Source organism: Coffea eugenioides, chromosome 10 (assembly GCF_003713205.1).
Source record: "Coffea eugenioides isolate CCC68of chromosome 10, Ceug_1.0, whole genome shotgun sequence".
NCBI lineage: Eukaryota > Viridiplantae > Streptophyta > Magnoliopsida > Gentianales > Rubiaceae > Coffea > Coffea eugenioides.
Genome location: NC_040044.1, coordinates 15,324,764 through 15,396,852, shown reverse-complemented (window position 1 = coordinate 15,396,852; position 72,089 = coordinate 15,324,764). Strand labels below are relative to the sequence as shown.

General features: G+C 37.8%; 4 protein-coding genes across 4 annotated transcripts; 1 reads left to right on the top strand and 3 right to left on the bottom strand.

Annotated features, from left to right (window-relative positions):
- Positions 1 to 3,706: 3,706 nt before the first annotated feature.
- LOC113750076 (endochitinase EP3-like) lies at positions 3,707 to 5,346 on the bottom strand. The gene is made up of 3 exons (XM_027293995.1): positions 4,837 to 5,346; positions 3,874 to 4,247; positions 3,707 to 3,821 (listed from the first exon to the last, which is right to left on the bottom strand). The coding sequence occupies exons 1-3, from the start codon at positions 5,243 to 5,245 to the stop codon at positions 3,783 to 3,785; spliced, it is 822 nt and encodes a 273-aa protein (XP_027149796.1). The 5' UTR covers positions 5,246 to 5,346; the 3' UTR covers positions 3,707 to 3,782.
- A 1,305-nt stretch (positions 5,347 to 6,651) lies between these two features.
- Positions 6,652 to 8,642, bottom strand: LOC113750074 (endochitinase EP3-like). Its single transcript, XM_027293993.1, has 2 exons — positions 8,191 to 8,642; positions 6,652 to 7,185 (listed from the first exon to the last, which is right to left on the bottom strand). The coding sequence occupies exons 1-2, from the start codon at positions 8,597 to 8,599 to the stop codon at positions 6,773 to 6,775; spliced, it is 822 nt and encodes a 273-aa protein (XP_027149794.1). The 5' UTR covers positions 8,600 to 8,642; the 3' UTR covers positions 6,652 to 6,772.
- A 5,150-nt stretch (positions 8,643 to 13,792) lies between these two features.
- LOC113750075 (endochitinase EP3-like) lies at positions 13,793 to 15,644 on the bottom strand. Its single transcript, XM_027293994.1, has 2 exons — positions 15,215 to 15,644; positions 13,793 to 14,375 (listed from the first exon to the last, which is right to left on the bottom strand). The coding sequence occupies exons 1-2, from the start codon at positions 15,621 to 15,623 to the stop codon at positions 13,963 to 13,965; spliced, it is 822 nt and encodes a 273-aa protein (XP_027149795.1). The 5' UTR covers positions 15,624 to 15,644; the 3' UTR covers positions 13,793 to 13,962.
- Positions 15,645 to 18,426: 2,782 nt separating this feature from the next.
- Positions 18,427 to 21,980, top strand: LOC113750497. The gene is made up of 3 exons (XM_027294463.1): positions 18,427 to 18,910; positions 19,285 to 20,864; positions 21,012 to 21,980. Exons 1-3 carry the CDS (start codon positions 18,427 to 18,429, stop codon positions 21,978 to 21,980), a joined length of 3,033 nt encoding a protein of 1,010 aa, XP_027150264.1.
- Positions 21,981 to 72,089: the final 50,109 nt, after the last annotated feature.

Sequence of the window (72,089 nt, the reverse complement as noted above, 5' to 3'; positions counted from 1 at the left end):
GGTAGGGTTCTGTACTCACATGTATATATAGATAATTGCTATGCTAATGATAGTGAGAACTTTTGGCCGCACAAATCTTGTCAGATTCAATTCGGCAACGAGATCGTGTAGTTCACCAAGAATGCAAATGCTAACTTTGGTAGATTGTCCGAATCTTACAAGAGAAAGAATTCATGCACATATGACCAAGGCGGAGGACTTTGACTTGAAACCATTGTATGATATGATCTTGGAAATTGAGATCACTAAGGGATGCGTTGGTGGTATTTCACGTGGAGTCTAAGATCACTAAGTCATTGGACTTTATTTGAGATCACTAAGTCATTGCCATGGAGTAGGGAGTGATGCACCTTGTCAATATGAAATGTCGGTTGGTCTTGGAAATTGATACCACCGAAATGTGTCTGATGTTGCATGCGTAGCGGTGGACTTGAAGCTATTGATATGTTTTGACCGTGGAGATTGATATTACTAAGTTATGTATAGATTGGTGGCACCCCACGTGGTCATCTTATGATCAATTCAAAAGCCACTACATTGCAAAGCTTCAAGTAAATACCATTCACAGACTCTATTATAGGACTTCAATATGAAGTAATCCGGCCTCGGGACTTGCCTAATCATCATTGATATCAAATACTACTAGGGAATTCAAGTACTACATGGAATCTGACTTACGGGACTTGGAAACTTTCCTAATCATCTTGGAATTCATATGCTACTTGGAATCCGGCCTCGGGACTTACGGGACTTGTACAGGCATTTGATGATTGGGGCTGTGGTGGAATTTCAATGTTTTTCATGGCTATATTACATGACTAAGTTAAAACCCGTGGTTATGAGTTCATGTAAAGCTTGAAGTTCAAGTCTTTTCATAAAACTTTAATTGGAAATTGACGCTTGAATCGCGGCCTTGTGGCATTCAAATCAAATTGGAAAAAAATGTCGAAACTTGCTCGTTCAAATCTTGCTTCAATCTTCAGCATTCGCGAACAAGTTTCGAGGGGGCATTTGTAGACAATGGAATTTTAATTAATTCTTAAAATTATCATTGGTCTATAAATTATTTTTGCGGCTTATTTCTATCTAATCGGATATTGCCATATGTCATGTACACTTGAAAAATTTGGTTATTAAATGGCCAATTATATTTCTCCATGTGTTAAGTTGAAGTGTTCCAAATCAATTCAAATTGCAGGGATATCTCCGCCAACCAAATCATATCATATCACATGTCTATTGCATAGTTATTTAAATATTTATTTCTTATTAAAGAGATAATATTTGGAGTCGTTTGATCTGCAATGGTTTGTCCAATCAGACTGCGCCACGTCACTTGTCCCCACAGGCTTGGCCAATCGGGAAATTACCTATCTCTTTATTGATAAATAAATAAAATGAAGAGATAGTATTTGACTAGCACAGTCCTAATATGACTGCACGTCTTGCAAGACAAATAAAGTGGTACACAGGTCTTCAACCTCTACCTCTTGCTACAGCTATAAATAGGGGTCTCTCAAACCAAATCAAGGACAGATACACACACACAGATACACAGAGAGACTTCAAGAGGCATCTCATACACTCAAGTATTGAGGTTTCAAGCTACGAAGGGTTGGATCTTCAAGCTCTCCAAGTCTTTCGCATATCAAGGTTTGAGCCTCCAAATATTTTCAAATTCTTCAAATCTTCCATATCAAGATTTGAAAGAGTCGGTGGTTGATCCAAGAACAAGCTGCGAAGCCCTTGGATTGGTGTTCGAGGAGAAGAATCGAAGGAAGCTCTCCATAAGTTCGAGAAACTTCCAGAGATTGTACCTACATATTTTTCTTAAATTTATATATCACATATTTGTCGTGTATATTTCTTGTTTCTGCAGACTTGAAATTTAATCGCGTACAGAAATAACATTATCTGTGGCCACAGTTTCAGGTTCATTTAGTCCATCGAACCCTAGCTTTCCCCTGCTGGTCCATAGTTAAAGTTCCATGATATTTGTAATAGACCCCTGCCGTAATATCCCTTGCCTGGCACACATAGGTACTGAGTGTTGCTCTCATCACAGTAATCTTTGGAGGGGCCGTCTATCTCTTCTATGTAGCACAAATTTGCGCAATATAGAGAAGTCTGTATCAATTATCAGTGCATTCAATTGCATATGAAAATATGAAAAAGAATAATAATAATAAATAAAGGGTCTGTCTAATAGGTGTCCATAGAGAACCGTTAAAATATAACTCAGGTGTCATGTTTTTTGAAATGTAAAATTAATTAAGAAAAGTAAATAAATACAAGAGAGAGTAGATAAAATTAAATAAGGAAAATATATAAATGCAAGAAAAGTTAATAATTGTTAATAGATGTATATATATATAGTAGGTTAGGTGAATATTAACGAGTACCTTATTAGTACCGGTTAGAAAAACCTATAAATGAAAGATGTGATCACCAAATCATTGACAAAGAAATGCGTTGAAAATGAAACAAGAAAGTCAAACATGATAAGGGATCAAAAATGGAATCTAATAATTGCAGATACTCCAAGAAGTTGAGTTGAAATCACTTATCCGATTTCAAATTCACAACTTTTGTTTTCAAAGAAGGGTAAATGACCAATTTCGTCCCTAAATATTTTACTAGTGTCAATTTAGTTTTTAACTTTTATTTCTGATCATTTTGATGTGCGAACTTAATTTGTAGTTCTAATTAAGGATAGGGGTGGCAATGGGACGGGGGATCCTTCCCCTACCCCCCGCCCCGTTGTCAAATAACTCCTGGCGTCCCTCGCCCCTGCCCCGTTGCCCCCACGGTCCCCCGCGAGGGAAGAAATCAACTTATCATAAATGTTTATTTACAATAATACAATTGTAAATAATATTAAATAAGATTAAAAAGCTGTCAAGATGGAAATAAAGCATAACAAGTCAAGTTACATTCAGTGCGAAGGAAGGGAACCAATCGAAATAAAAAAGGGTTAGGAGCAAAACAGGTTGGAATTAGATAGCTTAGTCTTTGGGGGGATGTTAGAAACAAATCAACAGTAGTGCAAGAAATTTCTTCAGTTGTTGCGACGGCCATTGACACTGACTAACGTTGTACTTGTAAGTAAGGGTGCATCTTTAGAAAATTGAGAATTATATTTTATATATATATATATTATTGTATGCGGGGTACGGGGCGGGTGTATGTTTCCCCACCCCCCGCCCTGTTTTAATGCGGGGGGAAATATTTTGCCTCTGCCCCACCCCATCCCCCGCCCCATTTCTACCTTCGAGGTGCGGGTGCCCGCAGGCAATTTGGCTCCTAATTGACTAACTAAAGAAGGATATTTTGAAAACGTCACTCGCGAAATTGTAATAAATCAACCAAATCGTGTAAAAAGTCACAAGAATAAACTTTAAAAAGTTTTATTTGGTAATTTTTTACATAGTTTAAAAGTTTTATCTGGTGATTTTTTACACGATTTGCTTATTTTATTACAGTCTCGTGAGTGCCGTTCTCATAATACCTCTATTTAGTTAGTCAATTATGAGTAAAATCGGTTTTAAGTAGTGGTGCCACTACTTAAGACCTTAATTGGAGCTGCAAAATAAGTTCAATTATCATATTGGTTGGAAATAAAAGTTAGGAACTAAATCAGCATTATTAAAAAAGTTTAAGGATGAAATTGCCCATTTTCCCTTCAAAGAACTACAAAGGTACACAACTTCCGCTAATTTGTATTAGTTTCCAATCACCTGTATATATCAACATTATTTCCTGTTTCCACTCTTACAAGTACCCTAGCATCTGAGATTATCACCGGGATCAACACCCAACTGGTTACAATATTCAGCATAATACTCAACAATCACCGGGATCAACACCCAACTGGTTACAATATTCAGCATAATACTCAACACGAGCACTAACAGTGTCCGGATTTGCACCATCACATTCAAGCTGTCCGTTAACGGCACGAATTGTAGCCCCAAAACCCTGGCCAGAAGTGATAAGATCATGACAATTGTTCATCCAGAACCACAAGGCAGTTTTGAATGAAATAACATTATCTGTGGCCACAGTTTCAGGTTCAGTTAGTCCATCGAACCCTATGCTTTCACCTGCTGGTCCATAGTTAAAGTTCCATGATATTTGTATTGGACCCCTACCATAATAACCCTTGCCTGGAGTACATGGATACTGAGTGTTGCTCTCATCACAATAGTCTTTGGAAGGGCCGTCTATCTCTTCTATATAGCACATATCTGCACAATATAGAGAAGTCTGTATCAATTATCAGTGCATTCAATTGCTTATATGAAAGCCACTCATTGATACATTATGGATTTTAGATACTTTTACTATTAAAAAATCTATAATCTAAATACAAAATAAATGAGAACATAAAAAAATTATTTAAAATCAGAATCTATAGTCAGTTATAATAATCAATCAAGAACAACCCCAAAAAATGTCATCAATATTTAAGAAGGGACCATATGTGATAAAGAAATTATAAAGTTATAAGTAATCACAGACTAAATAAATAATCAATACAACAAAGTAGAAAAAAAAAAGGAAAACAATAACCCCTCTGCCCAGTTATAAGAGACACACCCTCATGATAAATTTCTTTTTTTTCTTTTTCAGTTATGTCATTTTAAGTTATTTGACAATAGAAAGTATTTCATATTAATGTCGTTATCTTTGAAGAAAGTTCTTGGACAATAGTGCACAGGACAACATCCTATGTAGAACTGTACAAAGATTTAGTAAATAGGATCTAAGACGTAGAAAAGTTACTAAAAATTTCAAAAAAACTAAATCTCCTTGGTGGAGTTGTTCAAAGCTTACGTCCAGTCTCATGAGTGACATGAGCAAAGAAGGCGGCAATCTCCCTTTTGGAATCATCAACTGAACCAACTGTTCCAAACTCAGAATACAAATTCTGAGCTTCAAGAAACGCCGATCGAGTATAGAACCCTTTTCCAGCACAGCTTGAACCAGCTTGATCGGAAATCCCGCTAAAGAAAGCGTCTGTCACAACATCAGCAACTGAAACACCATTATTACCACCATCTGATGAAGCGGTGCAAGGCCCGGACTGGCAGCCTTTGCCACAATAGTCGTCGCTGGTGCCACAATAGCCCCACTGGCTGCAGCATAAATCTGGTTCACAGTCACAGTTTTGGCTTGAAATCAGCTGGGAAAAGGACCCTACAAGAACTGCAATGGAGAAAATGATGATTAGAAAATTCTTCATTTCTGCACTTGAAGAAGGAGAAAAGGATGTGGACAGAAATTGTTTGAGTAAGAAGGATATTTATAGCATGGAGAACTGGAAAAGTGATCAGCTTGTGTGAAGTATGGAGAACTGCTATTGTTGGAAATCTTGAAGTTGAGCACTGAATGGAATGGATATAAAATGCAATATTAGTGCTTGACTTTCAATTAATCTATTGACTTTGGCACCGTCAAAAAGTAGCAACCTTCTTTCTTGACATTCGGAATGGGAATTGTGGAAAAGAAAAATTTTGGCCAATTGATATCAACAATTGTGAGTACAAGTCACAAGTCACAAATATAATGCGTGCAAAAAAGATAACTTGATGTTGTCTGTATCATCTGATGTTAATAAAGCCTAACTCTGTTGTAGTCCTATTTCAGTCTCGTATTTGAGTCCGAACACAGATGATATTTGTACCATTCTAGATCCACGGGCTGCCCTACTACAAATACTTTTCATTTGGCTTAAAAAAAACATTTTAAAGGGTGTAAGCTTTACAATTAAAGCACGATCTTTACCTTATCATGCAAAGTATTGGACATATAAAATTTTATCAAACTGTTGTAGTGAAAAGAACTCAAATGATCAAATTTTATCCAGTTGATAAATATAGAATCCTAAATAAAATGCATAGTCCTTTTTTTTTTCCTTTAGAGTTCTTATTGCATACTATATGAATTAATTGGTAAAATTTTGGTAGCGTATAGGAAATGATACCAATATAAAAACTACATTTACTACTCGAGGGCTTATTATGCTGCCCAATTTTTTGGTTTCTACCATGAGCTGAAAAAAAATCTTTTCGAAGCATAAGTTTCCCCAAATTCTCATAGACTTTACAAATGAAAGTTATTTGTTTCTTGTCGTTCATTGACTCACCAAGCGTGTGCAGATGAATTATTGATTGGCCTTTTTGTGGCAGAAAAATAAAACAGAATTGAACCAAAGACCTCATAATTCCCTAATTAGTCACTTCAGCCAGTTGAATTAGATCTTATTCACAAGTTTTTTGTACTTCGGTATAATAGCGATCTCTGTTCCTTAGTCTCTTATGCTTCGGTTTACTCCCAATATTAATTGCCTTAACATTGGTGCATTTAGACCCTTGCATTTGATAATTATAGTTATGATCCTCAAATATCATACCTTGAGAAACATCACGGCTAAAATTGCCAATAGCATATTGAAACATGAAAAGTAAATGAAAGACGTGAGGAAACTTCAATGGAGAGGCATGTTGAGAGTGGAAACACCAAAGTCGAAAGCTCGACAAATATGATCAAGGGTTCAAAACTGGAACATGCCTATTCGTAAATAGTCCAAGAAATCGAAACAAGACCAACAAAATCAATTATATGATTTCAAAACTTAACAACTTTCGCTTGTAAAGAGCAAGAAAGGTAAACACCTTTTGCTAATTTTTATTAATTTCCAATCAGTTTTAAGCCTTTATAGCTCAACATATTACTCGCTTCCGAGCACTTTCGGCTCTCCAGAAGTACCCTAGCATCTGAGATTCGGACCAGGATCAACACCCAGTTGGCGACAATATTGAGTATAATACCCAACACGAGCACTAACAGTGTTTGGATTTTTACCGTCACATTCAAGCTGACCATTAATGGCACGAATTGTAGCCCCGAAACCCTGGCCGGAAATGATACGAGAATGACAATTGTTCATCCAAAACCACAAGGCAGTTTTGAACGAAATAACGTTATCTCTGGCTACAAGTTCAGGTTGACTTAGTCCATTGAACCCAATGCTTTGTCCTGCTGGTCCATAGTTGTAGTTCCATGATATTTGTAGTGGACCGCGGCCGTAATACCCCTTGCCTGGCACACATGGATACTGAGTGTTGCTCTTGTCACAGTAGTTTCTGGACGCGCCGTTTATCTCTTCTATATAGCACATATCTGCATGATATAGAGAAGTGGTATTAGTTATCATTCCGTCGAATTGCCAAAAAAGGAAAAAATGGACGTTAGGTAAGACAAGGATTGTCGGATGATATGATAATGAAAAATGTAGAAAACAAATTTTATGAGTTCTAATAACAATTAATTGCAAAATTATAGAATTGAAAGGATTTAAGAATCACAAACAAAAATATTTATGTGGGAGAAAAGAGAATAAATAACTTAACTCAAAATGTCATTAATATTTCAAACAAAGAAGAAAATCTCACCACAATAAAAATCTAATAAATTTTCTATAGACTATTTTAGGCTCTCTTAATTTTTAGAAAATACTCCACCTAATACTCTAGTGCTAATTTATGAGAATCATTGAATAAGAAACAACACGATTAATTATGAAATAAAACACCAATCACTAAATAATAAAATTACTAGAAATTGACTTCAATAAAACTAATGATAATTAAATAGAAAATTTTTGAAGCTTGGTTTATTTTGCCAAAAAAAGAAAAGAAAAGAAGAGCCATCAATATTTATGAATAGACCACAAGTGATTTAAAATTTACAAAGTTGTAAGTAATCACATGCTTACTAAATTATAAAGTTGACTACTACAACAAAGTAAAAAGAACGGAAAGTAATAATTTCTCTATCCAGTTATAAGTGGCACTCATATTCATGATAAATTATTACAATAATAAGTATTTCTTGTTAAAGTTTTAGTTTTTGAAGAAAGTTCTTGGATAATATTGCAAAGAAAAATAGTCAAAACTTGGGTACATCCGATTTTCAAAAATCCAATAGACCAAAGTGTGCTATACTATCTCCCAAGTGGTTTGACACAATTTGGACTATTGAATTTTTGAACATGGGACTTATCCAAGTGTGAGTCCAGAAAAATAATCTATATATTACTGTACCAACATTTAGAAAAGTTACTAAAAATATTTTATAGAAAGTTCCAAAGTAATTCTCTTTGGTTGAGTTGTTGAAAACACTTACGTCCAGTCTCATGAGTGACATGAGCAAAGAAAGCAGCAACCTCCCTTTTAGAATCAGCAGCAGAACCAGCAGTTCCAAACTTAGAATACGACTTCTGAGCTTCAAGAAATGCCGATCGAGTATAGAACCCTTTTCCAGCACAACCCGAAGCAGCTTGATTAGCAATCCCATTAAAGAAAGCGTCCGTGACAATACCAGCAACTGAAGCACCATTATTACCACCGCTGGGTGCCACAGTGCAAGGGCCGGATTGGCAGCCGGGGCCACAGTAGTCGTTGCTGGTGCCGCAATAGCCGAATTTGCTGCAGCATAAGTTTGGTGCACAGCCACAGTTTTGACTTGAAATCAGCTGTGGGAAGGCTCCGACAAGAACCATAATGGAGAAAATGATGGTTGGAAAATTCTTCATTTTTGTGCTTGAAGGAAGAGAAATGGATGTGGGCAGAAGCTGTTTGAGAAAAAAGGGTATATATAGGGAGGAGAACTGGAAAATGGATCAGCTTGTGTGAAGAAGGGAGAGCTGTTATTGTTGAAAAAATTTAAGTTGACTAATGAATGAAAACAGAAATCACGTTTGACTTTAATTTGTGCATTGACTTTGACAGTGTCAATAAGTGGCAATTTTTGTTCTTGGTTTCTAGAATGGTATTTGTGAAAGATTGATTTTGATCAATTGATATCAATAATTTTGGAATTGAATAATGTAGACTCACAAGTCGCAACTACTGTGTGTATTTTTATGACTTGAAGTTGTCTACAGCATTTAATTTAGTGCTCATTAATTCATTAACTTGCCTAACTATGTTTTAGTCATACTTCACATTTGCATTTGAGTTTAAGCACTCAAAAATATGAGACAGATCAATTTGTCAGTTACAATTCATGAAATAAAATAGTGTAGAACCTGTGTTAGAATAATTTTAGGTTAAATGGTAAAGAAAAGCAACACTTTTACATAGCAATATAAGTGGTAGTCAGTTTTGGAAAAGCTAAGAAAGGATTAAAGCCCCGCTTGATAACCTAATTCAACACTTAAATTTATTGAATTCAAATTTTAATATATTCAGACCATTTGATAACCAAAGATTGAACATCTGAATTAATTAATTCGCACTGAATTTTCTAGGTAAAACTTATTTCCAAAATTAAGTGATAAGCTATTCACTTATCATTGAATATGATATGCACTCAAATATATTAGATTTAATACTTAACAACTCAATAATTTAACGGATTTAAATTTCAATTTTCAATTTTCAAATTTGAGACTTCAATTTTCACGCTTAACTTTTGTCAAACGCATCCTAATTAGGCCACTTGCATATCACGAATGACAAAACCATGTGGCTTCTGCTAGTACACGTTTCGACAGTATTCCACTTCACGTGTTTGTTGGGCATACTGGCATGTCCATTTGCATCATGTCCTATTTCATAACAAAATATTATATTCTAAATATATATGAAATATTTAATTTATATATGTTAATTTTTTAATACAATAATATAATGTACTTGTAAATCAAATAGTATTAAGTAAAATAACTACATAGAAGCAGATAAAAATATAACTGCAGTGCCCCTGTTAATTGAATCTTTAACTTGAATGCTTTGAACTTTTTTCATTCAGGATTTCAGTGCTATAAATAAACAGTATTTCCAAAAAAGAATTGTTAGTGAAGATATCAAATTGGTGCCCCTAGTAAGTAATTGTGTTCAGTTCAAAAGTTTTCGTTTCTTTCCTGTTCTTGTCTAAAGACAATTCTGCAGACAAAGAAGTTGGAAAATAAAATATGCTCACAATTTGGCAGGGCAAACCTCCTTGCCTAAAAATTAAGAAAAATCCACGCCTAAAAATAAGATTAATTTTCTCCTCATGTTCACTATTATCTTATTAAATTAAAGGAAACCACGCTTATAAATTATAATCACTTACATCAAAATCCAACGGCAATTTTCTCCATTTTTTGGGAAGAAGAGGAAGGGGGAAAAAGGAAGAAGCTTCCGTAGAAAAGGAAAGAATTGAGAAATGTGATAGGTACTCTGTCTCCCTCTCGGCAAGTGCGGCTTAAGCCAAGCACAGCTCACAGAAGTCCATTGTTGAATTAGTCTCCCTGAAAATTTCTAGCCATAAAAATTTTAACTTTTCTTTTTAGTGTAAATGGAAGATCTCGAAGTGGGGACCTCTTATTTACATTTTCTCTCCTCATATCATCCAACTCATTTTTTCCCCGAATTTCAACTTGCTACTCCATAACTTAGCTTCATGGATCTATATATATGTTCTCAGCAATGTGATGTCATACTTCTAGATACATTCAAAAGCGATGAATAGTCGATCATTTGGACAATTGTAGTTTAAAGAACTAAGAATTAGTGCACTCAAGGATAAAATTCATTTGGAAATATCTAGTTCATTGAAAACGTATGGTCCTTAATTTTTGTTTGGATTTTGACGATATACAAGTCTGAAATTCTAGAAAACAAAGAAAACTGCCATCCTTGAACAATTCTTTAGAGATTTTTTGTTCTTTTTATTTTTTGAGCAAATGAAACATCTTCCCGTTTATCATTGGAACATAAGCTTTACAAAGGACCAAAACCTCTTACTAGAACAAAAAATCTGGAGCGAGCTATACCCATTATACAATACTATGCATGTGAAAACAAACAAAACAGACAGAATTCAACCAAGATCAATCTAGCAAACGTCCGTGATCTATCCCCCATTCTAACAACAACTCCCAATTTTCCTTACTACCAGGAGCTTTAGCCCATAAGAGACAAGTCAAGTTGAACAATTTTAACCACTGCCGATTTAATAAAATTTGGAGTGAAGCCCTCCAACGTGTACAGGGTTTGTCTTTCCAAAAAAACAAAAAACAAAAAACAAAACCGCTGCTGCAACTACTTCCATTATCAGTATTCTGTATTCGAAAATCAACATTTAGTCTTTCCCAAATTTAGTATATTTTAGTGCATAATTGAAAAAAATTCTCTTGGCACAAGTGGAAAATTATAGATTTGAAATCAATTACAAATTTTCCTGGAAAATAGATGCCCAGTGATCAACTATGGCGCTTCATAGTTCAGCTTTTCCAGTCTCATACGTAGAAGTTGGTCCTAATAGTGCATTAATATTTCATAGTTAATCAGAATTTTCTATGACAAAAAAAAGAAGAAGATTCATGAAGAAAAATAATCTATTGGCTGTAATTTATTTCGATTTAGACATCAATATTGCAATGGCAAAAGGACTTTGTAGATGAACCTAGTTGATGTAATGAATTTATGATGATTTAATTAACTAACAAGGCAATCAATTCGGTCTACTAAGTGTCATACTCAAGAGGTCATCATCTTTGTCAAAGGGTCTATACATTCCATACATTAGTAGTAAAAGTTAGTGGATTTGTTACTATTGCTGACCATGTTAGCCACTGATTTCTATTAAATCATGTCTTTAGCTTCTTATAAGCTTCTCTATACCCTACCTAATCTCATACCATTTTACTTTCTTTTGGATTATGTGGAATGCCTACTTGACTGCCGGATGCAATGTCTATATTTTAATGATTCCAGTACATTTTCAAAATCTTCAATTAGCTTTTAAAGTATCGAAGTTCAGTTCACTAATTGGCCATAAAGACAGATCAATAGCAAAGTTGAAATATGCCACTTATCCTGAGACTTTGTAGAAAGTTGGAATGTTAATGTCGTCCCTTGTAATCCGAATATGTGAAACTGAAGTTGTTGAAGGGTGAGATGAGTTTTTCAGTTGTATACAAGCTGTATAATGGGGTTTTCAATAAAAAGTTTATCATTTGCTCAAAAAAAGAAAAAAAAAGAAGGGTGAATTGAGGAAGCTGAATGCTAAGCGATATAGTTCTATTAGTGATAGAATATAACAGGTGTGTATGGCCAGTTATGTGAAGTGCAATCGTTCTCCTTCATTCACCTTTTGATATTACTTTACGGGCCAAATATAAGAATGAGATCTCTTGGGCTGGCCACGTCTTCTTCTTCTTCGTTTTTTTTTCCATTCTTCTTATAGATCTTCAGGCGAATAAGCAATCTTTGGGGACATAATGTAGTATATTTGGACATTGGGATAATTTAACAAATCTCCTTTGAGTTTTATGACAAATTCATCATAGTTCCCCCTCAAATTATTGCATTACACTTGTGTCTATTAGCTATTGATTTCCAAGGTAAATGCTGAATTTCCCCTCTAGGTTTACCATTGACACTTTCTATACAAAGCGATACAAATTATATATAAGAGATTTGTGAAAGTGTCATACTTCCGAGCTATAACTCATAAACAAAGGCATTCGTAAAACCCTTTTGATTCAAATATATAGACTTTTTTTTATCCAACACCAAAATTATATTGCCCAATAAAAAAAGAAAACCTTTTTTTTTTGGTTAAACCAAACTATTATTATTGCAGCCCCAAAAAAGTACAAAGTTCAGGACCAGCCCTTCCCTAGGAATACAAGCTCACACACCCTGCCCCACCTCTAATTAACCCCTACCGCCAGCATCTACGAAAATTTGGATACCCACACACATCTAATATATAGATATACTCACCTATACACTTAACAATTTAATGTATGCTAAAGTGAGTAGAATAGGGTTTTGAAAAAGTACTCAAAAGTATGCTACTTCCATCATTACCTTCTAGCACGCATTGTGCAAACTCTTTTCAAATAGAAAAAAGGGAATGAAGAGGAGATACAAAAAAGGGTTGCAAATTCTTTAACATATGGCAAGGGCAAGCATGCAAGTAACATATAACATGAAACAAACATGTTAAGGAAACCTTAAAACAAGAGAGGTAACAGTAAGTTTGAAAACTTTGGTGCAGCTAAATGAAGTCAAAAACCTAAAACAAGGTTGATGGAATTATCCCTAGTAAACTCTATGTGTCCTTCACCAAGTGAAAAAATACTGTTCAAAATTCTTATTTCTATCGGAACCATTTCGAGGAACTCCAATTCGGATGTCAATACTAAAAGAAATTTTCCCTATGATACGACTGATTTTGAAATTCACTAATTATTTGTATAATTGTATCATATATGTGCTTTTATGTATTGTGTAATGATTCACATCAAATTCATGAGAAATTTCGCATCCCTCTCACAAAAGTTAGCAAATGCATTGTATATAGGAAGCTGAAAACCAAACAAGACTTTATTATTAGGTTATCAGTATTATTGGTCCTATCCAAGTGTCATCATGTTTTGTTTATTCAAGTGTCATAATGTTATTGATAGTATAATTGGGTTGCATGATTATGGTTGAAAGTGTGGAATATGCGATTAAACTCCGTGTTAGGAGTACTGGTTTTGCTGTGGGTTTTTTCGTTTTCTTTGTCAGCTGCGTGGGGGCTTTAGAGCATAAGCCTTTGTTTTGTTTCTAAACATCACCGCCAAAATTGCCAATAGCATATCGAAACATGGACACTAAATGAAAAGATGTGAGGAAACTTTAATGAAGATATGCCTTGAGATTTAAACACCAAAGACAAAAGCTCGAAAAATATGATCAAGGGATCAAAATAGGAACAGGCGTATTGGTAAAACACCAACAAGTTAAGTCGAACCAAGATCAACATAATCAATTATTTGATTTCAAGAGTCATAACTTTGCTTGTAAAGAACAATTAAAGGTAAACAATTTGTTGCTTTCCCCCCCTCCCCAATCAGGTGTGTACCTCAACATTATTTCACGTCATGAACTTGTTTTTCCTGGGATAAATACCCTAGCATCTGAGGTTATCACCAGGCTCGACACCCAATTGTCTACAATATTCAGTATAATACTCAACTCGAGCACTAACTGTGTTTGGATTTGCACCATCACATTCAAGCCGACCATTAATGGCACGAATTGTAGCCCCAAAACCCTGGCCAGAAGTGATAAGATCATGACAATGGTTCATCCAATACCACAAGCCAGTTTTGAATGAAATAACATTATTTGTAGCTACAGTTTCAGGTTGGCTGAGTCCATTGAATCCAATGCTTTCACCTGCTGGTCCATAGTTAAAGTTCCATGATAACTGTATTGGACCCCTGCCGTAATATCCCTTGCCTGGCACACATGGATACTGAGTGTTGCTCTCATCACAGTAATCTCTGGAGGGGCCGTCTATCTCTTCTATGTAGCACAAATCTGCGCAATATAAAGAAATTTTGTCACCCAATTGAAATGATTGATAAAGGGTTAGAATCAAAGAAAATCAGCCGGTCTGGAATTTTTTGTAAATTTTTAGATTTGATTGTTTTACTGATGAATTCAATTGGTGAGAAAAGAATTTATCCCATTTTGTAAAAATTGGATTGGACAGACTTAAAGTAAACACTTCTTTTATGAGGTAAAATTTTAGAATGATTTAACATTATAGGGTTATACGATAAATAAATAAAAATTGGCAATAGCAAGATTAAGATGGGACGAACAGTGATATAAAAATTACAAAGGTATCATGGACGTCTAAAATATATTTGGCTAATAAATTTGAATTAATTTACGGCCAAATAGTTAATTCTACTTGGTAAATTGGAAGTTTGGAAATGTGTATCTGTCAGTTGTCATACTCATGAGTAAGCCAATCTTCACTTAAAAAAAAAAGTAATCCAAAAGATAAAGCCGCATGATCATCTACTTTTACATGCAGCAAAATACACAATCACCGTAAGCTTAGAATGTAAAGGCAGAAAAACTTGCTTCTGTAGATATAAAAGTGACCACTACAAGAAAAGTAAAAAGAAGATGGAGATAATAATCCTTCTATCCCCTTATAAGGATTAAACCTTCGTCATGATAAATTATTTGACAGTAAAAAATCTTTCATATTCAAGTTTTATTTTTTGAAGAAAAAATTCTTGGATAATAGTGCACAGGATAATTTAGATTCCAAGATATACTATCTAGAAATTTACAGGAGCTACTAAAAAAGTAGAAAATATCTTCAAAATTTAATTTCCAAGCTAGTGTCATTCAAAACTTACGTCCAGTCTCATGAGTGACATGAGCAAAGAAAGCAGCAATCTCCCTTTTAGAATCATCAACAGAGCCAACGGTTCCAAACTGGGGATACGAATTCAGAGCTTCAAGAAAAGCTGATCGAGTATAGAACCCTTTTCCGGCACAGCTTGAAGCAGCTTGATCAGCAATTCCATTAAAAAAAGCGTCCGTCACAATATCAGCAACTGAAACGCCACTATTACCACTGCTCGAAGCAGCGGTGCAAGGGCCGGATTGACAGCCAGAGCCACAGTAGTCATTGCCGGTACCGCAATAGCCGAATTTGCTGCAGCACAAGTCTGGTGCACAGCCGCAGTTTTGGCTTGAAATCAGCTGTGGAAAGGCTCCTACAAGAACTACAATGGAGAAAATGATGGTTGGAAAACTCTTCATTTTTGGATTTGATAAAGGAGAGAAGCTTGTGGGCAGAAGTTGTATCAGAAAGAAGGATATATATAGGGAAGAGAACTGAAAACCGATCAGCTTGTGTGAAGCATGCACCGCTGTTATTGTTGAAAATATTGAATTTGAGCAATTAAAGAAAACGGAAGACGAAAGCGTGAATGGTTGACTTCTATCGAGTGTATTGACTTTGACATTGTCAATGAAGCGGAAACTTTCTTTCTTGGCTTCTAGAATGGAAAAGGTCAAACGGGAAGATTTTGGCCAATCATATAAACAATTGTGAGAATAAGTCACGTAGACTATAATGTGTGCAAAAATATAATTTGAAGTTGCCTAAATCATTTAATTTGATGCTTATTATTGAATTTACTTGCCCAACTATGTTTTAATAATATTTCAAAATTGTGTTTGAATTAGAACAAAAAAATATGAGACATACTTATTTATTTAATTGCAATTCCAGAAATAAAATCGTATACAACATGTATTAGAATAACTTCTAGCGTAAATGATAAAGAAAAGAAATACTTCTACAAATTGACGTAAGTGATCATCAGCTTATCGAGAAGTTCAGAAAGAATAAAGTGGCCGATATATATATCATGCATGGCAAACTATGTGGCTTTTGTTAGTACACGTTATGACTATATGTATGTTTCATTTGACATGTTTGTTGGACGTGTTGAATTGTTAGCAATGAAATGCTCCAAAATGTCAGCACTGTGGTTTATAAGCAGTATGAGGTCATAGTGAATTATCGACATATCGTCACATGCAGAGTCGTGAAAATATACAAGTCTTTCCCTATCATTAATTAGTTGGTTAAATGACAATTTCTAGAATGGAGCTTCATGGTTGGCCATGTCAAGAAACATCTCGCAGTAAATTGGGCGAGTTAATATGGTCCTCTTGTTTTACACAGGATGTACTTTTCTTTTTCTAAATATTTCCCCTTAAACTCTCAAATTGATCATAGTGTTAACTAATTTTGCTCTGGTTTTATTCTTGGTTCGCAAAATTCAGAAAAACCAAAACAAACCCTTGTTACTGAAGATATCAAAATGGTACCCCAACTAAGTAATTGATTTCGAAAAACACTCTGAACCAAATTTCAAGTTTTGGTTTCTTTGCTCTTTTTCTACTGAAAGGCAACATCCCCGGGCCAAGAACTTGAAACAAATAGTATGATGCTCAAGTTTTCTATGCTCTTATGATCAAGTCAAACCATGCTTATAATCAATTACATAAAAAAAAAAAAATCACGGGCAATTTTGTTACTATTTGGGAGGAGGAGGAATATTAAGCAAAAAAATATTCTATTAAGAAAACGATGAAGCATATTATTTTCCAGGAATAAAAAATAACGAGCAGAAAAAAACAAATAGTATGATGCTCAAGTTTTCTATGCTCTTATGATCAAGTCAAACCATGCTTATAATCAATTACATAAAAAAAAAAATCACGGGCAATTTCGTCACTATTTGGGAGGAGGAGGAATATTAAGCAAAAAAATATTCTATTAAGAAAACGATGAAGCATATTATTTTCCAGGAATAAAAAATAAAGAGCAGAAAAATACATTAGTTTGGATGACATTAGAACATTTAGCAACAGGATTAGGGATGCAATGAGAAGAGTGCCAACTGGGAATCAACAGGATGGGAAAAAATACAGGGCGGGGTGGGGGGGATTGGAGATATAATAAATCTAAAATTTTGTTTCTTTAGGAAACTTACATAAGTGAACTTAATATTTCCTAAAATAATATTTAAAAGTTATATTTATTGTAAGGAAAATAGATTTGCTTTATTTTGAGATACTTTTTAACTTAAGGAAACTAGAGTTAATTTATTTTAGGACACTCTTGTTAAGGAGAAATTAAAGGAAATTAACAATCTAACTAATGATAAATATGTTTTTTTTAGGGCATTCGGTTGGTGCTTGAGAACACACCCGAGTACTGCAGCGTCTGCTGGAGATTAGAGCATTCGGTGGAGGAGTGCAGGAAGGATACTCATAACGGTGCAGGAGCCTTGGTTAAGGGCAACCAACCGCAATTTGTATCGCAGAGTGATACTGTTGGGGCTGTCATGGAGGCAAAAGGCAGTTCGGTTGGTGCGTCGAAGCCGCCCGGGGGGGGGGGGAACACTCCCAGCAGCGCTGATGGAGGCTCCGCTCTCCATCCCTGGTCGAGATGGCAAAAGCCCAGCGGCAGCAGCTGCGGTAACAGGGGTGGTGCCCAGGGAGGCAGAGCTGACCCACGAGCATCAGCCTACTCGGGTTGCTGGTGTGAGTGTGGAGCTCCTTGAGGGAAGCGGGCAGGATGATGGCGCGCCAGAGGGGGAGCGTTCCACAGCAAGGGAAGGAGCCTCGCTTGCGCAGGTGAATGCTAGAGCGGAGATAATGGTGGAGGGGCGACGTGCGGCTGAGCTTCCAGTGGCAGCAGGCTCGAAGGACAGTGGGCAAGCTGTTGGCGCACCAGAATGGGATCAGGCTGAGCAGGTGGATGCTAGAGTAGAGATCATTTTGGAGGGGTGCAGTGCGGATGTCCAGACTGCAACGGGCAATCTGTCTCCGCGGCCCAGCGCCTATTATGGGGAGTTGGCAGCTTCTCCCTTGGAGGCGATGAATGTAGATCAGTCACGGGCATTGGAGCCGGCTATAAAACTCGGAAAATCAAAGGGAATAAGAGCGATTTTCCCTTCCGACAGGTAGCTGCGTTCCACTTCAACATCCTCCAAAAACGGATTCCAGGTTCTTTCCCATGATTAATAGCATATTTTGGAACATTATGGGGGTTTCCAAACCTCCTAATTTGAGACGGTTGAAAAACCTTATTCGATTACATAAAGTTCAGCTGGTAGCTATATGTGAACCGAAACTTGATGTCACAAATATTGAGAGCATCCGCTTAAATTTATCGTTTGATGCTGCTGTTGTTAACTTGTCAGCAGATGTTTGGGTCTTGTATAATTTTCCGTTAGTATGCTCTATAGCTGGGAATTCTCAGCAACATATCTCCTTGAATGTCCATCATCCATGGCTACCTCGCTCCTTGCGATTTTCTTTTGTGCATGCCAGGTGTACATTGGAAGAACGACGGGGGTTGTGGCAAGCACTTTTGGTGGACAAACCACGCGACCAGCCATGGTGCATCTGTGGGGATTTCAATGTGATCATATCCCCTAGCGAAAAAAAAGGAGATCGGCCTTTTCGTGTCTCAGAGAGGTTAGAGCTTCTGACCTTCATGGAGGAGGCGGAAGTTTTTTATGTGGGTTTTTCCGGCTCGAGTTTCACTTGGTGCAACAATAGCCATGGCCGGGCTCGGATATGGAAGCGATTGGATAGGCTATTGGTTAATGGAGAATGTTCTGAATTACCGTCAGCCGTGTCGATCACTCACTTGGCTAGACATCCATCCGACCATGCACCGCTACGAGTTTCTTTCACATCCTGTGTAGAGATAAACCTCATGCGTTCCGCTTCCTGAATGTGTGGACATCCAGAGCATCTTTACTTGATGTTATTTGAACGACTTGGCAACAGGAGTGTCGGGGTTCTCCCTTAAGGATCTTATGCTCCAAGTTGCTAGCAGCAAGGAGAGCTATCCAAGAGTGAAATAAGTCCTCCTTTGGGAATATATTTGCAGTGTCTCGCGAAGCAGAGGCTTCGGTGCTTAGGGCGGAAGCACGGGTGGAAACTGAGGCATCGGAGAATGCTCAGATAGAGCTTCATAGGTCTCAAGCACAGCTCAACCGTGCTTTGTCAGTGGAGGAGGAGTTTTGGAAGCAGAAGGCTCGTGTCAAGTGGCTCCGACATGGCGACTGTAACTCAAAGTTCTTCCATGCCACCCTGAGACAGAGGAGGATGCAAGGGCAAATCCACAGGATTAAAGATGAGACTGGCATATGGGTGAAGACGGATGAAGATATATCACGTGAAGCGATACGGTATTTTTCTGATTTATTCTCTGCTCCGGCGGAATCCTCATCAGACTTGCTGCATGTTATCCCTGCCAACGTCACGGCGGAGGAAAACATGAGCTTAGAGGCCGATCCGTCTTTCGATGAAGTAAAAAGAACTATCTTTGCAATGGACGGTGATAGTGCAGCAAGCCCCGATGGTTTCATGGGTAAGCTTTTTACTTTTGCTTGGGAGGTGATTGGTCAAGATGTCTATAATGCAGTTTTGAGCTTTTTCTGTAGGGCTGAGCTCACTCATTTTATTACATCTACTTCTATTGTCCTTCTCCCGAAGGGACCGAACCCTCAGGATTTTTTGATGTTCAGACCGATTAACCTCTGCAATTTCTTTAATAAAGTATTGTCCAAGATCTTGGCTGATAGGTTGGCTAATATTCTGCCAAGAATCGTCTCACCCCAACATACAGGCTTTGTTAAGGGCAGGAATATATCAGAGAATTATTTTCTCGCCCAGGAAATAATGTCAGGGATGCGTAGATCGTACAGGGGTGGGAATGTAGCATTGAAGTTAGACATGTCCAAGGCATATGATCATGTATCGTGGGTATTTCTCATGAACGTAATGCGGCAGTTTGGGTTTGGAGAAAGGTTTCTTGACATGGTGTGGAGGTTGATTTCTAATGCTTGGTTTTCGGTTATAATTAATGAAGCGTCTTATGGCTTTTTCAAGTCGGGTAGGGGATTACGGCAGGGGGATCCGATATCCCCCGCGTTATTCGTAATTGGGGCGGAGCTTCTCTCACGGGCTTTAAACAATCTCGTGTTACATTATGGCTATAGGGGTTTTAAGGTCCCACGGGGGTGTCCCCAAGTCACGTACTTGGCCTTCGCTGACGATGTATTGATTTTCGCTAATGGGTTTGCTCGAGCTTTGCAGGATATTGTGCGGGTATTGGAGCTTTACCAACAATCCTCGGGTCAGTTGGTGAATAGGCAAAAAAATGGGTATATCGTCCATCTCTCCGCCTCGATTGCTAGACGGAGGGTGATTGAGCATCTCACTGGCTTTTCTAGGCAACAGGCGCCTATTCGATACTTGGGCTTCCCATTGTACTTGGGCCAAAGTAATGCTTATTATTACGGTGAGGTGAGTCAAGCAATAATCGGAAGAATCCTCTCATGGAAGTCCAAGTTTTTGTCTCAGGGGGGTAAGATCATCCTCATCAAACATGTTCTCTCTTCTATCCCACTGCACTTACTATCTGCTGCAGTAATGCCGACTTCGGTGTTCAGGGTAATTAAAAAGGTTTGTTCTGACTTTCTATGGAGTTCGACGGAGAGGGGGGCCAGGTATTACTGGATCCACTGGGAGTTGTGCTTTTCAAAGGAGGAGAAGGGAGTAGGCTTCAGGCTTCTAAAGGATGTTTACACAGCTTTATCTCATAAACCCTAGTGGAAATTCCGCACGGGGACGTCTTTATGGGCAAGGTTCTTACGTGCTAAGTATTATGGGGCTTGCCACCCTTGTCAAGTGGAGCTTAAAGTGGGCGTATCAGCAACTTGGAAACGGATAATCAATGTCAGCAGGGAGGCGGAGTTGTCTATGCGATGGTTGGTGAATGCTGGGACCTGTGACTTCTGGTATGATAACTGGCTAGGGAATGGAGCTCTTTTCCTTAAAGCTCCTGTTCAGGGGGATTTATCGTTCAGAGACTTTATTGTTGACGGGAAGTGGAACTCGGTGGGACTTGCAGAATACCTCCCAAGGGACATCACAACTATGATCCTGCAACACTCGACCCCAGAGGGTGAGAGGCCCGATGAGGTGGTATGGGTGTCAACAACTTCAGGATCATTTTCGTTATCCTCTGCTTTTCATGAGGTAAGGCAAGCTCGGAATCCCTCTTGGATATTTTCCCACATTTGGCTCCCCCAACTCCCTGTAAAAGTTTCTTTATTTATGCTCCGTCTTTTGATGCGGAGGCTCCCCCTGGATGATATCTTGGGTAAGTTTGGCTTTCAATTACCTTCCAAATGTTTTTGTTCTTCCATGGCAGCGGCGGCGGGAGAATCTATTGAACACATTTTCTCAACGGGACAACTAGCGGTAGAGATTTGGGGTGTCTTTGGATCCTCGTGCGGTATATGTCTGCCGGCCGTATCATTGCGAGAGCGACTGGTCGCTTGGTGGTTGTCCCCGCACTCAGATGCTCAAAGACGTCATGTTGTTTCCATCCTGCCAAGTTTCATCTGTTGGCATATCTGGAAGGCACGGAACAAAGCAATCTTTGAAGGGGTTGAACTGACTAGGGGGGAGATTTGCCATGGCATTCTCCGGGATATTTTCGCAACGGTTGAGATTAAATTTCGTCATGGGATTGTAGCGCAAACATTTGATCAGTTTTGTGAAAGACTCTCTTAGCCGCCGCTAGTACTTCGGGTCCAGTTGGTCAAGTGGTAGGCATCTGGAAGGGGGGTTTTCTCCCTTAATACGGATGGGTGCTCAAAGGGGAATCCAGGGATGAGTGGTGGTGGAGGAATATTACGGGATTCAAATGGTCAGGTGCTAGTAGCATTCTCAGCCTCCCTAGGGGTCAATACAAGCTTGCACGCTGAAGCATTGGCACTTTTAACGAGGCTTCGCGTATGCTTCCAGCAAGGGTTTGTACAGGTGCGAGTGCAGACAGATTCACTGGTTCTAGTAGATATATTACAACGGAGGTTCCAGTGTCCATGGCTCATTCGAAGAGAGGTACACCAAATATGGCAGCTAGTCGCGAATCCTACACACTTTTCGCATTGTTTTAGGGAAGCCAACAAAGTGGCTGACATCTTAGCTAATGTAGGTATCTTGCATCCGCAGGATCATGTAAGGGTGTATCACCAACTCTGCTCTCTTTCACAGCTAGCAAGGGGGGAAGTTAGGTTGAATATGCTAGACTTTCCTTCTATTAGACTTATCAAAGGATCGTCGTGATGACCGGTCCTGGTCTCGGCTTGTAATCTTCTGATTGGGCAATAAAAGTTTTTTCAATAAAATAAATAAATAAATAAATGTTTTTTTTGGGAGGGGGATTGATAAATTTTTAATCTGAAACAAAACTCTATATTGTTGTTTTGGGTGAGGGGAGGGAGGAGGGGGGACTGCCCCCACAATAGATCTTTTGTTTCATTCTCTGTGTTATTTTCTGTTTCACTTTTTATTATATCATTATTTTTTCTTCATAGACATCATATTTTATTTTCTTTATTTCTTTAAGATCTAATAACTATTAACTAAGTAAAAAATAAATACAACAATCTAAAAATATATATATAATAGAAAATTAGAAAATATAGCAAAAAATTTATTAAAAAATCTCATTTTTCATGCATTTTAATTTTTTGAATTTGTTAAATTTGGTGTATTACTCAGTTAATAGTTATTGGATCCTAAGGAAATTAAAAAAAAACTAAAATATGATGTTTATGAAGGAAAAATAATAATATATTAAAAAATGAGACGGAGAGTGGCACAAGGTGTGAGACAGAAAATCCATTGCAGGCTGCCTTGCTGGCCCTTTCTTATGTCCGTCACTATATGGCTAGAAACAAGTACCTATTGCTGAATTAGTCTCTCCCTTCTAACTTCTAAGAATTCCAAGGTTTTGTAATGATTCCGCAGGAAATAAGACAAAAATAGTTAGCCAACTATTACCTTGCTGGAATTGTTATAACGGCTACCACTTGCAGAAAGAAGGTTACTGATTAGTTAGTGGGGAAGCTTTCTATTAATAGGCCAATACTAATGTAAAGGGGCATGCAAATTCTGATCATTGAGAATACAACTTTCCCGCTTCTTTCCCATTCATTCTGCTCCCTCTCTTTTCTCTCAACCTTTTTCTCTCTATTCCTTTCTATATTTTTGTTCCTTAGTTGAATCAACCAATTCCCAACCATTACAGTTTTTTTTTTCTTGTCAATCGACAACTTCTACATTTATCCTACTCCTACTCCTACTTTTTCTCCTATTCTAACCTATCTAAAGAATGGCCTAACAGGGCCAAAAATCCTATTCCTAGTTCTATTTCCACTCCCATTCTAACCTATTTAAGGGAGGGTCTAGCTGGATCAAGGGGACCTAGAGAGAGTAGTCCCCATCTCTAGACCAACGTTTGGATTTGGAGGAAACTACATACTAGTCACAATTGCTAGAAAGTAAGAATTGAATTCTTGATCTCTTACTCCAAGGCCTTTGACAAGTGACTAATTTACACTATATTTGAATGATATCTTATGTTATTTTTAGTCACTTTGGCTATATTATTGGAAGAAAATGGATCATTCTGGCTATAATTAGTTTAAAATGCTCTTAAGTGATTAAATGAGATTTTTGTCACTTTTACTTGCATTTTGTCCATAATTTGTATAGGAGTTGGAAATATATTTCCTTTGGATGAAGAGGAAGTTGACAGCTTTGACACAACTTCGTATTTCGGCTATAACTTGAGTTACAATGATCGGATTGAGATGATTCTAGAACCATTTTTAAGATAAGAGATAGATCTACAAATCTTATGAAGACATTGAAATACAGTTTGAAGGTTTTCCCTATCAAAAATCTGAATTATAGTGCCAATTTCTATTGGTCGAAGCTGAAACAAGGCAGTGAGCAGTCAAGGGTATTTCTGTCATTTCTCCATCTACACAAATCCAAATGAGGTGATTCTTGATGCATTGGAAACATAACTAAAAGGGTTACAAGTTTCATGTTTTGGTCAAGAGTTAATTCAACTTCTATCATCAAGAAAAGTTCAGTTGAAGTTGAGGCAAAATTGGAGCAACATTGAAGACTGGACAGAAATTGCTAAGAATGGCAGGGGAGCAATCCGGCTGAAAATCCGTCCGGATTCTGGCCGGATTCTAGTCAGAAATAGCTGCTCTCCACTTGCACAACTTATTTCCTCCTCCAATAATTCATAGCTATTGATGGACGTGTAACAACAACTTTGCAGCTGTAAAAGTGATATTTGAAGCCTCATTTCTTGACTAAATTATCTATAAATAGCCATGGACTTATAATGATAAGGAGAGCTTGGGGGAGTGCAAGAAACACCACAAAAATGTAGTTCCTTGGTTCTTTAGTGTAGAGTAGTGTAGGATAGTTTAGTTTTAGATAGTTTATCCTTTCTTGTATGTTAGCTAAATGAAGATGAAGATGGAGATGAAGAAGGCAAGGAAAGAGCTCATGTGACAAGGATTACTTTACCTTTCCAACTCTTTATCTTTTGTACTTGTAGACACCAAATTTTTGGTGTTTTATTATTTATTTATTTACTATTTATTTTTATTTGTTCTATTTTTATTTGTCACAATTAGTTTTATTTACTTTTAGTTTTAGTTATTTTAGCCATTTAGCGTAGAATTTCTCAAAAGGAAAAGAAAAGTGTTCAAAAAAAATATGTTTTAGTTGTTTTGGATTTAGTTTCATCATTTAAAAATGAAAAGAAAAAATGAAAAATTGAAAAATGAAAAAAGGGAAAATTGGATTTGCATTTTGTTGTTTCTAATGTTAATTAAATTGTTTTAATTTTTATTTTGTTATTTAAGTTAAAAAAAAAAAAAGAAAGAGAAGAATGATACGCGACTTGCAAGCTGCGTTTTTCGCAGCTTGCAAGGAAGGGCTTCGGGCAGCCCTTGGCTGCAAATACAGAAGAAGTGGCTGGGTGTTTAGGGTTGGTTTGGCTCCCATATAAATAGAAAAAGAAGGGCAGCCGCAAGGGAGAGAGTTTTGGGGAGATAGAGGAAGGCTGAGGAGGAGCAGCCGCAGGGGAGAGAAAAGAGGATGACGGCTAAAACAAAAAGAGAAAAAGCAGGGATAGTTTAGGAGAATCTGGGAGAGACGAAGGATCAGGCTAGTTGGCGGCTGGGCTGAAGGAAAAAGGGAAGAAAATCTGAGGAGGAGCAGCCGCAAGGGAGAGAAAAAATCTGGGCCAAAAAGAGAGAGTGGACGGAGAGAGCTGGAGTTGAGGGGCTGTGAGAAGAAAACAGCAGAGGGGGAGAGGTTTTGGAGAGCAAGCTGACGGCTGCAAACTGAAAAGGAAAAACAGAGGAGAATGAAGGTGTACGGCTGAACGAGAAGAAACCAGGTTGCAGCTCCAAGCTGCGGCCCGTCAGTTCCAGGAAATTTTGCAGCTTTCCATCAGTAGCCCATTCACCCTTGAATCTACGCATCTTACCGCATCATGTGATGTTCCGTTGTTTAAAACATCAGGGTTAATCTCTAAACTCCCTTCCGTCATCAAAGTTTGGTCTTATGACAGATTTCTTTTTTCCCTTTTGCTCTCTGCAGTTCTTGTTCTTTCTTTGCTGTTTCATATCCATTTCTCTGTTATAATCTTATGACCGAGTGTATCATTTGATTTGTTTGACGTTGGGAGTTATATCTCTAAGTTGTCTTGGTTCAAAGTTGATGTTTGGTTGGATGCTTTGTCTTGATGAGATCGCGGTAGGCATGAAACCAGAAAATTGCAGAAAGTGCTTGCCGAAAGTTTGTATGCTTGTATGGTTGGTTTTATGTGATTTCATTGATCCAGGCTGGTGTCTGATTCAGTTTTAGCTATATTTAACAAAGAATAACTTGCACATCTTGCACTGAAAGCCCGGAAAAATTGGAAGAAAAGCTTCATATCTCTTGTGTTTCGTTGTCCTCCTTCCAAGAATAACCTATTGTCTGAGTTTTGCCGCATGGTTCGTTATACACGGCTCATATTTGGGAAATAGAATTTGACGTTTTGATGTTTGAGTGGAAGAACCCTATCCCAATCTGTGTTATATGCTTAAAGGGTAGCTGGATGGAGGGACTTCTGTAGCTTCAGAATGCTTCGGCCAGGTTGCAGAAATCTGTTTGGAAATTTATATTTTTCAGCCCCACTCTATCCTAGATTTTCCTTGTTTGTATTTTTTAATCTTGGGTTGGATGATGGTTTATGAAGTTTGGCCAGTGTTTAAGTTTGAAGCTTTGTTTAAAATCATTACTAGTTTCCTGGGTTGTTAAATAGACTGAAGTTGCAGAACAAAAATGAAGAAGAAAGCAAGCTTTTACGTGAGTTTTGCATGCAAAAGTTTCCAAGATCTGTAATTTGGCCTCTTAATTTTTGTTTGACTCAACCAAGGCCCAAAATAAAAAGAAGTCATTCAATTTGATCCCTCTTGAAAGTCAATTGCCTTCAGTATGTTTTAATTTGTTTTTGGGCAGATTGCTTAGGGTCTTTAGGATTGATTTTGAGTACTTAATGTGTTCTTGATAAATTTTAGCTTTAATTTGGATCCTTAGTGGAATCTTGGGTATTTTGCATTTTGAATGTAGTAATTTGATTCTATTCAATTGGGTGGATTTTTATGATTGATTTTTAGAGGTGTCGCCTTAAGGTTTTTCCCATTCAATAAATTGATCCCTTAAACTTTCTTTTCCCTTTCAATTGGATCCTATGGGCTGTTTGGGCACTAAAGGCTTTGATTATGGTTTTGATTATTCAAATTCGTATTTATGAGATTATTTGAGATGCCTTGACCTTTCCTTTTATTTTGGAGGGTAAATAAGTACATTCACTTCATTAGAGTTCCAATTCAAAGGGAGGTACATTCTATCCCCTACTTCCACTTTATTTAACCCTATGTGATCCAACGTGCTAAGTGAGAATTGCATGCCTACTTTGCTTTCATCGCTTTTCCTTAATTCCTTTCATTTATTTCATTTACTTTCGCTTTTATTAATTTATTCATTATGGGGTATGTGTACACCTCTTGGCTTGTAATAGATAGGGCTCGGAGAGCATTTTGTCCATTACCCCTTCCCCTTTTGTTTTAGTTAGCAAGTGTAATAGGTTCACTACTTGTTTTGGTTGCTATGTGTTTAATTGCTTTATTAGGCCCTTGCATCTAGTCGAGCATGCTAAGTGTTATGTGCTACGTGTTTATAAGTGAATCGCATGTCTACTCGCTTTTTAGTCATGAATGAATGTGATGGATGAATGGACGTCACCGCACTAGTCCAATGCTAGTTGTGGCCCCCTTTCCGTCACCACACTAGTCCAACGCTAGTTGTGGTTCATTGTCCCGTTTCCACTAGTCCAACGCTAGTAGGAAATTCTTAGAAAAGGCTAGTCCAACGCTAGACCCAATAGGCCGTCCCCCTTTCGTTAGTGCATACTTGCATGTTCACTACATATCATGCATTTTTCTTAGTTTTATCATTTGGCATGCTCCTCGAACCCCTTTTCCCCTCATTTTAGGATTTTTGCATCTCATGCTAGTTATAGGGTACATTGCTTGAAGAGTCCCCTTTCGACAAGGGAAACGAGCGTGTGTGGCTACCTAATAGCCTTAGCACGCTAGTTCTCCCTTCTAGTCAAAGGGAAGAATAAAGTCACAAAGTTAGGAGTCCCCGTACCCGTTTTGCTTGCATTCCTATAGAATTCATGCATTTCATTCATTCACTATCACTTACTTTATATTCCATTCCTCTTTCTACATTTTCACTTCACACTACTTTAATTTTACGCGTTTTCATTCAACTACTCACACTCTATACCATATCACTCGCACACATGCACTTTATGGTATTTTCACCTTATCATCCTTTACTTACCTTACTTTGTAAATACATTTGCACACCTCCACTTGCATCCTCTTAATTTTATCATTCTTCTCACTTCACACAAACTCACATTTTCACATGGCAGGCATTCCACTCATTTTTTCCGTCATTTAGGATTACGTGTGACCTCTCTAAAGGATCATTATTGGGCTTCACAATTAATGTGATTGGCACCATTCAACCTTTGAAGAGAAATTTCCCCCATGTCCCCCTAGGTCTAGGTTTTTGCATTCATATAGACATATCCAACACGCGATACATACCTTGGGTAGAAAAATTAGGAAAAGTTGGGTTAAGTCACGCAACTAGCCTTGGCTAGGTCGAAGGGGTGCCTTGGATTTTTATCCTTGCCTTCCCCTTCGTCAAATGTGACCCCCGATCCCTCTTTTTTGGTTACGTAGACCCAAAAGTTCTCTAAAAGGGTTTATTTGCTTTTTTTTCATTCAAAAACAAAAATCATTTTTGGGTGACTTGGTACACCCTAACTCTATACCAAGTGGCGACTCCATTTTCATTAAAAACCCTTTTTTGAACTTTATATGGCCAAACCGTCGCATTATCAAGTCCCATGGCCTTTATTTTCATTTTGCACACGTTCACACACACACTACACACACACACCACAACACACACATCAAAAAGTGGGGCGCGACAGTTGGCGACTCCACTGGGGACTTCCTAAGTGGGTCCAAGCATTTTGATTTGGCCATTCTTTTCCCTTTTCTACCCTTTTTATGCATGGCATGTGGATATTAGGGTTGCATCTTCCATTTTTAGGACTTTTTGTCTCACGTACGTCTCAAACTACTCCCTCGCTCACGAATGTATGATTGGTTGATTGGATGTATGTTTACTTGTTTATCTCGCGCTTGCATTGCATTTGGGTGGGGGGACATACCCTAGAGCCTCGCATTGGTTCTTGATCCCTCCCCTCCAAACGAGCACTAGCATACGTGCATACGCTTTAAATTTTTTCACCCTCCATTTATTTTCTTTTAGTGGCTTGTCACGCCACTCCACCCTATTAGGATTTTAGGCGACTCACTTGGACTTGTGATCGCGACACGATGTGTGCGTAGCATGATCCGAGGAGTCACTCGATCTTCCATTTTAAGCTTTGGGTTCATAGCTTTTAGCTTTTGATGGAAGATTGAGGATTTTTTATAGATTCACTCAAACACGTAGCCGCGACACGATGTGTGCGTAGCGGTGTTTGGGGAATCGCTCGAGCCACCGACAAAGAACCTTGGGATTGATGACCCTTGGTTTCTAAGTCTGAAGGCTCGGGGACCTGAGCTTGTCGAGTCTAGATGCATTAGCGAACCCCAACCTCATGCATCCATATTAGAATTGCCTAAGGTAGAGTCTGCCTTACCCTATTAGGGACACGATTCACGAGGGGAGGGATCCAACCCCTCTTTCCCTTTTATTGCTTTATTTCTTTGTATTGATTTCGTTGCTACAATGTGTTATGTGTATTTATCTGGCTGAACTAACTTTTCTTGGTTTTGTGTCCCATTGCATTCACAAACCCTAGCAAATAAGAGGTCTGGCATGACCTTCTTTTAGAACCTGCCCTCGTAGATAGGTTATTGCACGTTTAAAGATTTTGGTATATTGCATTCATAGATTAATAATTGCATAGCATTCTAAGCCTACCTTGGCGTATAAAAGGTCCTTTTAGGTCATGATTTCATTTCAAATTGCATGTTTTACTGCTTTAATAAATGGCATCATGCATAAACCCTAGAAAGGGAATGCCATTTAGACGATCCCGTGTTAGGAATAAGTCACCTTGTGTCTCGGATACTTAATCCAGTGAGACTTGCACGTTTACATTTTGTACCATCCAAAGGGGTAGTGCACAAGGTAAGGTAGGATCCGATCATTTTTCATAGAGTGATCTTTGGAATATGAGCATCTAATAATCACTTTTTGGCCATTTTATCAAAAATTGGTAAAAATCCCTTGCGTGAAGGACATTAATTTGAAGAAATTCACAACTGATTCCTCCTATTGAGACGATAAATAAATTGAGGCCAAAATTTGATAGACTAATGCACCTCAATAATTTTGAAATAACCAATGGCCGGACAATTCAACCAATCCATTTTGCCAATTCATTCAATAAATCGTCAATTCATTTGACCAATTTACCCTTTTTAGGGTCTGTCGCGCCCCACTTTCAAATGTCAATGTGTGATGTGTGTAGTGTGTGTGTGAACGTATGCAAAATGAAAATAAAGGCCATGGGACTTGATAATGCGACGGTTTGGCCATATAAAGTTCAAAAAGGGTTTTTTGTATAAAAAATGGAGTCGCCACTTGGTATAGAATTAGGGTGTACCAAGTCACACAAAAATGATTTTTGTTTTTTGAATGAGAAAGTAAATAAACCCTTTTTGAGAACTCTTGGGTCTACGTAACCAAAAGAGGGATCGGGGATCACATTTGACGAAGGGGAAGGCAAGGATAGAAATCCAAGGCACCCCTTCGACCTAGCCAAAGCTAGTTGCGTGACTTAAACCAATTTTTCCTAATTTTTCTACCCAAGGTATGTATCGCATGTTGGATTTGACTAGATGAATGCAAAAAGAAAGAAAAAATGCAAACCTAAATTCTAAAATGTCTCTTGTAAGGTTTTTGGTCCCAACCACATGAATTGTGGCGGCCAACAAAGGAAACCTTATAGAGGTCGATTAATGCAAATGATGGCTAAAGTGCAAGTGTGCAAGTGTATAAAAAGGTGCACGTGTGAAATTGTATGAAAAATCCAAGTGTTTGTGTGCAAGTGTATGAAAAGGTGCTCGTGTGCAAGTGAAGGGATATGAAGGTGCATGTGTGAAAATAGGAGGAGAAAATAAGAGTGTAATGAGGGTGTAGAATGATAGAGTGAATTTAGAATGCATGAGCCTAGGGAATGCAAGCAAGACGGGTACGGGGAGACCTAAATTGTGACTCAATTTTCCCTTTTGTAGAGGGAATAAAAGCGTGCTAAGGCTTAGAAAAGCCACACTCGTCTATATCCCATATTTAAGGGGACTCTCAGACAAATGTACACTATACTAGTATGAGGTGCAAAAGCCTAAAGTGAGGGGAAAGGGGAATCAAGGAGCATACCAGATGATAAAACTAAGGAAAAATGCATGATATGTAGTGAACAGGCAAATAATGCATTAATGAAAAACAAAGGAAAAATCCTATTGGGCCTAGCGTTGGACTAGCCCTTTCTATGAATTCCTACTAGCATTAGACTAATGGAAACGATAAAAGAAGCCACAACTAGCATTGGACTAGTGTGGTGACGTACATTCATCCATTCCGTTCATCCATACTATGGAAAGCAAGTAGACATACCAAATACTCATAAACACGTAGCACGTAACATTTAGCATGCTCGACTAGATGCAAGAGCCTAATAAAGCAATTAAACATGTAGCAACAAAAACAAGCAAACAAGGGGAAGGGGAAATGGACCAGATGCTCTCCGAGCCCTATCTATTACAAGCCAAGAGGTGTACACATACCCCATAATGAACAACTTAAATAAAAAGCAAAAGTAAATGAACATGTAGCAACCAAAGCAAGCAACCAAGGGGAAGGGGAAATGGACCAGATGCTCTCCGAGCCCTATCTATTACAAGCCAAGAGGTGTACACATACCCCATAATAAAACTTAAATAAAAGCAAAAAGTAAATAAAATAATTGAAAGAAATTTAGACAAGGCAAGGAAAGCGAAGTAGACATGCATATTCACATAACACGTAGGAGCGCGTAGGGCCAAATGAAGTGCAAATAAAAGGGTAGAGTGTACCTCCCTTGAAATTGGGCCCTAATGGAGTGGAATCACTTATTTATCCTCCAAAATAAAAGAAATGGTCAAGGTACCAATTTATTTGGGAAAATTAAAGGAAATAGGCAATCACAAGCTCACTTGATCGTAAAGCCCCTAAAGTCATGAATTAAGTGCAATTGAAACAAAGCATGGTAGTTAATTGAAGCAAACAAGCAATGAACTTGCACAAATTAAAGTTACCAAGGACCAAATCGATGAAATTATCTAATTGATTGGGTCTTAGTGGAACAAGGAGAGAGTTGAGGGACCAAAATGCAATTTTGAAAACATGTGCATGCATGTTTCATGCAAAATCACGATGCATCATTCTTTAACAAGAAATGCTCCTGGTGAAGTATTCTGCAACAAATCAACATTGCTGCAACTTCTATTCCCGTGAGCAAACCTCAACTTTCAACACAAACTTGATCAAAATCTTTTCAACCAATCATCCAAAAACATGACAAAACAACTTCAACATTCAACCAAACCAAAACATAGCAGAAAAATCATGCAAATGCTGAAGAATTCTTACGCAGAAAGATTCGGCAATCCTGATTTTTCATTTTTCTCAAACACTTGATCCTAATCCAAATATCTCAGCCCCCAAACATGCCACTGAGCTCTATTTCAAAACATGACTCTACCTCATGGCATATGTGCACACGGTATACCAATCATATGACAAACAAATTACACACTTCAGCAATGCAAAAACTTCAACCAACCGAAGGTGCAAGCCTGCTGCGTTTTTTCATTTTTAATCTCAGATTTTCAGACCCAGACACAATTTCGCTCAAAACGTCACCAAAAATCATAATCTGAAACTAAACAACAAGCCTACCATCTAATCCTTCTCGCTTTGCCACATAAATCCTTAGATTCTAGCACAACAGTGAGACAGCAAAAGCATGCGGACCTGGACAGTTCGTAAGGAAAGCTTACAAATTTTAACTCTTTCAAAGATTTTTGCCAAATTTAGATTACTCTATAGAAACTTAGCAATGATATCCACACATGCTCTGTATCTTGCCAAGGGAAATTGCCATTAAAGCCTCAAAATTTCCCTGGTAAGCTTGCGAACAATCATCAAAACTCCATAGAACATAAAACAGCGAAACTTACGGGAGCCCATGAACAAACAAAAAAGAAGAAAGGAAAAAGGATCGAATCAAAATGCAGCGGGCCAGACTCAGCACTCATCCTCCAGGAACCCCAACACTCGACCATTTAGTCAAATAAGAAACCATAAAATTAAAGTGACAAACCAGAGCCAACGGCGCATAAGAACCAGTGGATGGTTCACCCACTAATTCGAAGAACAGATTTGATCAAGACTCCATTTTTCTAAAAAAAAAACTTTAGCCGGACTCCCCTAATCTAAACAGATGCAGTGGTATGGGCAAAGATCTGAACCGACAACTCATGGGAAAGAAAGAAAAGAAAACGGGAAAGCAAAACAGAAATCAAAAACAGAAATCAAATACTGAAGCATCCAGTTCCGGGTACGTGCAAACAGAGAAAGATTGAAGAGAAAAAGATTACCTGAAAATCTTAACATGAGGAAAGCGGAGAATCACAAGCTTGGAAGGTGATCACTTCTTAGCGAAATCGAAAGGGAGAGCTACTAGCCCTGATGAAGGCAACGCGAAGTCCGGAGTTCTCCTATCTTGCTGCGGCTGCTCAGCTTTTTCTTAGCGGTGAATCTCCTCTCCCTAGTATCCTGTCTTCTTTGCTGCCTCAAAGCCTAGCCACTCTTTTGAGTCCACTCTCTCTTCCCTTCCCCTTCGTTGCCCCCTCTTTGGTTTTCTCTTTTTTTTGATCCCCATTTTTTCCTTTCAGCCGCAAGCCCCCTCTTAGCTTTTTCTCCCTACGGCCCTTTTTCTTCCCCTTTCCAGATTTTCGGCTGTCAATCCCCAGCTCTCCCAAGAACTCTCCTTGCTCTCCCTCGGTCCCCTTTTGCGGCTCCTATTTCTGTCCTTTTTATACCAAGCTAACAACCCTAAAACCCTCAGCTATCCTCTGCTATATTTGCAACCAAGGACTGCCCAAGTTCTCTCTTTGCAAGCTGCGTAGAAACGCTGCTTGCATTGCCGCGGCTTTGCTCTTTTTCCTTTTCTTTTTTTTTTTGCTTTTTTTTTTTTTTGCGATTAATTAAAACTAGAAACAGAATATAAAATCCAATTCTTTCTGCTCTTTTCTTTTTCTGAATTTTTCTTTTCCTAGAAACTCTATGTTAAACTTAAAAACTTTAAAAAACTAAAAACTAAAAAAAATGAATAAAACTAATACGACAGATAGAAATAAGAAAAAATAAATAGCAAATGAAATAGTCAAAATAATAAAGCTAACATAGAATAATAACTAAAAGTGCCAAACAAATAATAAGGAACTGAAATGCAAACAATCCAAAACAAAAATCATGAAAAGGATGCAACATACAAATTATTTAAAATTTGGTGTCTACAGTTTGCCCCTCTTTGTCTGAGTTTTGAAAAAACTTGAGACAAAGAAGTAGACACCAAATACTTACCTGTGTTATTTGGCTGTGAACGACTCGAACGATGGGGACTGACCCTTGACAGGAAATTTTTAAAGTCGGGACTGACCCAAGATAGAAACTTAAACGGGACTGACCCAAGATAGAAACTTAAACGGGACTGACCCGAACAGAATTTAAACGGGACTGACCCGAATAGAATTTAAACGGGACTGACCCGAATAGGAGTTTAAACGGGACTGACCCGAACAGAAATGTAAATGGGATAGACCCATGGGATAGACCCGGACTGAAAAGTAAATGGGATAGACCCACGGGATAGACCCGGACTGAAATGTAAATCATGGGGCTGACCTGAATAAAATGCCAATCATGGGACTGGCCCGAATAAAATGAAAATCATGGAATCGCGCTAGTGGGACTAACCCACGGCTAGCGGCAGGGTAAATGCAAATGTTCACTAGTGGGACTGACCCACGGCTAGTGGTGATGAAAATGCAATGCACACTAGTGGGACTAACCCACGGCTAGTGGCTAAGTAAATGAAAATGCTCACTAGTGGGACTGACCCACGGCTAGCGGCAATGTAAAATGAAATGCACACTAGTGGGACTAACCCACGGCTAGCGGCAATGGGATAGACCCATGGGATAGACCCGGACTGAAAAGTAAATGGGATAGACCCACGGGATAGACCCGGACTGAAATGTAAATCATGGGGCTGACCTGAATAAAATGCCAATCATGGGACTGGCCCGAATAAAATGAAAATCATGGAATCGCGCTAGTGGGACTAACCCACGGCTAGCGGCAGGGTAAATGCAAATGTTCACTAGTGGGACTGACCCACGGCTAGTGGTGATGAAAATGCAATGCACACTAGTGGGACTAACCCACGGCTAGTGGCTAAGTAAATGAAAATGCTCACTAGTGGAACTGACCCACGGCTAGCGGCAATGTAAAATGAAATGCACACTAGTGGGACTGACCCACGGCTAGCGGCAATGTAAAATGAAATGCACACTAGTGGGACTGACCCACGGCTAGCGGCAATGTAAAATGAAATGCACACTAGTGGGACTAACCCACGGCTAGCGGCAATGAAAATGCAATGCACACTAGTGGGACTGACCCACGGCTAGTGGCAATGTAAAATGAAATGCACACTAGTGGGACTGACCCACGGCTAGCGGCAATGTAAAATGAAATGCTCTTGACAAACGGACAGTGGGATCAAACCCGAGCCTGCCGTGATGAACTTGATTTGATTTTTGATTTTTGTTTGGTGATTTTTCTTTTCTTTCCGCTTTTCTTTTCGACTTTTGAGAATCTTTCCAAAAAATTAATTTGCCCCAGTATGACGGATTTTTGCAACTTGAGTCCATAGTTGATTCTGTATCGCCATGCTGTTGCACCTTTTGATCAAATTTGCTTGCAATATTTTCGATTTGCCTTTGTTCACCAGAGGACTCCTTCCAACACCGATTCCAGTGCGAGGTGTGATTGTTTTCGTCCATGCATGGAATTTTCTGCAAAAGAGAAAAAACAAAAGAATTGCCACCATCATTTGATCCGTTTGCCTTTGGAGAATCGTGTAAACATAAGCCTTTTGATGCCTTCGTCAAAGTTGGCCGCGGCATCTGACTTGGTTGGATTTATCACTTCAAATGTCTCTGCTTTTCCAGACTGATCGGGTAAGCATTTTGCCATATTACGAAGCCTTCGTAATTGGCTTGGTTGCGCCTTAGCCCTTTTTAAGAGATGACTGAACCCAAGTATGCTTCGAATAAACCACGGGGGTTGTCATTTACCACAATTCAATGATAAAGAATGAGGTATGCAAGAAAAATTCGCATGAATATGCACAAGAATGCACTCACAACTATTTGTGCTTAAATTCTACAAAAATGCCATGAATGCAAGAAATTTGGTAAAAATGAGTTTCCTAAGAATGTATTTGCCAAAGAATGTTTTACAAAATGACACAGTTTTGGCCCAAGGACGCGTATTCGAATCTCTGAATATCCTTGTTCTGGAATTCAATATTGGCAGAGGTATGACAAAAATGAGGAGAAATCCAAATGGACAAACCACCAGTTGTTCCTCCTTGTGCTTGCTCATTGCAGAAATCCTACCTTGGCGCCCTTTCGGGTTTTCACCAAAGTTGCCCCCACTCCTTTTCTTTTGTTTTGTTTTTGTTTTTGTTTTTCTCTTTTTCTTTTCTTTTTCTCCTTTTCTTTTGAGGTGCCCTTTCGGGTTTTCACCTAAGGAACAATGGAAAAAACTCAACCATAATCGACTCAGGAGTATGAACTGAAGATTGCTGACATCAGTAAAATGCGCTTCCCTTGTAAGATTAGGCGAAGGCATTATGGACATCACTTGCCAGTTGATTAGCAAATTCCCAATAGAAAATACGGCAAATGACGAAAGCCAGGACTTTGGGCTTTTGAAATGAAGTCAGGTGGGGTGTTTTTCAAGAAAAGTTGAGGCTTGAAAGCAAATTTTGATGAGAGGGGTGTGAAATAGCCTGAGATTGCATCATTTTGAAATTATTTCCAATTTTGAACGAAACTGAGGAAAATTTTGCCCCAGTTTGATTGGATTTTCTTTCTTTGCATTTTCTTCATTGCATTCTTCTTACTTTTGCATTTTTCTTCAAAACCTAGATTTGCCCCAGTGTGGGGTTCTTTTTTCTTCCTTTTCATCTCTCTTTCAAAATAAATTTGCCCCAGTGTGGGGTTCTTTCTCTTCCTCAGATCTCTTTCAAAGATAAATTTGCCCCAGTGTGGGGTTTTTCTTTCCTTTCTGATCATTTTCAAAATGAATTTGCCCCAGTGTGGGGTTTGCAATTCTCAGGGGTTGCCAAACGAAAATTATTGTTCGGATAGCTCAAAGGGGATGACTAGGGATGAAATATTTTGATTGGAAAGGAAGATGGCCTGACTTTTGCCTCGTCTCTTGCATCATTTCCTAGAGGGCATTTGCATAATCAAATAAAGAACTTCTTACACACGTCCGAGTTGATAGGCTGAAGGAACGTCTGTCTATCCGCCTTTGTTAGGACAAGTGCTTCGCTCGGGAGCCCCTTTTGAACGACAAATGACCTTGCCAGTTTGGAACCAAATTCACCTTTGACCTCATCTTGCAATGGCAACTTCGCTTTAGAGCTTTGTCCCTTTTTTAAAGGGCCGCCGGTGGACCTTTTTGGGCCAAGTGTCTTCGACAGCTTCGGTCACAGCACATGGCATTAAACTGCTTTTCATCAATCAGAATCAATCGTTAATGATACTGCTTTAACCAATCAACTTTCTACCTGGCAAGAAAAGGATTTTCCTTATGAAGGAATTTTTAATGAAGGCTTTTCTCGATGAATGGATTTCTCAATGACGGGATTTGAAAGCTTTCTCAAAGAAGGAAAATGAAGGCTTTCTCAATGAAGGGATTTTTCAATGAAGGCTTCATCGGATTCCAGAACAGTGATATTCAAAGGGTCAAATCATTTTATTTTTGGCCACCGAAAGAATTTAGAATGAAATTGAAAATGATACTCAACCAATATAAACAAAATGATATCAAACAAGCAAACAAAAACAATGAAAGGATATAATTATGCATGCTATTGACAACACAAGAGCTTGATAAAGTTGTTTTAGTCAAAACTTGAAGCTAACAAAGCTATTTACACAAAACCAGTGAAAACTTTCATGAATTTTTGGCCAATGACAATCCCCAGATTTACGAAAGTCCCTTCAAGAGGGAAAACACTCGATCATCCAAATTGCGCAAAGCTCCTTTAGGACTTTCAAATTTTGTCTTTGGAGGTGGATGCTTCAAAGGCGCCTTTGTGCTCGGGAAAGGGATTTGTACTTATGCTCGGCCCTTGTTCTGCATTTCTTCTAATCACTATTTCCCCCGCCTCAATCATTTCTTGGACTTTCTGTTTAAGTGCTCTACAACCAGTAGTTGGGTGGCCAGGTGCTCCCGAATGATAGGCACAAGTATACTGTGGATTGTAGTCGGAACGGACGCCATGAGGATAAGTTGGAGGGGGAATTTCGTCGATTTTACCGGCGGCTTTTAATTGTTCATATAATTGGTCCAAAGGCCTGCCAAGATTGGTGAATGTTTGAGAACGATTTTGATCGTAGGTTTCAGTATGCTGGGGATAGTTGTAGGTGGGTCTGCTTGGTGGAGGCATTCTTGGATTGAGTGGAGGCCGATGACGGTTTTGGTGAGGATTTGGTTGAGAATTTTGGAAAGGGGCTAAAGGCGATTTGGTGTAGTTAAGGTGAGGTCGAGGACGAGTGGTATTGGTATGGTAAACAGGATGAGGGTTTGGATAATGGGGGTAAGGGTTGGAGTAGGTAGGGTTTCGTCGAAATCTGGGTTTTGGGGTAGGGTTTTGATCCCAAACAAAAGCAGTTTCCCCCTCTTGCTTTTTGAATTGTTGCTTCCTCCCATTACTACTTTGGCTTTGCAAAACTTCCACTTGAGTTTTCAGGGCAGACACATTAACAATCTTTCCAGCTTTCACGAAGTCATCATATTCCTCCAGCTTATTGACAATAGCGGCAAATGAGCATCCAGTCATGCGAAAAATTTCCTCAAAGTACGGGGGATCGTGTGCCTTAATGAAAGTTCGTATGATTTCGTCCTCAGTCATTGGTGGCTCAACTTTGGCAGCTATTTTCCTCCATCTCTTGGCATAAGTCTTCTGATCCTCGTAGGGTTTTCTTTTCGTTCCTTCCAATGTGGTTCGCGTCGGAGCCAACTCGCAATTATACTCGTATTGCCTTATAAATGCATTGGACAGGTCCAACCAAGTCTTTATCTCTTCGGGTTTCAGCTTGGAATACCAGTCGAGTGCATCCCCCTCCAGACTTTCTGGGAATAGCCTCAAAGGCAGATTTTCATCATCTGTTGGCCTACCCAACTTGTTGGCGAACAATCGGAGGTGTGTCTTGGGATTGCCCGTGCCATCGTATTTATTAAACTTCGGAGTTTTGAACCCCTCAGGTAACTGCACATTCGGGAAAAGGCAAAGCTCGTCGTAATCCAGAACTCCTTGCTTGTTTAACCCTTGACTTTTCTTCATAAATTCATCAAAGCGGTCAAGGCGCTTAAGCAGCTTCACATCAACGGGAGCAGAAGATTCCCCCATTTCTGGTTTGGTTTGAATAATATGGTCTGGTAGGAATGGCTCAGCGGCAGTGTGATAAAAAGTATGAGGCTCGGGGGGTATGTTTGAAGTGGTTTGGGGTTGTGGGCCTTGCATGTGAGTAGGAAAAAATGAAGGATTAGGAGGGTAAGTGTATGGCAGATTTATGGTGGGATAGGTGAAAGTTCCTTCGGGTGGAATGATGAAGGGTGGAGTAAAAGTGGTTTGGGTCGTGGGCATGACCAATGATTCTGGCCCCGATTGACTGACGAGTACAGGCTCGGGTTGAACTCCGCTACTGATAAGATCATCGATTAATTTCTTTTGGGCGGCCATTTCAGTTGCCATCTCACCAAACTTCGTAAGCATCTCGGTCAGTTGGACCCCCAAACTTGTGGTCTCAGGCTGGGCAGTAGTAGCAGACCTATCCGACTGTTCCGGTTGTGAACTCATGTTTACACGATTCCTCTGGGCTTGACTACGGGATCGCGTTATGATGGGGATTCGACGAGAAGCTATGTTTAAATATTACCTGAGAATTTTGAAAGGAATTGCCTTTAGGTTCAACCCTCGCTTAATTATTCCAAAGAAAATAAAGAAAAGGAAAAGAAAAAGGCAAGAGTTAGCAGATATCCAGAAAATTCGGATGCATGTCCTATGGGGGAGCCCTTTTTATGCCAAGGGTAGGCCTAGCATGAAAATGCGATCCTCTAGGGTAAGCACTATACCATACCTGACGGATCTGATCAACTCATTGAGTGAAAAATAATTTGAAAAATTTGGCCATTGGAGTGACGAGAGATTTGTCAAAATGAGGACAACGTCCGAATAGATTGATCACCTTTGATTTGCAAAACGCATGGGTTTGACCTTGACGAACTCCTATCGAAGAGATCGGAATTTGTTGATAAAATTTCTTAGTGAATTACGGGTCAAAACCCTAATTGATCAAGTGATTGGATGCAATGGACGGTTTTTCTCGAAATCGACTAGATTTCCCAATTTGGAATTTGACAATGAAACCCTAATAGGGCAAATTGTAACAGCCCCACTTTCCCCTAAGGCGAACCAAAGGGGTTAGCGGACTGCCTGCCCAGCTCTCGCCAGGACTACGGATCAGATTAGAGCTATCTATTGCGATCCGGAACTTACAAACGAGCGTAAACAGGTCAAAAGGGTAAAATAACCCAAAATAAAAAAAATGAAATCCGGAGTCGGTCATGAATAGTAACCGATCCGTCAAAACCCAACCGAAAGAGCACGCAAACATTCACATCTGAACTTTAGCGATTACAATCCAAAAGGACATACAAAAGCTTTCAAAAGATATTACATATACACGGTTTGCCAAATCAAAAGAGAAACGCCCCAAAAGTACACTTAGGGTTTTAATACATGAGCTATACAAAAGATATGTTCAACTAGCTCAAGTCGGCAACCGATTATCAAATTCAGTCCAAAAGTATTTATTTTTCCTGTAAGGAAAACAAAAGGAACAGAACGGGGTGAGCTTGCGCTCAATGAGGTACCAAACAGATAGCATTGAAATCATGGCATTTCACATTTAACAAATCAGACACACATGTCAGATGTAAAGCAAAGGAACCAATGATTCAAATCAGAAGGATACGGGTGGCTCTCAGGAGCCAAATTTCCAGCGCAATACTTGATCCAAACCGGTTGACTCTCCGTCAACGTAGATAGAACCAACGCGTCCGTAGACCCCTCTTATCACCGAATTCCGTCCACCAAACACCCCTTTACCGGGCCCGCTCACCTCAAACGAACAAAATGGTAATACTCGAGTATACCGGAATCAAGGGTCTCAATACCCAAAATCCCCGAACAGACTACCGTGGTTCGTTATCTAATCGTCCAGGCCCTTGCCGGCCCGACTCGAATAACTTAGCCACAGGATTGAGCTCATAGGTCATAGAAATCCGAACAGATGCAGACACAGATAACAGATTCAAGATACAGATACAGAATAGCAGATTCAGATAGCAGATTCAGACGGCAGATTCAGATAGGCACTCAAAATTGGCATATGGACAGACAAGAGAACGAGTGTGATAAAGTACACCCTCGTCTCAAACAAATTAAACAAATTGCAGAGCAGAAATCAAGTTAAACAGCAATGGAGGGGAGTGGTACACTCACCGGCTCAACTTCAAAAGTTTTTACTTCAGATTGGCCTTAATCGCCAAGAAACCCTAAAATAATCAAAATAAACCAATTGAAGGTTTCATATCCAAATCGAGCAAACGGAATGCACAAGTGAGGCTCGACTACACGTCGTATGCCTTGCCAAATAAATACTAATGCAAGGGTGCAAGAACATGATTTTCTTGGAAACAAAAAGATAACATGAAGACCTAGGGTCAACAACCCAAAAGCCCTTCATTTCCATCAAAAGGCAAATCCAACTTAAAGAACCAAACGGCCTAGAAAATCGGGCAGCACTTCCCCTAAATTTCTTACTTTTCCAGCCATTAAGGCTTCATTATTTCCTCAAATCAGCCCCAACATTTCACACCAAAGGTCATCTCATTTCCCAAAAGCCGTACAGGGCTCAAAGTGGTACAAGTACAAAAGTTAGCTAGGAAACAACCAAAATGAAAGCAAGCCCTAAGAGAGACTCGACGACGAGTCATAAAACAATGCTGAACACAACCCCAATAGGGTCTCATATGCATAAATAAGCATAATAGCAAACCAGAAAATCAGAAAATATAACTCATTTGATCAATCAACAAAAACAGGTTTGGCCTCCGTATGCGGTAATGGCATAAAATGCGTTACGCTTATCGGATGAGGGCGTAAGACCCACCATCTCGAAGCTAAAAGACAGGGCTACAACAATGTAGAAGGCCACTCAGTCCAAATCCCAGCACAACTAAGTCAAATGTGCCAAATACTATACCAGAATTCCCAAAACAGGTCTGCAAAACACACAAAACTGTAATACGTCAATCTCAGCCTACACAGGTCCAAATGCCGAAATTCCAAAGGCATATGATAGCTAAGACATCAAGTTACATTTCATCAGAAGACACCAACTTCAAAATCCAAACCAATTCCAGTCAAAATAGGCAATTACTATCGCAGTTCCGCACATTCTGTTCACCCAGAACAGCAACAGTAAAAACGGCATAACTCACTCTACACTACTCCAAATTCCCTGAAATTTTGTAGGCACTTCAAACTCATCAATACCTACAACTTTCATGTTTTGAGTAAAGTCCAATTCGGTCTCTATCTATGACCTAAAATTTCGGACAGAATGTTCAACCAAGAACCCTAACTTCTCACATTTCATTCCAAATCCAAAATTGATTGCATTTAACAACAATTCACACCCACTAGAGTCAAAGCCCCTTATTACAAACCATCATACTAGTCCACAACATCAAAATCATATGAAACCAGAAAATTCCTCATAAAATGGAAAACTTCACTAAATCAAGCCAAACCAAGAAATAAATCATATAATCCATCACTTTAGCCACTTCTAAGCCAAACATAAGCATCATTAGATGTAGTAGGGTGTTCAAGCATCACTTACCAAGCAATCAAGAGAGATAGGGAGTGTGGACACCTTAGCTCTTCAAATCAACTTCACTAATACACTCAAGAGCACCAAAGGAAGGAATTTCATGGAGTAGATTCTAGTTTAAGGACTTGAGTTGGGTGATTTGAGCTTGTTGGAAGCTTAAACTTGGAAGAGTTTTTTCTTTCTTCTTTGATGAGAGGTTCGGCCAACACAAGGGAAGAAAATGGTGAATTTTGTGAATTTTTGGAGATATTTAACCAATTTTGGTCAAAGGTCAAAATAGTGAATAGTAACTCTTAAAGTCAAACCAATGGAAAATTGACACTTGGCACTCTAATAAATGCATTCCTATCCTTTCTTTTCTCTCTCACATCAATCAAATCTCACTCTCTACTTATCTCGTAACATCCGATAAATTTTCCACAGTATCCGAAACTTAACCGTATTGGCCGAATTTTCCCGAACTTTTCGCACTCGTGGGTCCCACGTCCAATATATATTCTTAATTTTCTAAAAACTATCCACTACGAGAAAACTCATCTTAAAACTATAATTACTCATAAAATTCACCAGGAAAATATTCCTAAGCCAGAAAATGCAGAAAACATGCAATTAAGGGGAAATAAACCCTAGGAAAAATATTAGGGTTTTACGGGTTCTCACACAAATGGGTTGAATGAAATTGACAATTTATTTAAAATCGACCGAATTACCCTAAAAAGGGAAACAGGTCAAATGAATTGGATGAAATTTATCCAAAATTAATCAGATCACCCTAAAAAGGGTAAATTGATCAAATAGATTGAACGAAACTTGATTTATTCAAAATCGGCTCGGTTGCCCTAAAAATGGGTAAATTGGTCAAATGAATGAAATTGAATTAGGGATTTATTCAAAAATCGGCCGAATGACCCTAAAAAGGGTAAATTGGTCAAAAAACCCTAAAAAGGGTAATTTGGTCAATTGAATTGATAATTTATTCAAAATCGACCAGATGACCCTAAAAAGGGTAAATTGGTCAAATGAATTGACGATTTATTCAAAATCGACCAGGTGACCCTAAAAAGGGTAAGTTGGTCAAATGAATTGATGATTTATTTGGTAAATCGACCAGGTGACCCTAAAAAGGGTAAATTGGTCAAATGAATTGACGATTTATTGAAAAATCGACCAGGTGACCCTAAAAAGGGTAAATTGGTCAAATGAATTGACGATTTATTGAAAAATCGACCAGGTGACCCTAAAAAGGGTAAATCGATCAGGTGACCCTAAAAAGGGTAAATTGGTCAAATGAATTGACTATTTATTGAGTGAATTGGTTGAATTGTCCGGCCATTGGTTATTTCAACATTATTGAGGTGCATTAGTCTATGACCTTCTAAAAATCAAATTTTGGCCTCAATTTATTTATCGTCTCAATAGGAGGAATCATTTGTGAATTTCTTCAAATTAATGTCCTTCATGCAAGGGACTTTTACCAATCTTGATAAAATGGCCAAAAAGTGATTATTAGATGCTCATATTCCAAAGATCACTCTATGAAAATGATCGGATCCTACCTTACCTTGTGCACTACCCCTTTGGATGATACAAAATGTAAACGTGCAAGTCTCACTGGATTAAGTATCCGAGACACAAGGTGGCTTATTCCTAAACACGGGATTCCCTATGTGGCATTCCCTTTCTATGGTTTATGCATGATGCCAGTTATTAAAGCGATGTAAATATGTGACAAATGTGGCCTAAAAGACATAAATAATGCATCGGGGAGAAAAGGTCTAAAAATGAAATGTATTTATTGAAAATCAAGTGCAATAGCTGAAATTTAAACATGTGAATCATCTAGTGGGTAAGTCACTAAAAGAGTGCCAAAAAGGCCTCTTATGCTAAGGCACATGAATGCAATCCAAGAAAACAAAAGAAGGGTTAGTGCAATTGATAGTACACATAACACATTGGGAGCAATTAAGAAAAGAAATACAATAAAAACAAGTAAAAAGGGTGAAACCCCTTCCCTCGTGCCTAATGTGCTTAAAAGGGTGAGGCTGACTCTAACCTAGGAAAATTCTACAATGGATGCATGAGGCTGGGGCTCACTAATGCAACTAGACTCGATAAAGCTTCGGCTCCCAAGCCTTCAGACCTAAAGGCGAAGGGTCATCACTCCCAGGGCCTTCGGTCGGTGGCTCGAGTGATCCCTTAAGTAGCGCTATGGGCGCAGAGCACACCATCCGCCTACCCAAGGCAATCGATCCTAGTCCTACAAGGCGGTGTGGGATGGCGCCCACGAAAATAAAATAAAATGGGATAACAGTAAGTAAACGTGCACGTATGAAGTGTTCCCCTATTTTGAGGGAAGGGGTGAGAACCACGCGAGGCTCTAAAGGTGACACCCCCCTCCCAAATGCAATGCAAGCGCGAGATAAATAAGTAAACATACATCCAATCAACCAATCACACACACGTGAGTGAGGGAATAGTTGGATACGCGCGTGAGGCAAAAGGGTCCTAAAAAGGGAAAATGCAACCCTAATATCCACATGCTATACATAAAAAGGGTAAAAAAAGGAAAAGAATGGCCAAATCAAATGCTCGGACCCACTTAGGAATCCCCAGTGGAGTCGCCAACTGTCGCGCCCCACTTTTTGAATGATGTGTGTGTGTGTAGTGTGTGTGTGAACGTGTGCAAAATGAAAATAAAGGCCATGGGACTTGATAATGCGACGGTTTGGCCATATAAAGTTCAAAAGGGTTTTTGTATTAAAAATGGAGTCGCCACTTGGTATAGGGTTAGGGTGTACCAAGTCACCCAAAAATGATTTTTGTTTTTGAATAAAAAAGTAAATAAACCCTTTTAGAGAACTTTTGGGTCTACGTAACCAAAAGAGGGATCGGGGGTCACATTTGACGAAGGGGAAGGCAAGGATAAAAATCCAAGGCACCCCTTCGACCTAGCCAAGGCTAGTTGCGTGACTTAAACCAATTTTCCTAATTTTTCTACCCAAAGTATGTATCGCATGTTGGATTTGACTAGATGAATGCAAAAATGCAAACCTAAATTCTAAAATGTCTCTTGTAAGGTTTTTGGTCCCAACCACATGAGTTGTGGCGGCCAATAAAGGAAAACCTTATAGAGGTCGATTAATGCAAAATGATGGCTAAAGTGCAAGTGTGCAAGTGTATAAAAAGGTGCACGTGTGAAATTGTATATGTAAAAAAAATCCAAGTGTTTGTGTGCAAGTGTATGAAGAGGTGCATGTGTGAAATTGTATGAAAAATCCAAGTGTTTGTGTGCAAGTGTATGAAGAGGTGCATGTGTGAAATTGTATGAAAAATCCAAGTGTTTGTGTGCAAGTGTATGAAATATAGTGATAAGTGCACATAGGTGTAATTAAGTGCAATTTTGTGAAGTAGAAATCAAAATAAATAATAAGGAAAGGAAAATGTGAATTGAAAAGAATGAGTAAGTGATAAATGAGAATGAATGAACCTAAGGGAATGCATCAGGTCGGGTATGGGAATGACTCCTAACTTTTCGACTTCGATTTTCCCTTTGATTAGAAAGTAAAACTAGCGTGCTAAGGCTATCGAGTAGCCACACTCGCTCGTTTCCCTTATCAGAAGGGGATTCTTCAGGCAAATGTACCCTAACTAGCATGAGATGCAAGACCTAAAGTGAGGGGAAAGGGGAATCGAGGAGCATGCCAGATGATAAAACTAAGGAAAAATGCATGATATGTAGTGGACAGGCAAATAATGCATTAATGAAAAACAAAGGAAAAATCCTATTGGGTCTAGCGTTGGGCTAGCCCTTTCTATGAATTCCTGATGAAATAATGAGCCACGACTAGCATTGGACTAGTGTGGTGACGTACATTCATCCATCATATTCATTCATGGCTATGGAAAGCGATTAGACATGCCAAACACCTATAAACACATAGCACATAACAATTAGCATGCTCGACTAGATGCAAGAGCCTAGTAAAGCACTTAACACATACCACATAGACAAGCAATGAACCTATTACACTTGCTAACTAAAACAAAAGGGGAAGGGGAAATGGACCAAATTGCTCGCCAAGCCCTATCTATTACAAGCCAAGAGGTGTACACATACCCCATAAAAACATAAAGGGGAAGGGGGAAATAGACCAAATTGCTCGCCAAGCCCTATCTATTACAAGCCAAGAGGTGTACACATACCCCATAAAAACTTAAATAAAAGTAAAAGTAAGTAAATGCATGCAAGGAGGTAAGGAAAGCGAGGTAGACATGCATTTCTCACGTAGCACGTTGGTTCACATAGGAGAGACAAAAAAGATAAAAGAAGTGGTACCTCCCTTGAGTTGGAGCTCTAACGTGGTGAAGTTACTAATGTACCCTCCAAAATAATAAGAGGGTCAAGGTACCAATTTAGTGATAAGATATAAACTAAATAATTTGGATCCACCAAAACATCAAACTTTCCCTCAATTGCAACTCAATGAAGTCAAAACTACTTAAAGACCAAGGCAAAGGCATGATCATCCAATCCCCAAGCATAACATCTACTAAAGACCCAAAAGCAAGCACTACTCAATCATTTGAACCTAATTGAAACATTTAAAAACACAAAAAGTTCCCCAAGTAAATAACAAGATCCAAGCAAACATTTATGGAAACTTGCAGGTCCAAGAATGAACAAGGGTCCATGAATGATTCAAACATGCATTTTTTTAAAACTCAATAGCAACCATTAATCAACCAAATAAAACCAATTGAAAAATTTAAGAGCTTCAAAAGTCCCAAAAACAATGAAAGGCCAAATGATGACTCAAAATATACCCACCTTAGGACCTAGTTGTAAAGAAATGAGAACATGCTTGGGCTTTTGTGGAACATGGAGAACCTTGAGGGATTAAATTGATTAAGTATTCAAATTACTTGGGCCATAGTGAGTCAAGGGGGAACTTGAGGGGTAAGAAATGCAAAGTTCAAAAGTATTTCATGCAAACATTGTGCCATGCAAGCTACGTGAGACTACTGCAACTAAAAATGCAACATGCTCTCTTTTGCTTCCAAGACAAAACCAAACGCACAGCTTATTGTTCAAGCTCGGATTTCAAACCCAAACACACAACTTTAACCTAGACCCAAACTTCATACTCACACCATCCAATCAGGTAAAAAATTTAGAAATATTTCATGCTAAATTCTGAAAAATCATGCAAACATGTAAAGGAAAAGAAAACAAAAGGCTGCTGCAATCTCTTTTGCGATTTCTGCACCATTTCAGCCGTGACCTTCCTTCCATTTAATCATGCAAACAGGTTCACACAATACCAGGATTTTAACTCTCAGCTATCAACTAAAACAATAGCTAGACTTTGTTGCAGGTCCAAAACAAAAATCTAAACAGACCGTCAGAGATAAAAGGAACTAATCAGCAAAAGAATGGGAAAAGTGCAGCAGGAATTTTTCTCTGCAACTTCGCCGTTTATTAACAACCTAGGAAGGTTACAAAGACTGTAAACATAGCTTCGAACCCAACTACAATTAAGCAATAAGCAAAACTCAAAAGAGCCTTCAAGTCACTCCAGAAGCTTCAGTAATCTCAAAGATCAAATTTTTATCAAAATTGCTGCAACAAAGTGGAGAACTTTCGGTCCTGACAAGAGTTCCAACAAATTCAACTAAGAAGACCCAATACAAGCTCTAACTTATACAAACATAAAGCGCAAAATTCAGGATAACGGGTAGATGAAAGACTCAATAGGACTTGTGAACATGAAACGCAAACAAGGTAATGGAACAGGTTCTTCTAATCCCAAACGAAAAAACAGCAGCAAAACAAAGTGACTATGAATATTTAAACTCAAGGCAAAACAAAATCTAAGCGACATGATCATTCACCATTCCTCCTATTCGGCCATGAGATGAGGATGAAACCAGTTTCATCAAAGTTCAAACTGCGAAACAAGGAGGAACCGAAACATTTCCAGCCAAACACACGCCCACATTCACTCTCAGTCTCACAGCATTCAACATCGGACAGATTTCCAAATCTAGCAAGCTCTTCAATCAACATACAAGCGAACCCCAAACAAAATAGAACAAAAGAAAACAGACCAAACTAGGGCTTCAACCAAATCAGATCTCCAGTTTTTAGCCAAAACAGACGCAATAGGCATATTAATTTAACATAGATCCAACAAATGAACCGAAACCCAGTTTCAGCTTAGCAAATTTGGCTCCATTTAGCGGTAGGAAATGAAGAAGGAAAAGGATGCAGAGTTACCTGTTTAACCCGTACTCTCAGCGACAGGCCCAACGGCGGTAGAAAAAATAGCAGCACCAGCAACGGCAGCGCCACCACCTCAGCCAATGTTTTGACGATAAAATCCTCGATGCTCCTTTGTTGCTCTCCTCTCAAGCTCTCCAGATGAGAACACTCTGCCTTTCCTTCCCTCGTGGTTTTCCTTTTTGCTGTTCTTCTGACTCTCTGTAATCTCTCCTCCCTAATACCCTTCAATTCTTTCTCAGCCTTGCTTTCTTTCTCTTAGCCGTCTGAAACTCTCTCTCCGGGCTCCCTTTTTCTTCTAACCCTCAATCTATTTTTTCTTTTCTAAACCTCCGCCATCCAGATTCTATGCTCTCTCTATCTCTTGGCCTCCAGGCATAGTCGTCATTCCCTAATCTCTCTTTTTCTGGTTTCCTTCAGAATTTTTCTTTCAGCCGTGCTCTCCATCCCAACCTCCTTGCGGCTGATGTTTTCTTACCTTTTATATGGAACTTAAGGCTACTAAACCCTCACCCCAATGGTGAGGATGAAGGGCCTGTCCTTCCTTCACATCCAGCCATCCAAAGGATCTTCCGTGAGTGTCCTTTGCACGCTGCAAAAAATTGCAGCGTGCATGCCGCGACGTTGTTTTTTTTTTAAATCTAATTAATTAATATAGATAACTAATTACCTAATAATAAAAATAATAATAATTAAAAACGAAAACAACTTAATTAACATTAGATAAACAACAAAAATGCAACTTTCCATTTTTCCTTTTTTTTTCATTTTTCATTTTTTTGCTTTTTTTTTTTTCTTTTTCTTTTTTTCCTTTTCAAAAATAAAATAACGAAAATAAACAAAGTGCCAAAAGATTGAATTTAAGAGGAATGAACGTATTTTGTGAACCATTTTCTTCTTTTTTTCTTCTTTTTTTTTTTACAAATTTTACGTTAAAACTTAAAACTAAAACTAAAAGCTAAAACGTGAACAAAATTAATATGACAAAATAAAACTAAAAATAATTAGCAAATAAAAGATAAATAAAAAGGTAAAATGAATAAAAATAAAATAACAACTGAAATGCAGACAATCTAAAACAAAATCATGAATTAGATGCAACATACAAATTATTTAAAATTTGGTGTCTACAGATGGCTTCTTTATAAGACGCAGTAAATTGAGTGTCGGACGGCCGAACGAAGTGAAGCGTCGGACACAATCGTCCGAACAAAAATTTCCTGGGAAAACTGATGAAGAACACTGTCCGACGTCCGTTCTAACACATCGGACGTCCGATGGAAATTTTTAGAGAACTTTTTCACAGACGCCCAGTTTTGTTCTAAGATACACAAACTGGTCCAGTGGAAGAGATTTTGTGAAAATATTAGCAATTTAATTTTTCGAACACACCTACTGAACACAGATTTCTCTCTTTTGAACAAGATCATGAATGAAGTGTTGCTTTATGTCTATATGCTTTGTTCTAGAGTGCTGAATGGGATTTTTTGTCAAATTTATGGCACTAGTGTTATCACAATACATAGGCACACATTCATATATTAGTTCGAAATCATTCAATATGTTTTTCATCCATAACAGTTGAGCACAACAAGCACCAGCAGCAATAAATTCTGCTTCAGTTGTAGAAAGAGAAATAGCATTTTGTTTCTTGCAGAACCAGGATACTAAGCAGTTTCCAAGAAAGCTACATATTCCTGATGTACTTTTTCTATCAACTTTACAACCACCGAAATCAGCATCAGAGAATCCACTCAATGGGAGTTCATTACACCTAGGATACCAAAGACCAAAATTCAAGGTTCCTTTTAGATATCTAAGAATTCTTTTTACTACATTCAAATGTGATTCCTTTGGACAGGACTGAAAATGAGCACATAAGCATACAACAAACATGATATCTGGTCTACTAGCAGTTAAATAAAGTAGACTACCAATCATACCTCTATACTTCTTTTCATCAACTTCTTCATCTTTGTCGAGTTTGGTAGATGTGCACATAGGTGTTCCAACCTGCTTTGAGTGCTCCATTCCAAATCTTTTGAGCAGCTCTTTGGTGTATTTTGTTTGATTGATAAATGTTCCTTCTCTGGTTTGAGCCACTTGGAGTCCAAGGAAGAAATTTAATTCTCCCATCATGCTCATTTCAAACTCTTTTTGCATTATTTTGGAAAATTCCTTGCACAAGTTCTCATTAGTAGCACCAAAAATAATATCATCCACATATATTTGAACAATTAGAAAATCACGTGAACTTTGTTTAGTGAAAAGAGTAGCATCTACTATGCCTCTTTTGAACCCATTCTCAATCAAAAAATCACTCAAGCGTTCATACCATGCTCTTGGAGCTTGTTTTAATTCATACAAAACTTTTGAGAGTTTAAAAACATGGTTTGGATAATTCTCATTTTCAAAACCAGGGGGCTGATCAACATAAACTTCTTGATCTATAAAACCATTTAAGAAAGCACTTTTAACATCCATTTGAAATAATTTAAAATTTTTGAAACATGCAAAAGCTAAAAACATTCTAATAGATTCTAACCTAACTACGGGTGCAAATGATTCATCAAAATCAATTGCTTCTTCTTGAGTGTAACTTTTAGCTACCAATCTGGCCTTGTTTCTAACTATCTCACCTTTGTCATTCATTTTGTTTCTAAAAACCCATTTAGTGCCAATAATAGGATGATTTTGTGGTCTAGAAACTAATGTTCAAACCTTATTTCTTTCAAATTGATTTAACTCCTCTTCCATGGCCAAAATCCAGCTCTCATCATTCAATGCATCAACAACATTTTTGGGCTCAAAATGTGAGACCAATGCAAAGTTATCAATTAATTGTCTAGAGGAGGAACGTGTTCTGACCTTTTCAGATGGATCCCCAATGATAAGTTCCTTAGGATAATTTTGGACGAATTTCCAAACTCTTGGAAGATCATTAGGAATCGCAGTATTACTGTCATTGTCTTCTCTAGCTGGACTGTCTTGATTTTCATCTTCCTTTGAATCATTTTCTGATGGAGCTGTGCCTTGATTGCTGATTGTTAGCTTCTTTAATTCTTCTCGAACACCTGCATCATCATCTTCACCATAACTTATGGAAATGTCACCATTAGATTCATCAAAAGTGATATGTATAGCTTCTTCTATAACCAGAGTTCTACGATTATAAACTCTAAAGTCTCTCTTATTTTCATAATATCCCAAGAAGATTCCCTCATCAGATTTTTTATCAAACTTACCAAGATACTCCTTGATGTTCAGAATGAAGCATTTGCAACCAAAAACTTTAAAATAACCAACTACAGGTTTTTTATCAAACAACAGCTCATATGAAGTTTTGTTTAAGATTGGTCTTAAGAGAACTCTGTTCATGGTATAACATGCAGTGTTTATAGTTTCAGCCCAAAAGTACTTTGATAAATTGCATTCACTAAGCATGGTTCTAGCAGCTTCTTGAAGAATTCTATTTTTCCTCTCAAGCACTCCATTTTGCTGAGGTACTCTAGAAATAGAAAACTCATGTGTAATGCCATTGTTATCATAAAATTCTGGAAATCCACAAAAACGAAATTCTGTGCCATTGTCACTTCTTATTTTTATGATTTTCAAACCAATCAGATTTTGAACCTTGGCAAACAGGGAAACAAAATTTTTGAAAGCATCATCTTTATGTGCAAGAAACATCACCCAAGTGTATCTAGAATAGTCATCAACAACAACAAACAGAATCTCTTGCCACCAAGGCTTGTGGTTTGAGTTGGACCAAAAAGATCAAGATGTAGGAGTTCTAAGGGTTTTGAGGTAGAAACACATTTTTTTGGTTTAAAAGATACCTTGACTTGTTTTCCAAATTGGCAAGCATCACAAATGCGATCTTTACAAAAATTGAGTTTTGGGAGCCCTCTAACCAGGTCCTTTTTGGAAATCTCTTTTAGCAAATCTATATTGAAATGACAAAGCCTTCTGTGCCATAACCAGGGATCCTCATTTGCTACTTTGAGACAACTAAGGCTGGAAGTATCAATTTTTTCAAGAATCACCACATAAATGTCATTAACTCTTTTTTCTTTGAAAACAATGTTAAACTTTGAGTCAAGAACAAGGCATTCATGTTTCTTAAATAACACGAGCAGGTTCCTATCACATAATTGACTAACACTCAGCAAATTGTAACTCAGGTTGTCGACTAAAAGAACATTATGAACAAAAGTCTGACCATTCTTACCAACATCACCAATTCCAACAGTTTTGGCTTTATTATCGTCTCCAAAAGTAACTTTTTCACTTGTTTTTGGCTTGAGATTGATGAACTGTGATGCATCACCAGTCATATGTCTTGAGCATCCACTATCTATGAACCATTTTGATTTTTTAACAATGTTCACTAGGTTCACCTCTTCATCTCCAATGGCCATGAAAGCCACTTGGACGGATTCCTCTTCTTCTTCTACTTCTCCTTCTGAATTGCAATCATTCCAGGTGATCTGAAAATTGTTAAATTTTGGTTTTCGTTCACTCTTGTTCTCCTTTTTTTTCTTCATTAGACATTCATTTGCATAATGACCAGGTTGACCGCATTCAAAGCACTTATCAGTTTGCTTTTTGTTGAATTCCAGCTTTCCTTTATTTCTGAAGTTGTTGGACTGATTTGGAAAGGAATTGCTATGTCTTCCTTTTCTGAATCTTCTCTTGTTGAGTATTCTTTTGAAGTCTCGTGTGATGAGTGTAATGTCACTATCATCACCTTCCATGTCATCTCCATCCAGAGAGATTGTATCATCTTTTTCTTGTGAAGTCTTCAGAGCAATGCTCTTTCTAACTCTTGTGTCTTCTTCTTCCTGCACCTTAGACTTGAGTTTTAGCTCATAAGAGGTTAGTGAATTTATAAGAGATTCAATAGATAAAGTGTTCAGATTTTTGGCTTCCTCAATTGCAGTCACTTTGCTCTCCCAATCCTTTGATAGAGCATTCAGAATTTTTCTGTTTTTCTCACCTAGAGAGTAATCTTTCTCAAGAACTTCTAGATCCTTAATAAGATCATTGAATCTGCAATACATCTTGTCGATATTTTCGTGAGGTTCCATCTTAAAGGATTCATACTTCGTGACCAGAATAGACTTCTTCTGTTCTCTCACATTTTCACTTCCTTCATGTATTTCTCGAAATTTATCCCAGATTTCTTTTGCAGATTTGCAGCCCTTGACTCTAATAGATTCGTTTGAGTCTAAAGCACTGTACAGTACATTCATCGCCTTGGCATTCAGAGTGAGATGAGTTCTATCTTCAGCAGTTAGTTCCCTTCTTGTTTTTGGTCTTGGCCTGTTTGTATTTGCATCAATAGTAGAGGCATCAAACGGACCTTCATTGACAATAAACCATAGCTCAATATCAATAGATTGTAAGAAAATAATCATCCTTTCCTTCCAACTCACATAGTTTGAACCATTGAACATAGGAGGTCTAGTTACTGATTATCCCTCAAAGAACATGACATTGTTGGTTGTCATATTTACACCTAAACCGATTGAGTTTAATTTCAAGGAGACCAAGTTCTGATACCAATTGTAAGGATCGAAAACAACCTAAGAGGGGGGATGAATTAGGTGGTTTAAAAGTTAGCCAAAATATAAATCCCTTTTTTTCTGAACTAACCCTTTTTTTCTAAAGTACCAGACCAAGGAACAACTTATGATAAAACGGAAGTAATTTAGAGCAGAAGAGATAAACAGTTAATGTTGCAAAACAGTGAATAAGAAGATGGAATAGAAAACCAAATCTCAAACTCGACTAGAGTTTGAATATCCCATTATATTGTAAACTCCTTCAAGTTGATTCAACATACACCCAATCTCTTGTGTACACGGGAAGGATCACTTCCTCCTTACCTCAAGATACACTTGATCAAGCAAGGAAGTTTTACAATCACTCAAATGATCCTCACAAAACTACACTATTGAAGAAATTGAATCACACTTGAAAAGCTAAATATAGATCACACAACTAAGAGTACAAATCTTCTTTTTGGAGTATTCTTATGCTTGAATCACTCAAGATCTGATGTAGACTTAATGTGTATCGATACTCTTGGTGGTTGACTTTTATCCTACTTATAATAGACCAAAAATATCTTCAATTAATGCCACTAACGGACACAAGGCAGCTGAAGAGTCAACTAGCCGTTAGTAGTGTCGGACGTCCGGTAGGCTGGTTTTGTGCGTTCGAACGCAGGTAGTGATTTCAAGAAAATTTTCTTGAAATCTTTAGGACGTCCGGCAGCATCAAAATATGCGTTCGACCATATGATGTAAAACTTGGAATCCTTCATTGATTCTTTCGGACGTCCGGTGCTTTTAATGCCTGTCGTCCGAAGTGTTGCAACAATTGTCGGACGTCCGGTGCTCAGGTATTGTGCGTCCGATCGAGGTTAGAGATCTTAGAAGTGCTGACTTATCAGTTTCGGACATTCGAAGATAGGTTCTTTCCGCATCTGATTCGGACGTCCGGTGCTCAGGTATTGTGCGTCCGATCGAGGTTAGAGATCTTAGAAGTGCTGACTTATCAGTTTCGGACGTCCGAAGATAGGTTCTTTGCGCATCCGAAGATACTCAACGGTTATCGGACGGGCGATAGGATGTATTTGTGCGTCCGACAGATGTTTTAGCAGATGCTTGGCCTTTGAACCTGTCTTGCTCCATTTTCTAACAAAAAACAAACTTGAAAAATATTAGTTTTATCCACTTGTTTTGTAATCGTCAAAAGGTGCGAACAAAGATAAACAGTAGAATTGTGTATTCCGGGAGAGGCAACCCTGAAATTGGATGTAAGAGGTAGATTAGTCTCATCTGCACTTGTCTCAGGAATCCGGGTTAGGAAAATGTTAAGTAAAGGAGTTCAGGGATATTTGACTTTTTTAATCAACACTCCTAGTGATAAAGTAAGATTGGAGGATATGCATGTAGTGAAAGATTACCCAAATATTTTTCCTGAAGAGTTAGAGTTTTATCCCAGGAAAGGGACATAAATTTTAAGATTGATGTGACTCCGGAAGTAGCACCTATCTCTAAAACGCCATATCGGATGGCTCCAACTGAACTGAAGGAATTGAAATTGCAATTACAGGACTTGTTGGAACGGGACTTTATAAAAGAAAGTGATTCATCGTGGGGAGCCCCAGTCTTATTCGTTAAGAAGAAAGATGGGAGTTTAAGGTTGTGTATAGATTACAGAGGTTTAAATGATGTTACTATTAAGAATAAGTACCCGTTGTCCCACATTGATGAATTGTTTGACCAATTGCAAGGGGCGGTAGTATTCTCCAAGTTGGATTTGAGACATGGTTATTATCAATTGAGGATTTTGGAGAAAGATATACCTAAAACTGCTTTTAACTTGAGGTATCGGCATTTTGAGTTTGCCGTAATACCATTTGGGTTAACGAATGTACCGCTGCTTTTATGGATTTGATGCACAGGGTCTTTAAGCCTTATCTAGACCAATTTGTGATGGTCTTTATTGATGATATCTTGGTGTGCTCTAAGAATGTGGAGGATCACGAGAGGCATTTGAGAATTATTTTACAAACCCTGAGGGAACACCAATTGTATGCTAAATTTAGCAAGTGTAAGTTTTGGTTGAAAGAAATGACATTCTTGGGACACATAATTTCTAAGGATGGGATAAAAGTGGATCCAGCCAAAGTTGAAACTGTTTCAAAGTGAAAACGACCGGAAAACCCAATTGAGGTTCGAAGTTTTATAAGATTAACAGGGTATTATCGGAGATTTATCCAGGATTTTTCTAGAATTACTGGACCCATGACTGAATTGACCAAGAAGAGTGAGAAGTTTATATGGAGTCCTAAGTATGAAGAGAGTTTTCAAGAATTGAAAAGACGTTTGACACGAGCGCCTGTACTAACTCTACCAAATGGAAAAGACAGCTTTGTGATCTACACAGATGCTTCTAAGGAAGGATTGTGATGTGTTTTAATGCAAAATGACAAGGTGATAGCATATGCTTCTAGGAAATTGAAACCTCATGAAAGAAACTACCTGACTCATGATTTGGAATTAGCGGCGGTAGTGTTTGTTTTAAAAAAATGGAGGCATTATTTGTATGGAGTAACATTGAAGTTTTTACTGACCACAAAAGCCTTAAGTATTTGTTTTCTCAAAAGGAGCTGAATTTAAGGCAACGTAGGTGGATGGAATTCTTGGAAGATTATGATTGCACGATAAAGTACCATCCAGGAAAGGCCAATACGGTGGCCGATGTTTTGAGTCGTCAAGTACAAGTGGTCGGATTGATGATTAAGAAATTGCACTTGTTAGAGAAAGTTAGTTATTGAAACCCTAGACTTGAGCCGAGAAAAGTAACTCTTAAGAATATTGTAGTGAATTCCACTTTATTGGAACGTATTAAAGAAACTCAGGAAAAGGACCTTGAAGTGCAAAAGTGGGTGGAGAAAGTCAAAAAGGGAGAGAAGTTAGATTTTAACTCGAGATCAAATGGTATTTTGAAGTTTCGAAATCGGATAGTAGTGTCAAAAGACGAAAGGCTTAAAAAGAAAATTTTAAAAGAAACACACCGATCGAAATTTATGGTACATCTTGGAGGGAATAAAATGTACCAAAACTTGAAAAATCTGTATTGGAGGGAGAGCATGAAGAAGGAAATTGCTCAATTTGTCCACACTTGTTTGACTTGTCAACAAGTAAAAATCGAACATCAGAAACCATCAGGACTTTTGCAACCTTTGGAGATACCTGAGTGGAAATGGGAGAACATCACTATAGATTTTGTATCAGGACTACCCAGGACACAAAGAAGCCATGATGCTATTTGGGTAATAGTGGATCGACTGACCAAATCAGCTTATTTTCTACCGATTAATATGAAGTACCCATTGGAGAAGTTGACTAAGTTGTATTTGAATGAGATTATCAGGTTATATGGAATACCTGTAAGTATCGTGTCCGATAAAGACTCGAGATTTGTTTTGAGATTTTTGCAAAAAATGCAGAAAGTATTGGGGACTAAATTGAATTTTAGTACTACTTACCATCCCCAGATCGATGGACAGTGTGAGAGGATGATTCAAACTCTTGAGAATATGTTGAGAACTTGTACCTTGGATTTTGGGGAGAGTTGGAGCAAATATTTAACTTTGGTGGAATTTTCCTATAACAATAGATTCCACTCTTCTATTCAAATGGCTCCGTATGAAGCATTTTATGATCGGAAGTGTAGATCTCCAATTTGTTGGGATGAAATAGGTGAATGAAAGATATTCGACCTGACTATAGTGCCTTGGATTGAGGAAGCTAATGAGAAAGTAAAGTTGGTACGCCAAAAGATTCAGACCGCTCAAAATCCTTCAAAGAGTTATGCAGATAATCGGAGGAAGGACTTAGAGTTTGCGGTTGGAGATCTAATATTTCTTAAAATTACACCTCTGAAAGCAAGTTTAATGTCTAGGAAGGGAAAGAAGTTACAACCGAGATTTGTAGGACCTTACAAGGTTATCCAACGCGTGGGAAAGATAGCGTATAAGTTGGAATTGCCACCGAGTCTGTCTTGGATCCATAATGTTTTCCACATGTCTATGCATAAGAAGTACCATCCAGACCCTTCACATATTTTACAACCGGAAAGCATTGAAATTGATGAGATTTTGACCTACGAGGAGAAATCGGTAATGCTTCTGGATAGGAAGGTGAAAGAATTGAGAAATAAACGGATACCATTGGTAAAAGCTCTTTGGAGGAACCACGGACTAGAGGAATCGACCTGAAAAATTGAAGAAGCAATTCGAGAAAAGTATCCGACCTATTCGCGGATCAAGGTAAATTTCGAGAACGAAATTTTCTTAAGGGAGAGAGGATGTGAAAACTCACAAAATTTATCTATTTTAAACTCCTGTTACGTGCTTATTTAAATATTTAATTGCCTGTTTGCCCCGAATATTAATTTCTAAACTTTTTAGACCTAATTACATGGATCTATAGCTTAGTTATATTTTTTAAAATGACTTGTTTCAAAATTTAATTTTTGAAAGTTCGTTAAGTGAGAATAGTGAATGTACATTTGGAGACAATAACCGATTTGAGAATACAATAAGTTTGAAAAATTGGAAATTTGTACATTAGTCTTAAAATAAGTATTTTTATGTTTAAGTGTTCAAGTGTTAGATACTTATACTAACGTTATAAGAATTTCTTGAAAATTTCACTTTATCGCGCACAAATCGGAAGTACGCGTTTTTACGCCCGCGATTAATTGAGGGACTTTAAACCTTTATTTTTAGACCATTAAGAGTGAATAATAATAGTATGAATGTAAGTGCATTAAAGGTTTAGTGCACTAGTGCAACAAATCCGAGAGGAATTGGGCGCAAAACGCCCGCGAACGCGCACTATTCCCGGTTGACTTTTGGGACAAATCTTGGCCACAAATTCTCAAGCTTCCTCAAGAAGCTACAACACTCTCTACACTCTTTTTTCTCTCTCTTGGTGGCCGGCCAAAACAGCAAGGAAGGAGGAAGAAAAGCTTCACCATTTTCATTCCAAATCTTTGCACCAATCTTTCTCCATTTCATCTCAAAATCACACTACATTTTGCTAACCACTTGGAGACCACCTCAAGCTAGAAAAAGGGCTTGCATTCCACGATTTTTTTTGAGCTTCAAGAGGCCGAAATTTCAGCCTTGATCATCCAAAGAAGTAAGTGATGATCAACCCTCAAATTCTTGGTTTATGGAAGCTACCTTGCGCTTATAAGCTCATATAGTCATGTGGGCAGCTTTATTTTTGTTGAAAATTGGATGTACGGGCTCTACGAACTCTCACTTTGGCTTGATAGACTGATTTTGTGAGTTTTGATGTTAATAATGTTGGATTAGTGCTTAAATTAGTAGAAATGAGTGATATTATGGATGAAATCTCAAAGGAAGTGAAGGGGAGAATTTTTCATTTCTGCCCCTGTGAATGCCGTGACCTTTAGAGCAATTTTTTGAAATTCTATTGACTTGTTTATAATGTGTATATGTTGTATGGGTTGTGTGGAAGGTTTCTACAAAATATTACGTGATTTGGATAGCCAAATGTGGTGATTTCGAAAGTTCATTCAAAACTAGAATTTTTCCCGTATTGCACTGGCAGTATTTGTCAAACAACTATAACTTTTTGTTCCGTAGTCAAAATCGAGTACTGTTTGTGGCACTGGAAACTAGACATTTTTAGTTTTCCAACGGTATAAAATGCGCATCCTGATTCCACCTGACTAATCAAAACCAATTGTTTGAACGTGACTATCCTGTTTCGCTAATTCCCTGGAAGCTCTGTTTTGAGCAGCGAATTGATGCTCAAATGTGAGCTAGTTGTGGATAGATTTTGAAAACAATTTCTTCTGAGAAATTGTAGCTTTATGAATCTAGTTTTCAACGCCATCAACCATGCTCAATTCCAAGTTGAATTGAGTGAGTTGTGATCGAAGTTCGAAACTGATTCAGTGATTGAAAACCCTCTATTGGCTAGTTGATGCCTTAACTTTGATTGGGACTTGTTGTTTCGAAATTCTTGGTGTTAATCACCTACCAAACACATCTTGGATGCTTCTTAGACATTGTCTACCTGAATGAACCAGATTTAAGATATTTTCATTGGCCGAATATTTAGAAAAGGAGAATTTGCATACAAGGCAGATTTGCCTTGGAAACTTGTGGGACTTTAACAATTTTGTTAACTGACTTTCCGTACGTATTTTTCTATGAAATTTTACAATGAAATAGCCCTCATATGGTAGTGTAATATTGCTAAATTTGGTGCCATTCCGAGTCCGTTTCGATATTCAACCAAAGTCCCAACTTTCATGAATTAAATCTGGAATTTGGCCTAACGGTCTCACTTTTTTAGTAACTTTGAACCGCCATATCTTGGTGCTCGAAACTCCAATTCTTGTTCTGCTTGTTGTATTGAAAACTTTGATTGTAACTCTAATTGAGTTCCAAATTTTAGAGGTTAGTTTGCATTGTGTGAATTTTGCCAAATTTCCAAACTTTGTCGGAAATCAATCCAAATCTGTCCTGACTTTCCAAAACAGCAACTTTGGGCCAAATTTCAAATATCTTCCATTTGGAATCATTGAAAGGTGTCTTCTAAAAACTTTTTAGTACTTTGGAAGTAGTTTCCAAAGGTACCAAGTTTTCAAATTTTGGACTTGTAGAGAGTGAGATACAATTTTTCAAAGTAGGTGTAGCAAATCTGAAAATTCCTAACTTAAAGGAAATGGAGTTTTTCAAACTCATCTTTTTCCTTCGATATCACTTGATCGTTTTACACTTGATTTCAATGATGAAAATCAGATTTCGCTTGTGTTATAAAACCCCACTTTTGAGCCTCGATTTTCGAGTAATTAAAGCTCATTTTCGTGAAATTTTCTTAGATTGTACAAGTGTGCAATCTTCCTTGATAATTGGGGTTTATAAGTGATAGTTCATTATTAATTACTCAGGCACTCAAGAGGACCTCCAAGAGGATCTCACGGGAGACTCCTAATCAATTGCTTGTACTTGCTACTTGAATCATTCGGTGAGTGTCAAGTATATGAATACTTGATACATGCTTAATTGCTATAATTGATTGGAAATTTTGAAAATGGAGGCGAGTGTGTACTTTACCGCACTCGTTCTTATTTGAAATAAATGAATTATTAATGACTTGATTGAATGGAATGAAATGATTAAATGCTTGAATGAAATGAAATTGTGTGCTATGGCTGCATACGTCGTTGGAGTGAATCTCCTCAACTCTCAAATGTACATGGGGGACGCCCAAACTCATAGGCCGACCTTGGGAGTCGAGTCGGCATGGGGTTGATCGGGACCCTCGGTGAGCCATGAGAATAACATGACAAGCTTGATCTATTGAAGAGATCTTGCTTGGCCTACTCGTGCAGTAGCGCCTTTATCGTCGTTCGGGTCGGGTGGGAGTTTGTAAGGTGGACGGACATGAGAAGTAATTGGAGTTCTACGGATTGAAAATATCGACCCGGTTGATGGAGAGTCATCATGGGAAGATATACGAATGAAATTTGCAAAGTAAGTGGAAATTAGCTCCTGAAAGTTACCAGATCTTTGAATTGTTTCTGTTTACTTTTCGCGCTCGAATTATTATTTATTGCAATATTATTACTCTACTTGTTAAATTGGGATTGTTACTTGAACAACGTGCCTGCATGTGTGTTCTTGGCCTCACGAGAATTTTGTTCACCCTGTAGTTTTGTTTTCCTTAACAGGAAAGGATTAGAAGTGAACCTCGGAGAAATCCCTTTTGAATGTACGTTTGTATTAGGGTTTTCAATGTACTTGGTTAGACTCTGGATTATTGCATATTTTGGGATTTGATGTAACCTTTGTGAACTTGATGTAAGGATTGGATACTTGATGTATTTTGGAATCTGTGATGTAAGTTTGAATTTTGGTTATGGGAGTGACCTCCCTTTTCTTACTTATATCATCGTGATGGCTAGTATTTCATTAAATTTGAACAGGATTTGTCTTGAGTCCTGGCGAGAGTTGGGCAGGCGTCCCGCGGATACCCTTTGGTTCGTCTTAAGAAGAAGTGGGGACGTCACAGTAAAGACCTCCAGATTCATGCCCTTTACCAATAATCTGCTTCATCGTAAGATCCTGAAACAAGCAATAGTTAGGAAAGAATTTGGTAGAACTATTGAGGGCACGAGTAAGTTTACTCACAGAAATTAGATTAAAAGACAACTCATGCAAACTTAAGACAGATGACAATAAGATTAATGGAGTAGGGTTAACTGAGCCTGATCCAAGAACACGAGATTTTGACCCATCAGCTAAAGCAATTGTAGGTGCAGATGTGTGTGGCTGAAAGGTAAAAAATAGACTAGAATTACCTGTCATATGATCTGTGGCACCAGAATCAATTACCCATTTGGAGGACGAGGACACGAGGCATGTGTTTGGTTTACCTGACTCAGCGATGGCAGTTACGGGAGTAGATGAATACTTTAATGACTCTTGATACTGAGAAAATTTAGCAAATTCATCTGCAGAGATCGTAACAGATTTTTCATGATTAATCGCATCATTGGTAGAAGCAATATGTGCGGATTGAGTTCTCTGGTTCCTGTACTGCAATTTCTTACAATCACGCTTCATATAACCCGGCTTATGACAATAGTGACACAACCACTTCTGCATTCTGTCCCCACGTGTCAATTCCTTTACCACCACCTTTGTATTGCTGTTTTCCAAATTCATATTTGTTAGTTTGACCAACAAGAGCACTATTGGACTGAACAGACTGGGAATTCTCTGTGCGAAACACCCTACTAAACGCATCTTGCAAGGATGAGATCTCAGGACTCGAAAGAATATGAGATTTAGCAGCTTCAAATTCAGGTGAAAGACCAGCCAAAAAACTCATAATTGCCATCTGTTCTCGTTGAGTTTGCTGAACTTTCACATCAAAACTAAACGGTAATAACAGATTAAGCTCCTCACAAGTTTTCTTAAAATCCATAAAATAAGTCATGATGGACTTATCTTGTTTCTCTGCAAGATAAAAGGCTTGACACATCTCATATATGCGAGAAATATTCCCTTTACCAGAATACAAAAATTCTAAATACTCCATTAACTCCTTAACAAATTCACAGTGATTAATTAAACTAATTATCTCACTGTCAATAGAATTTCGTATTTGCAGGAACAATCTAGCATCTTCCCTTAGCCATGTCTGTCTTGAACCATCTTTTGGAGGATCATCAGTCAGATGATTGTCTTTATCAATGCTTCGCAGATAAAGACGAACCGTTTTACTCCAATCAAGATAGTTAGAATTGTTGAATTTGTGGTCCGTGATCTTAGACATCACAGGAACCACATCAGACGTAACGACAAATTTCGTTTCTGCCATGGGTTCAGAATTAACAGAAAAAAAACAAAAAAAGGATAGACCTGAACTCTTTAAAACAAGAGTGAAAAATAGAACACAGATGTGTCCTATACAGAACCAGATGAACCGAATGATGACTAATGAATTTTCTGGCCGCGGACAGAGACCCTAACCTTGATGGTAGGGCTCTGATACCATCTTAACGAAGTTTTGGATGGAATATATTTCACTACTTCATTGAGAGAAAATGTTACATATATATACATGCACTAACACCTCTATGTTAGGAAAGTTAACTGTCAATCAGTTAGAGTCCTATAATTAAGCTATCCCTATAATCAAGCTATTCCTATAATTACGCTATCCCAATAATCAAGCTATTCAAAATAAATTCCTATATTTAATTTTGTAACAGGTAGGAATGGTGGTGGTGGGTGGTGGTGATAGATGGAAAAAGAAAATAGAGTAGATTTTATTTTTTATTTTTTTTGTATATTTGAAATTGTTTTTGATATATTGTATGGATGTGGTGTTTTTAGAATTTTGGCACACAAGAGACAAAAATAAAGGAGTTTATGGTCATTTTCTTTTTCTTGACACTCGTGAAGAAACTCAAAGCAGATGCATCGCACTTAGCATCAAAAGTGACAAAATAGACATTAAGACAGCATTAAAAATAATCAAAAGGAATAAATCAATAAAAAGTTTTACTTACAATTTAGAAGTAATCTTTTATGCACCAATATGCACCGATGTGTTGAATTATATCATCCAAGCTAGAGTTGGAAAAGATGCATCTTTCTTGTGGCATGAACATTCTTAACAGAATATGGAATAACTGAAAATCAAAGCCTACTATCAAGAAAGCTTAGAGTTTGATGTAAACAAAACAATATACGTTACAAGAAACTTACTTATATACCTATCAATAAGAAAGTTCAAAAAAAAAATTGGCAAGGACAAATGGACTATAAATATTCATTACCAACAAAACTTACTTTGACAGAAAAAGAAAAGAAAGTGTAATCAATCGTTCCAAGAGAGAAATGAAAGAACCATTTTTTTCTTAGCAACTTTTCAAGCCATAGAGATTACAAAATCCTTTTTTGTGTTTTCTGAGCACTACTTTAGATTTAGGACAGCATGTAAAAGAAATCATGAAAGACAACTAATTCTGCAATTAGCAAACCAATGAGGTAATTTTGCACCCAAAAAGGATAATGGATAGAATAAAGTCATCTATTGCATATTAATACTGATGTTCTCCATAGACAAAGCAATGAAATATCATATAAGGGCATATCCTTGACCCTGTAAAAGAAACTCAGACCATGGACAGCCTAAAAATGAATCAAGTTTATCTAGAAAGATCAAGAAGGACTTCTTACACAAAATGAGCTATGGACACTAACAGCTGGAGAGATTTCAACCAGAAAAATAGAATAAACTAAATGGAAGTTTTGGAATAGTAAAACAAAAACCACAGAAACATACCATTTCCCGTTGTGGCTGGTTAAAAAAAAAATCCCTCAAATTGAAATTTCAAGTTTTATAGTTCACATGATAGTAAAGCAAAGTCAGTCAATGCTAAGCATTTCTTAAACCATTAACATTTCCTAGACTATCACAAGTAGACATTCAATGCCACGAACACTGGTATTAGACTCTACTGTACCATAATTCACCATAGATTTTATAGTTCACATCATACTATAGTAAAGTTCGCGGTAAAAAAAAAAAAAGTTACTTCTATCTCAAATTTGATCCCAAAGCCTTCGCTGCAACAGAATTGACTATGGACCCTCTTACGCCAAATTTAGAGTATCTTTGTTCGGGAGAAAAAATTTTCCAAGTTTTGTGGCATTCCAAGTTTTGGATTCCGGAATTCCAGTAAGAATCTGCTAAAATTGTTCCACCTTGCACTCTTGGAACCCCAAAACAAAACCAAACTTCACAATACAAGGAAGGCAACTCAGCACTTTTCAGTTCCGGAAATGTAATCAAGCATTCAAGTCTTTCACTAAGGTACAACAACCAGTGACTACCGATTCTACTATACTTTCCTCTACTTCTTTGTTACTCTTATTTCACCACCCATACAAGCATGCAGATCTAGCTCCAGATCTATAATCAAGGCAGTTTGTAATTACTGTCCCTAATCTTTTGGCCACACTGCAAAAAATTTTAACTTTCCCTAATCTTTTGGCCAAATCTTGCCTGCATAAGTTTTTTAACTTGATGATAATTTCAGACTAGGATACTGGAGGTGGAGGAGACGGTTGATTGTGGTCATAGAGGTTGTGACGGCAGCTGAGGTGGAGGGCATCGAAATGGGGAGAAATGGAGGGGTATTTTTCATAGGATTGTCACCACATTGGTCTCGCAGAAGACTTTCCAAAGGCTAAATAAAGCTAACCAAACGCATAAACAGGATGTGAAAATGAAATATTTAGTAGGAAAATAATTTCAAAGAAAGACATTTTCAGAATGAAAAATTTCCTATTGAACCAAACAGAGTTTGTGCCAGGTTTCACCTTTATTCTTTCTCTTGAGAGCTTTTCTCTTGGAAAAAATAATCAAATGCGTGTTAAATCATAGCAAAAAATTTCAGTATGCTCATGTTAGAAGATTACACAAAGATGAAGTACAAAACAAAGGTTCTTTCACTTTTAGGTATTTGTGAGAAAAACAAAAAAAAATGTGAAAGAAAAGAAAAATCTTTTTTTTTTTTTTACATGAGTTCATCATCAAGTGAAAAATATAAAATGTTATGGAGATAAAGGAAATTAATTTCAACATATGGAGGTTTGCTTGTTTACCTGTGGATTAGCCTTTTGGGGGTTAGAATTGAAAAGAAACAAAAAAAAATTCATCAGAAGCTTCGAAGACATTCAGAGTTGAATGAAATATAAAACGGAAAGAATGAAGCCTTTAAATCATATGAAAACTCCACTTACAATGGTGCCCCTTTTCCCTTGATTACAGAAAGGAAAAATGAGAATTGAAAGGAAAGAGAAAAACCCAAAATTAAAAGAATTGAAAGGCTAAAAAAATTGTATTTTAGGAAAGTGATTTGAATATTTTTTTAATCATTTAAGGAGAAGATAGATCTTTGCAATTCCTCTTTAATTTCAATCATTAAGGTGAAGATTTTTGTGGGAAAGAGGAAGAATTAAATAAAGAAGAAAGAGAAAAAAAATAAAAGAAAGGAAAACAAGGTAAATGAAAAGTCAAAATAATGCAACGGCAATTTTGTCCTAAAGGGGGTTAAGTGAGCAAAATTAAAGGTTAGGGGGTAAACTAAGAAATGGGGTATTCTTTAAGGGGATAAAATGTGATTAACCTTTTATTTTATGATTGAAATAACAATTGTATCTTTAAATAATAATTGAACTGACAAAAACACCCTTCATGTTCGGCTAGCCATTGTGTTGCTTGAAGTGGGAAGATGAAAAGGAGAGCTATTCAGATGTAGGGCAAAAGAAAAGATTGAACTCGTTTTTCACTTCCTCCATTATTGAGTTTGCCAAAATTTTTTGCTTTTTTCTTACGATCGACGAAGAAACAAAGGGGAATCACTGCAGAGCCTGACTAAAAGTGGGAAAATGACAGCTTGAAGAATCTAAAACAAGGTGGAATCTTTATAGAAACTCAGCAATCAGGTGATATGCCTACTTTTTTCTTTCTCTAATCGACTATTTACCCTTTTTTTTGTGAATCTGGATATCCGTACTTGTAGTTTGGATTTTAGAATATGTATTTCTATGGTTGTAATGGAATATATTATTGCATGTGGTCCTTATGTTGATTTACTGTCGGGCTGATTGCGACCAATTTTTGTTATTTGTCTTTTCCATACAATAATTGGGTTGTTTATACGTTTCTTTACAAGATTCTATTGTGTTGAATATGGGTGGTGTCTGTTAGTATGTTTTAAACATATTATTGCTAATTACAATATGTTAAGTTAAGTAAAGGTGCTTTGTAGTTCCTCACATGTATTAGTGTTTTTCTATCGCATACCAATGTGGTCATCGCAGTTAGAAAATATGTTCTCATTCGAAATCCATTATGGGGGCCATTTTGTGCATAATCCAAGACTAACATATGTGGGTGGGAATATAAAACATTTTAATGATATTGACCTAGATTATATGTCTAGATTTGAGATTTGGGGGATGCTAAAAGGACTACAACTGCCCATAAACACTCAAGTTAGCTATAGTGAAGCAGCTGCCAGATGATGAATTTGTCTTACTAAATAGTGAAGCAGCAGTCATGGAAATGTTTGGAATGTTTAGGGATGAACCATACATTCATATCTATGTTGGGGAGGTAAATGATAATGGGGATGCAAAAAATAATAATGGGGATGAGTAAGATGGTAATGGAGTTGTAGGTAATGACAATATGTCTGCTAATCAGGGGAGCTGGGAATGGTAATGGTAGTTTAGAGGTAGATGGGGTGAATGATAATTCTGGACCAGAGGTTGACCATGATGTGAATGAATTAGAAATAGAATCTGATGAATCATACACACCTAAAAGTGAGCAATCTTCTGAATATAACTCATATTTTGATTATTTCTTAGATGGAGACACATTAAGTGATGGCTATGATATTGGTGATCAGAGTTATAAACGAGTTGAGTTGAATCAAGTTTTGAACTTATCGAACCGATCTCGACTTGTTTATATGTAAGCTCAAGTTCGAGCTCGAACTCATCGAACCCAAAAAATGAAGTTCAAGCTCGACTCGTTTCTGGCTCGCGAGTGTAGCTCGATTTCTGGCTCACGAGCAACTCGAGATATCAGCTCGAGTTTTGCTCCATATTCTGGTTTGCCAGAAGTTCGAAATCAGCTCGATTTTCACTTGACTTTCTCTCTCATTTCGAGCTCGAACTCGAGTTTCAAATCTGCTCGACTTTTAGGATATTTAGGCAAGAAAACAGGATTTTTGTCCACATGTTTTTAATAAATTTCGAGCATAATAACAGCAATTTTCAGATATTCCTAATCTTGAGGCCTACAAATTATCCACTAATACAATCATAAACATATAACACATAAACATCTAAATGTCCAACACTTGAAATGCTCAACCATTATTACACAAGGAATCAAAGTACAGTAAGTCACGAACAAACTTCAAATGTAAATAGTGTTGATGCATAAGCACTTGAACATTAACTACATTAAAAAGCAAAAGAAACCAGCAAGTGAGCTTTCAAAAAAAAAAAAAAAAAAACAATAGCAAAAAATGTCAAGAAACCAGCAAGTGAGCTTTCAAAAAAAAAAAAAGCAAAACAATAGCAATAAATGTCAAAAACCCAGCCTATTGATTGAAAATTCAACACAAAAAACCAGAAAAAATAGTCCAAAAAATAGCAAAAAGCCAGCTTTAAACACAGCTAAAAACTAGCCAAGAAAAGAGACCAAACAATAGCCAAAAACTGTCCATATAAACCACAATGAAACAACAACAAAGACAAACAAGACCTCTTCAACATTGCCAGTCTGTTAAGCAGCAAAAAAATCAGCAATTTAGTTGCCAAAAAGAAGCCAAACAGCCGGAAAAAAAAAACACCACACAATTTTAGTGCAGTAATTAAGAAAAATCCTGCACAAAAAGCCATCAAGAAATAGCCCAAAAAACCAGCGATAAATAGCCTTAAATGCAGCTACAAATTAGCCAAGAAAAGGACTAAAAAAGTAACTAAGAAACTTCCAAATTAAAGGCATTGAGGTCTTAATACCTTGAGTTACAATTAGAATGAAGTACAATTGGACTAAACTCTAAATAGGAAATTAAAGGCAGATTATCTCAAACATTTCCAAAGTCAAGAAATAGGGAACACAATCTATTGTGGATTCTTCAATTTCTGCAAAAAGAAAAATTCAAATAAAGGAAGTCAAGAAATAGTAAGACATATTTTAAATATTACATATGGTAATTTTGCTTTTTGGTCACCTTTTTCCTTTTCTTCACCCGTGTAGTTTACGACACCAATCTCTAACACACATCAGCATTTCTATAGTTTTTGGAGTCAAGGAAGCACGGTAAGAGTCGATTACTCTGGTTCCAACACTAAATGTAACTTCTGAAACTACAGTGCTTATAAGAATGGCTAAAATATCAACAGCCATCTTGGAAAAAATCTTGTATTTTGTTGTATCTTTCCACCATTTCAAGGCATCCAAATTCATGATATCCACCGTTGAATCCTTTGCAGCAATGAAGAAATCTTCAAAAGTAGGTGTCCACCCCATTCTTGATGTGTTGAACACTTTCAACGATAGAAATTCACTCGTACCCAAAATATGGGTCACTAATAAAGATGCACTACTGCTGCTCTTGGTTGGGTGATCATTGCCGATTAGTAGTTGAGAAGATGACCCACATTGATTTGAAACATGTAAATCCACATATTCGTCATATAGGTCATACAAGACATATCGAACCTTGCCTATATTGCTTTGCACTCCATGTGGAGGATAAAGTGGAGTGCAAAGCAATGGAAAGCAATAGTTTACAACTCTCATCTTGCATTTGGGATCCAAAATAGTTGCTATAGATATTAACAAGTTAAATTCACCCTAGTACTTGTCAAAAAACAATTGATCGAACAAAGTCATCTTCATAATCAACCTTACTATTTAGTAGTATTTTTATCTGATAAACTTTATTTAAATATAAATTTGCTATCGGATAATCACTACTAGATATTACACGAGTTGCTATTCAAAAAACTTGTCAAATGTTGCACATTTTTTCAATCTTTTTTCAATCTTCTGTGGTTGGATAGAAATCAGAATTTGGCTCTCTATCTCTGAATCTTGGGAAAACTTCTTGAAATTTCAGCGGATAAGCCAACATCTCATAGGTTGAATTCCACCTTGTCTTACAATCATATATTAGCACTTTTTTAGGCAACTGCGGCTGGTGTACAATTTCAATAAATTGCAAGCATTTTCCATCGGTCTTGTTGATAAACTCCACACTGCGTATGGTAATTTTGTTTTTGGTCACCTTTTCCCTTTTATTCACTTCGTATAGCTTACGACACCAATCTCCAGCACACATCAACATTTCTACAATTTTTGGAGCCAAGGAAGTACAGTAAGAGTCGATTACTCTGGTTCTAACAATAAATATAACTTCTAAATCTACAGTATTTATAGGAATGGTTAATGTATTAACAGCTATCCTAGGAAGAGTCTTGTATTTTGTTGTGTTGTACCACCACTTCAAAACATCCAAACTCACTCATACCCGAAACACGGGTCACTGATGAAGATGCCCTACTGCTACTTTTGATCGGGTGATCATTGCCAATTAGTAGCTGAGAAGATGATCCATTTTGGCCAAAAACATGTAAATCCACATATTCGTCATATAGCTCATACAAGACTTGTCGAACCTTATATATTCTTTTGCACTTCATGTGGAGAATAAAACAATGGAAAGCAATAGTTTATGACTCTTATCTTGCACTTGAGATCCAAAATAGTTGCTATAGACATTATCAAATTACATTCACCCAAATACTTGTCAAATTTCACCTTCATCCTTTGCATCACTGATCGAACAAAGTCGTCTTCATCATCAACCTTACTACCTAGTAGT

Bases quoted from the DNA above. Each gene is read 5' to 3' on its own strand.
- LOC113750497 (XM_027294463.1), top strand. From the start codon at position 18,427: ATGGGGGTTTCCAAACCTCCTAATTTGAGACGGTTGAAAAACCTTATT. The intron at 18,911-19,284 runs GTTTTTCCGGCT...ATATATTTGCAG, and splicing joins GGCGGAAGTTTTTTATGTGG to TGTCTCGCGAAGCAGAGGCT. The intron at 20,865-21,011 runs GTTTGTTCTGAC...CATAAACCCTAG, and splicing joins TGTTCAGGGTAATTAAAAAG to TGGAAATTCCGCACGGGGAC.
- LOC113750074 (XM_027293993.1), bottom strand. From the start codon at position 8,599: ATGAAGAATTTTCCAACCATCATTTTCTCCATTATGGTTCTTGTCGGA. The intron at 7,186-8,190 runs GTAAGTGTTTTC...TATATCATGCAG, and splicing joins TGTCACTCATGAGACTGGAC to ATATGTGCTATATAGAAGAG.
- LOC113750075 (XM_027293994.1), bottom strand. From the start codon at position 15,623: ATGAAGAGTTTTCCAACCATCATTTTCTCCATTGTAGTTCTTGTAGGA. The intron at 14,376-15,214 runs GTAAGTTTTGAA...TATATTGCGCAG, and splicing joins TGTCACTCATGAGACTGGAC to ATTTGTGCTACATAGAAGAG.
- LOC113750076 (XM_027293995.1), bottom strand. From the start codon at position 5,245: ATGAAGAATTTTCTAATCATCATTTTCTCCATTGCAGTTCTTGTAGGG. The intron at 4,248-4,836 runs GTAAGCTTTGAA...TATATTGTGCAG, and splicing joins TGTCACTCATGAGACTGGAC to ATATGTGCTATATAGAAGAG. The intron at 3,822-3,873 runs CAGTTGGGTGTT...GAATATTGTAAC, and splicing joins ATTATGCTGAATATTGTAAC to CAGTTGGGTGTTGATCCCGG.